The 72,089-nt window shown below is 37.4% G+C and overlaps 1 protein-coding gene across 1 annotated transcript; it reads left to right on the forward strand.

The window, feature by feature from the left end:
- The first annotated feature begins 23,822 nt into the window (after positions 1–23,822).
- LOC107782401 (phytochrome B) lies at positions 23,823–35,555 on the forward strand. Its single transcript, XM_016603285.2, has 4 exons — positions 23,823–25,989; positions 32,162–32,969; positions 33,727–34,020; positions 34,878–35,555. Exons 1-4 carry the CDS (start codon positions 23,892–23,894, stop codon positions 35,095–35,097), a joined length of 3,420 nt encoding a protein of 1,139 aa, XP_016458771.1. The 5' UTR covers positions 23,823–23,891; the 3' UTR covers positions 35,098–35,555.
- The last annotated feature ends 36,534 nt before the right edge of the window (positions 35,556–72,089 follow it).

Genomic DNA, 72,089 nt, shown 5'->3' on the forward strand with positions numbered 1-72,089 from the left:
ATAAATCAACCAGGCCCAAAGCAAATAACCCTTTATCCAACCCAAAAAACCCCACCGGGTTGACCGACCCGGTCCGCCCCATAACCCCAAACAAACACCCCTCCTTCTTCCATTTTCATTTTTCATTTTTTGAAAAACCCTAAACTAAAAAAAACCTAAAAAAACACCCGCCCCCCCCCTCTCTTTCTCCTTCTCCAAGCAACCCCTCAAGCTCTCATGGCTGCCCTCCGTCCCCCTCACCACGTCACCTCAAACAACCCCATTGCCATCTCCAAGCTTCGTCGTCGTCGAAACCAACAGCCCAGCGACGTGAGGCAGTCCGACGACCCCCCTTGGTCGACCACAATCGCGAGCTCCAGTCAACCCGCCATGGCAGCTGCCGCCCCCTCTCCCTTCATCTTCAACCAGCGAACCACCCCCCTTCTTCATCGTCCGCCAACTGACCACCAACAGCCTCCTCACGTCCACCATGTCCATGGCTGCCCTCCCCGTCGTCCCCTTCACCCCTCGTCCCAAACGATCATGGCTGCTTTCTCCTTCGTCTGCATCGACGACCAACACCCCGGCCAGCCCCATCACTTCTGAGGAACTACCAAGCCGGCGACAAAACAAGCCAAATGTTGCTGCTTCTTCTTTTTCGTCATGGCCGCTGCCTCGTCGACCTCCAGCGAACCAAACGCCCAAGCTCCCTTCGTCTTCAACCAGTCAGCTCGCCTCCAGCTCCATCACGTAACGACCATAACCATCTCCACGTCCACCAGCTGCTCCACCAAGCAACCAAACAGTACAACGAGGTTCCGTTCGAACCCGAATTTTAAACCAGTAGGTTTTCGTTCTCTTTTCTTTTAGTTTTCGTTCATTGTGTTTGTGTTCCGATGGGTTAGTTTGAATTCGAACCCAGGTCTTTGTTTGTATTAGAGATAATTCATGTTCATTTTTGTTTATAGTTCGTTAGTTTTTCATCAAGTGATTTAATGTCGAGTGTTTATGTGCTGGTCTTTAGTTTTTGATTTAGGTTGAATCATTCATCTTTGTTATGATGTTGTTTGATTTAGTTTGAACTCAACTGATGATTGAGTTTAGTGTTTTGAATCTACTTGTTTGTCCTATTAAGTTTGTTGATATGAATCTGACCATGATAAACAGAATTGGGAGTTAGTTTCATGTGTTTAATTTGTCAATTGCCAGGCTTGATTTGGTTATAGCTGTTGTAGTTTGGTTAATTGATTTAAGAGGATTGGATATAGTTGATGGGGGTAAAATTGTAATTTCAGTAGTTTCAGGGGCATTTTCGGGATTTTAAGTTTTAGAAAATGATTAATTCGAGTGCTCTGTCCACTTAGTACTAATAATATTAAAATAATACATTGTTTAATACATAGTGGGGGACAAGACATGTGGTAGTGAGAATTAATACAATGTTTAATATAGTGGGGGACAAAGCATGCGGTAGTAGGGAATAAGGGAATTAAATAAAGAAAAGACATGTGGTAGTGGGAATTAATACATTGTTTAATATAGTGGGGGACAAAGCATGCGGTAGTGGGAACTAATTTATTTGTTTAATATAGTGGGAGACAAAACATGCAGTAGTGGGGAACAAGGCATGCAAGTGTAGGGAGAATATTTCGGATTAGTTTAAGTCTTTCAAGGCAAGAGTTTTGATATAAATAAAGTGATTAATAAGCAGTAAGGGAGAGACTTTTTTAGGAGAGTTTTTGAGAAAGGATAAGGGGGATTTTCTGAACATTAAGAGAGAATTGGGGATTTTTCGGAACAGAGAAAGACATTCTGGAAATCTGGAGAGGGGTTGAACATTTTTCTGAAAAATCTTAAGAGAGTGCTGGAGAGTTTAAAAAGAGAAAACAAAAACAAAGTAGTCTACGAGTTTAGTTTTGGGTTTAATACACGCGTGGTTGAGTTTGATTGTGGTGATGTTGGTTGTTGTTGTTTAGTCTTTCCCAAACTTTTGGGGCCGTTTCTATCGAGCTTGTTTGGTTTTCTTCAAATCTTTTTGAGCCTCGAATCTGGTTTGAATTGTTGCTGTTGGGTTGCTGTTGTCTTGCCGTGTTATTACTGTTGTTGACCGCTCCTTCACCTTCTTGTATTTTCGTTATCCAGGTACACTTTCGAATCAATACTGATGTGGCTGTGAGATGTGAAAGTGAAATGAAATGCTAGGGTGTTTGATGAATTAGTGTTGTATCTATAGTTTAATAAGATATGTGACAAGTATTTATATAGTTTAGTTTTATAACTCAACTGGAATGCATGACGTAGTCTTGTATTTAACCGGAACTGTTTGGTTTTCAAACTATAGTTTGTAGTTGTCAATTACAGACTCCATGTAGTTAAATATGTAATTTGTAGAATGAACAAATAAGTTAAGGGATTAGTTGCCATATTTCATCTCTAGCTTTTTTTTTTGTTTTTGAGGCAGATTTTAAATAGGCAGTGTTCGATTCCGTTAGGCAACATATAGGCCAATATTCGAATCCGTGTTGATAACATTTCCTAGCCGTTAATTCCAATAGTTTAAATCAATTTTAGGAATGTTAGTTTAAATGGAGAATGGTTAGTTTGTTTTGAATATCTTGACAATTTTGTATGCATTTTGTAATTTCAGCTTTAGTAGTTCACTTATAGAATAAAGGCACGAAACATTTCTCTATTTTTACGAGTTCGAGTGTAAATTACCGTTATCATCTACTGTAATCCAATAACTACTTGTCAAGCATGTAATTAATTAAGACTTTTCTCGTTTCTTTTAGAGACAAACTTAATAGAAATGTAGTCACTTTAGGATTGCCCTTTAAAAATAAATGAGACGAGCCTCGCCAAATAAAACGCAAGCTGCGGGGCCCTCAATAAATGGTTAATAATTAATTAGACTTCGGATGGGCCGTTTTAGCAAGATTTCACGGCCTTCTCAAAAATAATAATGCGCTAGTCGCTTTAGGCGCGTCTTTAATAATTTACTTTCTTAAATGCGTGTGTACATTGATGTGACCCAAATCCAAATCTCAACGGAGTCGAAATGTGTCACTAATCACGGGTACATTGATTGTGACGTGGTTCGAGATGTATGTCCATGGTGTTGCAAATTCCTTTAAAAAAATAATGAATGAGACGAGCCTCGACAAACAAGAATACACAAATTGTGGGGCCCTCAACGGACAGTTATTTCGAATGCTTAGATTTCGAGACAAGCCGCATAGCGAACTTTACGGCTTTTTTCAAAATAACAACGCGTTAGTCTTTAGGCGCGTATTTAATAATGTTATTTTCCTAAACTCGGGTGCACATTTATGTGACCCAAATCCAAATCTCAACGAAGTTGGAACGTATCAAAAATTGCGGGTACATTTATGTGGCGCAATTCGAGATGCATTCTCACGACGTTGTAATTCTTTGAATAAATAATAACAAAGCGGTAAACAGTTAAAATTTGCACGTAGGTTCATAATTGTATAAAAGCAGATAATCAAGCCGAATATGACAGTTGAGCGACCGTGCTAGAACCACGGAACTCGGGAATGCCTAACACCTTCTCCCGGGTTAACAGAATTCCTTATCCGGATTTCTGGTTCGCAGACTATAATACAGAGTCATTCTTTTCCTCGATTCGGGATTCAACCGGTGACTTGGGACACCATAAATCTCCCAAGTGGCGACTCTGAAATAAATAAATAAATTCCGTTTCGATTGTCCCTTAATTGGAAAAACTCCCCTTCTGCGCCCCTTTGCGGTGGCGCGGGTGAAAAAAGAGGTGTGACATAACCCCTTTGAGCCTATAATCCTGTTTCTTTAGCAACCATATTACAAGCCTTACCCATTTGTTTGAATTGACCATCTATTTGAACCTTTTAACCTTCATAAGCACTTAAATTGTATGAACTTTATAAAAGTTAAAGTGTGGGGTGGGTGGTTTGCCTTTTGAGTTGAACTAATGAAATCAGAAGAAAGGTGCATTGTATTGGAAAAGTAAGAGCCACTTGAGTTGCATCTATTATCACTTGTTCATGTAATTGAAAGGTGCATAACTTGTGATATTTTTGCATTATATTTTGTTGGTTGAAGTCATTAATTCTTCTTAGTAATCGGAAGAGGCTAGTTGAATTGTTGATTAAACCTAGTTAGGAGGATAATCGAGAGAGGCTCTCTCAAAGACCAATCCACTACGAATTCGTGCATATCTTCACGTGCTTAAAATTGGTTCATTTTGTGAGGTTGAAACTTAATCGAGAGAGGAGTTTCTACTAATCAATTGAACTAATAACCAAGTGAATTCGAGAGACTCACTTGAACATTAGAAGTGAATTATCTAGATTTAGATCCCAATGATTTGTCTTGCACCTATCCTATCAACCCTATCTCCTCCCAATTGATAACCTTCTTTACTTATTACTTGCGTTGATTGTCATTAGTCAATAGTTTAGACTCTTATTTAAATTTAATTTTAATCACATAAATCTCAACTGTTGATCATCTTGGATAGAAATCAACTATAAACTACGAAAATGTTGTTTAACTCCAGTCCATGTAGATACGATATTATATTTTACTACATTCGACTAGCGAACATATGTAAGTGTGTGTTTTGCGCTCATCAGCTATACAAAAATCTAAGAATCGGGCGGAATTCCAGTTTTATGTCCCTAAAAATCACAAAAATGAGGAGTGATCATGGAGAAGCGGTGACTATTGTTCCTTAGGTCTTTTTTTATGGGACGACAAATTTTGGACGATTCGGGTGCGGCCGCTGGATGCATTCGGATGGCGTGATATATAGCATAAGAAAATCTGGGAATCGGGCAAAATTTCAGTTTTATGCCCCTAAAACGCAAAAAAAATGACAAACGGTCATGGCGAAGCGGTAACTATTATTCCATAGGTAATTGTTTATGAACCGAAAAACTTTATGCGATTTGGGTCCACTCGCGCGGATGCATAGAGATGACGTAGGTTATATCATACGAAGTTTTGGGAATAGGGCGGACTTTTATTTTATGGCCCTAAAATGTCAAAAAATAAGGAACGATCATGGAGAATTAGTGACTATAGTTCCTTAGGTCATTATTTATGGGCCTGCTAAATTTTACGCGATTCGGGTCCGGTCGCCCGAATGCATGCAGATGGCGAGCACACAAATATTTTGGAATCAGGTGAATTCTAATTTTATAGCCCTAAAATGCCAAAAAAATAAGGAACAACCATGGCGAAGAAGTAACTATTGTTCCTTAGGTCGTTATTGATGGGCCGTCAAAATTTTACGTGATTTATGTCCGGTCGCACGGATGCATGCAAATGGTGTGGGCTAAAGCACACGACAATCCAGAAATCGAGACGGAATTCCAATTTTATGGCCCTAAAACGCTTAAAAAATAAGGAATGGTCATGGCAAAACGGTGATAATTGTTTCATAGGTCATTTTTGATGGGATAGCAAAATTTTAGGCGGTTTGGGTCCGATCGCCCGAATGCATGCAGATGGCGTAGGCTATAGCACACAAAAATTTAAAAATCGGGCGGAATTCCAGTTTTATAGCTCCAAAACGCCAAAAATGAGGAATATTCATGGTGAAGCGGTGACTATTGTTCCTTGGGTCATTTTTGATATTCGATAAAATTTTAGGCGATTCGGGTCTCATCGCCCGAATCTGGTGGAATTCTAGTTTTATGATCCTAACACACCAAAAAATGAAGAATTAGGTCATTTTTTATGTGGCGGCAAAATTTTAGGCGATTCGTGTATGGTCGCCTGGATGCTTACAGATCGGTGGGCTATAGTACAAGAAAATCTAGGAATCGGACGGAATTTAAGTTTTATGGCCCTAAAATGCAAAAAATGAGGAACGGTCATGACGAACTAGTAACTATTATTCCATAGGTAATTTTTTATGAATAAGATATCTTTAAGAGATTTGGGTCCGCTCGCACGAATATATGTAAATGGCGTGGGCTATAGCACACGAAAATTTGGGAATCAGGCGGATTCCAGTTTTATGGCCCTAAAATGCCAAAAATGAGGAACAGTCGTAAGGAAGAGGTGGCTATTGTTCGTTAGGTCATTTTTGACGGGCCGGTAAAATTTAGGTGACTCGAGCCCTCTCGCTTAGATGCATGTAGATGGCGTGGGCTATAGCACACGAAAATTTGGAAATCGTGCGAAATTCTAGTTTTATGGCCCTAAAACGCCAAAAATGAGGAACGGTCGTAGCGAAGTGGTGACTATTGTTCCCTATGTCATTTTTTATGATACGGAAAAAGTTTAGGAGATTCGGGTTCAGTCGCACGAATTCATGCAGATGGCGTGTGCTATAATGAAAATCTGGAAATCGGGAGAAATTCCAGTTTTATAGTCCTAAAATACCAAAAAATGAGGAACGGTCGTAGCGAAGCAGTGACTATTGTTCCTTAGGTCGTTTTTGATGGGCTGTCAAAATTTTAGGTGATTCGGATCCGGTCGTCGGGATGCCTGCAGATAGCATGGGATATAGAACAAGAAAATCTAGGAATCAGACGGAATTCTAGTTTATGGCCCTAAAACACAAAAAATGAGGAATGATCATAGCAAAGCGGTAACTATTGTTCCATAGGTCATTTTAGATGGACCGGAAAACTTTAGGCGATTCGGGTCTGCTCACTCGGATGCATGTAGATGGCTTGGGCTATAGCACACAAAAATTTGGGAATCGGGCGAAATTCTAGTTGTATGGCCCTAAAACTCCAAAAAATGATGAACGGTCGTGGCGATGAGGAGACTATTATTCCTTAGCTCATTTTTTATGGGCAGACAAAATTTTAGACGATTCGGGTCTGGTCGCCCGGATGCATGTAAATGGCGTGGGCATAGCACACGAAAATTTAGGAATCTGATGAAATTTTAATTTTATGGCCATAACATACCAAATAATGAGGAACGGTCATGGTGAAGCGGTCATTATTGTTCGTTAGGTCTCTTTCGATGGGCTAGTAAAATTTTAGGCGATTCAGGCCCGATCGTCCGAATGCATGTAGATGGTGTGGGCTAACACACGAAAAACTGAAAATCGGGCAGAATTTTAGTTATATGGCCCTATAACACCCAAAAATGAGGAATTGTTATGGAGAAGATGTGACTATTTTTCCTAGTATGGGAATCGTCCTAAATTCATGTTTTATGGCCTTAAAATGCCAAATAACTAGGAACGGTCATGGAAAAATGATGACTATTATTCATTAGGTCATTTTTATGGGCCCGTAAAATTTTAAGTGATTCGGGGTCGATTTCTCGAATTCAACATATGGCGTGGATTATAAGACACGAAAATTTAAGAATTTTCATGAATTCCTATTTTATGGTACTAAAACGTCAAAAATGAGGAACGGTTATGGCAAAACGATACTTGTTGTTCATTATGTTAATTTTTATGGGCCCTCAAAAATTAAGGAGATTTGGGTTCGGTCGCCCGAATGCATGAGATGACATGAGCTATAACACGCAAAAATCTAGGAATCGGGAGAAATTTCAGTTTTATCGCCCTAAAATGCCAAAAAATGAGGAACGATCATGGCGAAGTGGTGACGATTATTCCTTAGGTCGTTTTTGATGGGCCGGTAAAATTTTAGGCGATTCGGGTCTGGTTGCCCGGATGCATGCAGATGACGTAGGCTATAACACACAAAAATTTGGAAATTGGAAGAAATTCAAATTTTATGGCCCTAAAATGCCAAAATATGAGGAACGGTCATGGCGAAGCGGTGAATATTGTTCCTAATCTGGGAATCATCGTGAATTCTTGTTTTATGACCTTAAAACGCCAAAAAATTGCAATGGGCATGGCGAAACGATGACTATTATTCATTAAGTCAATTTTGATGGGCCCTAAAATTTTAGGTGATTCGGGGCCGGTCACCTGAATTCATGCAGATGGCATGGACTATATCACATGAAAATCTGAGAATCGTCCTAAATTCCTATTTTATGGCCCTAAAATGTCAAAAAACAAGGAATTATCATGGCGAAGCATGACTATTGTTTATTAGGTCATTTTTTATGGGTCTGAAGGAGATTCGGAGCTGGTCGTCTGAAATCCTGTAGATGACGTAGACTATAGCACCTAAAAATCTGAGAATCATTCTGAATTTCTTTTTTATGATCCTAAAACGCCAAAAAATGATGCAGTTGTGGTCGAAAACTATATCCTCTCAAAGGCAAACAACCTAATTCTCAACGTCGATGGTGCCATTGGTTCAGTGGAATGTTCACCAAGCCCGAACTCGATGAAATCGTGGAAATTGGCTACCTCAATGAGCTGTTTGTGTTGGCCTGGTCAATTGATCTTATCGAGTAAGTTGAATTATGTTTCAAATGTCGTTTGATGATGCAATTTCCGGTTACTATTCAACTTAGTTTTAGTGGGCGTTTGGACATAAAGAATTGCAAAATTCCAAAAAAAGTGCAAAAATAATTTCAAGTGAAAATGGTATTTGAAATTTGAGTTGTGTTTGGACATGAACATAATTTTAGGTTGTTTTTGAAGTTTTGTGAGTGATTTGAGTGGAAATTTTGAAAAACAGTTTTTTGAAGTTTTTCAAATTTGTGGAAATTTTCAAAATGCATCTTCAAGTGAAAATTGAAAATTTTCTGAACAAATACTGATTTCGGAAAAAGGTAAAAAAAAATTGGAAAAGGGGAAAAACTTCTTATGTCCAAACAGGCTCTTATTCTCTAATCGATTGTCTTAACTAGGGGTGTTCATAAAAATCCGAAAACCCGAACCAAACCGACAAAAAAAACCGATGTTTTTTGGTTTGGTTTGGTTTTGGTTTTGAAATTTAAAAACCGATCAAATTTGGCTTGGATTTGGTTTTAATTAAAAAAAACGAACCAAACCGAATATAGGAATATCTATTTTAAATTTATTATTACACCTATATATATGTATACTTTTATACCTAGTTTTAAATTTTTTATAGTAAATATTAATCGTTTGCACATTTAGTACAGTTCTTTACCTTTACATTCTAGTTTAATTGGTAGTTTTCTTTTGTTAAGTGTAAGAATCTATTTCATGTTAAAAATAATACTTCCTTCGTTTTACTTTATGTGAACCTATTTCATTTTTAGTCCGTGCCAAAAAGAATGACCCCTTTTCTTATTTAGAAACAATTTACCTTTACACAATGATTTATTATCACACAAAATATATGTGCCTCATTTTACACCACAAGATCAAAAGTCTTCTTTCTTTTCTTAAGCTCTGTGCCCAGTCAAATGGGTTCACATAAATTAAAACGGAGGGAGTATATTTTTAATTGAGTCTTTAAATTATTCATCACTATTTGATTCAATTATCATCAATATATCTTGGTAAATAATAGATTTCTCAAAGGGCAATTGATTTGATAGTGTTACATTAAAAATGTGATCGCCGAAATGTGTGTTTGGTAGTGTATGTCTTATATTTAAGAAAAAACCAACAAATAACCGAAAAAATCGAAAAATCGACATAAATCGAATCGAGAAAAAACCGGCTTAATTGGTTTGGTTTGGTTCTAATATTTAAAAAACCGACTTACTTGGTTTGGTTTCTTTTTAGAGAAAAACCGATCCAAACCGAACCATGAATACCCCTAGTCTTAACACATTTTTTGTACCTCATGCACACGTTCGACCAGAAGAGATTGAAACAGCCAATATACCGTCACCATGGGAAGATGTTCTATACATTAAGGGGTCGTTTGGTTGGAAAAAAGTTATCCCGGGATTAATTATTTCGGGGTTGGTTATCTTGGGATTAGTTATTTCACCTTTTTATGAGGATAAAAAATACTACAATCCGGGATAACTAATTCCGGGATTAATTTACCTCAACTTTTTACCAACCAAACATGGGATAAACTTTTCTTAAATTTAGTCTTGGGATTAATTATTCTTTATCCTTCATACCAAACGAGCCCTAAGGAGTGTTTGGTATGCGGGATAAGATGGGATAAAGTGTGGTACTAAATTTATACCATGTTTGGTTGATAGTATAAATTTATCCCGGAATAAAATTATACCGTCAACCAAACACGGTATAAACCTAGTCTTATACTTAATCCTGGATATCCCATCTTATCCCACTTTATACCATCAAACTTGGTATTATTTTATCACACCTCCCAAGTGGGATAAATTAGTCTAGAGATTATGATCCCAGGACTATAATACCGGGATAATTTAGTTCGCATACCAAACGATCCTTAGTGAATATTCTCCAGCTAGCAACACGCGGAAAGTTCTCTTCTCCTGTTCTAGCATTTCCATTCAAAATAGTAATCATCGTTCATGTGTTCTACAAAGTATGTTGTGCGTACTCTCCAAAATAATGTTATACCCGTGTCGGATCCTCCAATAACACTCTAGTTCTGAAGGATCTGACACGAACCCGACGATATTTACGGAGAATCCGGACAATATAGTCTACATATATTTCATTCCTAGGGACTTGGCCGAGCATTTCATTTTGCAAGTTCGCGTGGGAGTCAACAAAGAGTCAACTCCCAATTTTCATTCATGATCAATTCTTAGTTTCACACAAATTAAAGGAGAGTTTCTGTATATCCAACTTATGAAGAATATAACACATCCATTGTTGTTGTATGATATCTGGTCCCTTGTCCCTTTTGTACTGATTCATGTATTATTCAAAGATGAAATAAAATGTGTTTTGAAACAATTATGTTGGGTTTCACTGCTCTGATTGGTTAAGATGTGAACCAATTGTTGGACACACAGTACAATAATTAACTGCATCATGCCAGAAAGTAGGAGATACTGAGAAGTTTTATTGTGTTAGTTGTGTTTGACTGATTTTTGTCTCACAAATTTGTGGACCCTAGTCTACACTTCTGGGTCTACAAAAAATGTGGGTTCACAAAACTGTGAGACAAAAAAGATGTCTCATACAACTGATAATATAACTAGTATCAGTTGTATGAGACACAAAATAAAATTTTTCGCAGATACTACTAATTTTGTACCTTTGGTCAGAGTAGTGTTCAAAATGTAAACTAAAATGGTTTAAGGTTCTTATAATTAGGTGTTCTTGGGTTACGAGCGATAATAATTTCGGAATAAAATTTAAGAATATTTTATCTTGCGTTTGCGGCACTACTAAAATAGGGCATTTTTTGTCCGAGCGCGGTCAATTTTAAAAGATTATCGACCAGAAATCTACTGAATATAGTGAGTCGAAAAATCCTAGTCGGTATAAAAAATCGATCGATTTAAAAACCGACCGAGACAGACGGTTAATTGGTGCAAAAAATTAATTTTTTTAAAAAAGATCGACTAACTCTCTCGGCACAAAAAAATTAACTTATTCGGTCGGAGGTCTATATGGTGGCAAGTTACTATTCTACCACTAATTATTGATATTTGTTAAGATTTTTTTTTAATTTATACTCTTCAATCATATTATTGTGCAAAAATATCGACCGACTCGATAATTTTTTTTTTCTAAAATCAAATTAACGACTGCATTGATCGAAAATACAATTTTTCGCATTTTAGCGCTAAAACATCGACTGATTTGATCGGGTTCGTCAAAAAAAGTATGGTCACTGCATCATTTTGTCAATTATTTAATCTCAAATTATAATGTCAATATAACTTGCTTACAAACTGAATAACTTCTAATTTTATTTAAACTAAATTTAAAGTTTTTATAATATTTTTATCAGAATATTATGTGATTATGCTACTAAGAATAATGGGTTCAATTTGTTATAAATATATTATATTATGGATGTTCATTTAGTACTCCGTTGTAAATAAGCTTCCTGAAGAAGCTTATCCATATGGGACTCCACCGTAAATATGTTTATCTATTTAAGTACTCTATTGGAAATAAGCTTCTTGAAGAAGCTTATCACTTCGATACCCGGTTATGATAAATATTACCCCGGTAGAAGATTATCCATACCGGATATAATAAGCTTATCCTTTCAGTACCCAGTTATGGATAAACATTACCTCCGGTAGAAGATTATCCATATTTGATATAGTAACAGCTTACACAACAGCTTCCTTTCTTCTATAAATAGAAGAGATTTCAGTTCATTATGTACATCAGTTTGAATTCGAATAATATATTAGTTTTTCTCTGTATTTGTCTTTATTTTATACTTGAGATTATTCCCAACACTCAACACTTGTCAAGCTCTGACTTTGTAAGCTAAAGGACAAATAACTCAAATAAAATTCATTGTGTTTTGGGGTGTCAATTATTGTACGAACTTCACGTGAAGGAAATGTGATCCGAAAGGGATTAGACATTACTTGCCCCCCACCAATTTGCATGTCATTTTCATCCTTTTTTTCTTTCTTTGTTTCTCCTCATAAGCAACATCTTATTTTTTTGTCCGTATTTACGGGTTCCAACCGTAGAAACACTCACTGATATTTGTTTTAGGACATGTCGTGTATACCTTACCCTTGAGATGCGGATTATTCTTAAACTTTACATGAATGTGAAATATTTTGTACACCAAACTATTCTTTTTGATCCATTTTTAACTTAACCTGATCAAGGGATTTCTTAAATTCCACAACAACTTAGAGCCCGTTTGGCCATGAAATTATTTTTACTTTTTTTCGAAAAAATTTCAGTTTCTTTCGAAATCAATGTTTGACCATAAAATTTTCAATTTTCGCTTGAAGATGGATTTTGAAATTTTTCGATAAATTGAAAAACTCCAAAAAGTTATTTTTCAAGATTTTTTCTCAGATCACTAATAAGAATTCAAAAACAACCTAAAATTATATTCATGGCCAAATACAACTCTAATTTTCAAATACCATTTTCACTTGCAAAAATTCGAAATTTTACAATTCTCTATGTCCAAACGCCCACTTAATATGATGCGGCGAGGATTTGTGCTTTGTGTATATATATTTTATTCTAATAAATTATTCGTTGTTTTAAAAAGAAGGAAAAAGAAAGAAAGGCGAAATCATTTTATATTTTGAGTTTTATTTTCTATTTTTTCCTCTTTTTGGATGATCAATATTTCTCAAAACATAAAAGTTTGAATCAAACTCATATTTGAATTGAAATTGAGATATTAATGCAAGTTCTTCCTTTCTGAATCAGATAGATTCGTACTTGTCACACCTCCTTTTGCGCGCCCCGCCCCGAAGGGTTAAATGCGCGGGTGGAGTTTTTCCAATTTAAGTGACAATATTCGAAATGAGATTATTTAATTCAGAGTCGCCACTTGGGAAAGGTTTGGCTTTTGGTGTCCCAAGTCACCGGTTTATCTTGAATCCCAAATCGAGGAAATTTTCGACTTTTCCAAATGAAGTCTGCGAACCAGAAATTCTAAGTAAGGAATTCTATTGACCCGAGGGAAGGTGTTAGGCACCCTCGAATCCCGTGGTTCTAGCACGGTCGCTTAAATTGTTATAATGGCTAAATATCTGATTTAAATACATGTTGTGACTTATGTGCTTTTATTAAGTTTAAACCGCTTTTATTATTATCATTTATTTTTATAGAATTGCAACGTCGTGAAAATGCACGTCGAACCACGTCACAATCAATGCACCCGTGATCGTCGACACATTCGGACTTCGTTGAGATTCGGATTTGGGTCACATCAATGTGCACCCGAATTTAAGAATATGATTTAATTAATCCGCGCCTAAAGAGTCTAACGCGTTATTATTTTGTAGAAGGCCATGGAATTTATTAAATGGCCTATCTTGAATTCTAAATAATTATCATGGTTATTTATTGAGGGCCACGCGATTTTGCATTTTTGTTTGGCGAGGCTCGCCTCTATTTTAGAAAAGGATATCCTAAAGTGGATACATTTCTAACTATGTTCAATCTAAAATAGAAGAAAGAAGATACATGTCAATTCAAGTATATGTTTTGGGCCTAAATCTTATCAATTTCTGATTAGTTATTTGTAAAGTAAAAGACGTCCTACTTTTATGAGAAATGTTCTACTTTGATAAAGAAATTACGTGACGAATGCTATGCTCGTATCCAAAACATCTCTTGAATTGAATTCAAACTAGACTCATTTAGGCTAGGTTAAGGGAATTAACCCACTAAGCATTATTATCACTGGGGGTTCGAACGCGCTCCTATATACTGCCTAGCGGGTTTTGACAAAAGAAACTAAAATAAAACAGAACATCATTGTGTAAGGTGGAAGTATCCTATCCTATGCATATCATTATAGCTAAAACAAGAATCTGATCAGTCACTGTGTCAAATATTTGTACATCCTACGTACCACACCATTACTTAACCCATAGCAACAAACAGCTATAAACTAAGATACAAGAGGCTAAAACTCAGCTTGAGCATTAACTAACTGGCATTTTTTTTACTATTGAATTATACACTGATCAATTCATACGAAAGGAGTAATAGACCACGAGCATTACAGACAGACACTTAAACTTCTTGGAATTCCTTTCATTCCATGCTTTCGAATGGTTACAGTTTACACCCACATAGGATTTGAAATATGTACCTGGAATGCTGAAATGCAAAGAGGAAGAAGAGAATGACAGGGAAAGGTCAGCAGCAGCAGGAAACCAAATATCAGCAGCAGCAGCAGGTAACCAAATAGAAACAAAATCCCAGTGCAAGATGCGGTTGGAACCAATGAAAAAATGACAGAGTGTGGCAAGTCCCCAGTGATATGAATCAAAATTTAGGCAAAACAGATCTGGGGATGCACTGATGCTACACACAACTAAAAATCTCAAGCAGAACTTAGAAGAAATGATATGGAACAGGTAAATCCGGCCAGGTGAGAATCAAGACAAAGAGGAAAAAATGCAGTTCCTCTTTCCTGTGTTATCCTCCCTCTATCTATTTCTGTCTGTGTGTATATACCTGTATGTATTTCCACTCTCTCTTTCAAAACTCCTCACAGTGTGTTTTCCCCCTCCCTCTGTATTTTCAGATCTCTCCCTCTTATCTCTGTATGTCCTCCCTTTTATAAGCCTTCATCTTACCCCTTTTACAGCCTGATAGATTATCATCAATACCCCTCCCATGTGCCTCCCATTTTCCATCCCAACTTTAGCTAATTAAGTATTAGACCCCATTCACATTCCCTGGCAGATTCAACTTTTCCATTTTATTAACTAAAAGCAAGTATGGGCAGTAGAATATATCTGACAGCATATGCTGTCAAACCATTTTAAAATTGAAAGCCCTTTATGCAGGAAAAATAGGCTGTGCACATGCTGTGCACAAGTGCACATGCTATCAACTCAGATTTCAATTACAGATCAAGCCTTAGGTTTCTGAAATCATATTAACAACTATAAGTAACTGAACTTGGTTCTTAATTGATTCAGGCAAATGTTCGACAGAAGCAAATCGATTTATTTTGTTCAGGCAGTTGAAACTAATTGACGACTCATGTCGACTCGACTATATTAGCATTAACATACACAATCGTAGCCAAAAATCAGACATTCAAAGTATAGGGCACATGACTTGAATTGTACTGGCTAAACAAAGTGGTGCTCGAGGAGTCAATTGATCAGTTCAAATTTTGAGAATCAGCTAATTGCACACTACTTACATCAGGGCAAATAGAAAGACTCATTCAAACAAGCAGAGGTTTAGGCAAAGTGGACGGGGCACAGTTGACAAAATTCAAAGACACAAAATCAAAGTATGAACAGACTTTTACCACAATCAGATGGGCCAAAACAAATAAAGAAAAGAAAGGACTCACCTTAAACCTTGAAAAATCAAAACTTGACTCGGACTTGGACAAACCTTTCTTAAGGCTGAACGGACTTTAATCGAAGTGTTTCTCAAATGAGAAACACTTTGATTAAAGTCCATTAGACCTTAACCGCTTCGGTTTGAACGGATATGGACCAGTGACGAAGAACCACCAAGTTCCAAAACTCAGATCTGAGATTCATGCTTCCCTGATCAGATTCGGACCAAACCAAGTATGGTTTGGTCACGAGGGGGGTCTGGGGGGTGTCTGGTGTGAAACTAGGGTTAAACTGAGTAGATCGAGTTTTGACTCGAATCTTCAAATGAAGATTCGAGAAGGTGGGGAGGGATTCGAACTACATGGTTGATAGATTTGGGTTCAGGATGGCAAGGGCGTTCTAGGGTGTTAAGGGGAAGGTCACCGGCGTTCATGCCGCCGGTTTCCATGGTGAAGGATATAGGGGCGGCTAGGGTTTAGGGCTGTTTGTTTGGGGAGACGAAGGCTGGGGTTCGGATAGGGGGGGCAGGGTAGTGTTAGGAGTTTATATAGTTAGTGAGCAAATGGATCCTGGCCGTTAGATGAGATGAGATGAAGGGCCAGGATCCTTTGGCTAAACAGGGACGACGTCGTTTCAAGGATAAAGGTTTGGGGTCGGTCCGGGTGAGACGGGTCGGGTTTGTTGGTGGGTTACGGGAGATTGATCTTGGTCGTTGATCAATCTGAGATCAACGGCCCAGATCACACTGGGCTAAAACGTCGTCGTTTGGATGTTCTGGGTATCAGGTGGTGTTGGACCGGGCAGGCCTGGGTTTTGGGCTGTTTGTTTGGGCCAAATTTTTACAAATTGGCCCAAGTCCGGAAGGGAAGGGGTCCTTTCTTTATATTTTTATTTTATTTTATTATTTATTTTCCTTTTTATTTTAAAACAAAACTAAACCAAAAATCAAATTAAAATTAAATACACACTCAATACAATTATTTGCACACTAAAATATTTCAAAACAGGTAAAGTTGAACAAAAAATAAAATCACAGACGAAGATGCATATTCATGATTTTCTATTCAACGACCGAATTACGGTTCGAATTATGCAGGACACATATATATATTTTTTTTGAATTTTGTTTTAATAAAGTAAATAAATAAAAATGGGCCGAAGTCACAAATAAATTAACAAGGTGCCGCACAGAAATCCAAAATTTGTACAGCAGGGCCAATTATTATTTTTTACTTCCTTTTGGAGCGATTGTCGTGCGAAACAAAAATCACGTGCTCACAGTACTTGAAAGAGGATAGATAATAAGTTCTTACAAATTTGATTATCTACCCGTCTATTAGACGTGTTACAAAAATACTTGCGATCGAGTAAATAGCAAGCTACGCCTGGCCTCCTTTTCAGTGAATGAGATTAAGATAAAATGACTTTCTTTCATTAGCATTCATGAATGTGCATAGCTTCTTTGAACGTCCCACTGATTGATTATTATATTTAAAAATAGAATTGACCCCGAAAGAGAAATTTTTTATGGTTATGAAATCGCTTAAATTGAAAAACAACAGGTTTTTCTGTTGATTGTCTGTGAGCATGTACAACTGACTATTGTGCAACTTAAGTGCATGGTACTTCCCCATTATTCGCTAAGGGTCTTTTGGAAATAACTATTTTACCTATATAAAATAAGAGTAATGTCTGCGTATATATTATCTTGTTCAGACTTTACATATAGAATTACATCGAGTATATTGTTGTTGTTGAACTTCCTCATTATTTGCTTGTTTATACCTCACCTACATAAGGGAAAAAAGGATAAGGATATGAAAGTCTTTTCCATTTATTATATCCTTGTTTGATTATTCTACCTTTTCTTTTTCTCTTTTATTTTAAGAGTTTGTGTGATATATAAAAACTCTTTCCTTCACTCATAAGTTACTTCCTTGATATTTCCTTTCTCAACTTGTAATTGCATAATTAACTTACTTCCCTCTGAAAAATACTAATCTTTTCACATTATTGTAGTTGAACAAAATGTGTGAAATTGAACATTAAATTCTTACCCAAATGTGACATTTGCATATAATAATCAGAATAGGGTTTTTCGCAGTGATTTGGATACTTGAAAACAGTAAGATCATTATTAATTAATACATTAATGGATCGTTTGGTTTGAATACCGCTTACGCAGGGATAAGTTATACTGGTATAAGTGGCACGACCCAATTTTCTAACCCGGTCGTGATGATGCCTCTCGTGAAGACAAGGCCAGCCAACTAACCCAAATCGTATCTTTAACAATTATTAAACATAAATAAATAAATAAATAAATACAGCTTAACGACAATAATAACCAGTGTTTAAAGCCCAACATAACCCGACCGGGGTGTCACAAGTCACGAACATCTAAAGAAATCCTGAACACAACTACAGGGCCAATAATATACAAAATTAAATTCTGAAATTCTAAAGACAATGTCCGGTGCCGCGAACGCTGGCGGTAACCTTGCTCAGCTACAATAGTAATACCTTCAATGAGCTAATATCCCGCTACCGGGTGATCAATACCTGCAGTTGCACGCGAGGTGCAGGAGTAAAGTGAGTACTCCGATCCAGTGAGTAATAAAAGTAACTACAGTCCGAAGATAAGAAAATCCAGTAAATACACAAAGTAAGCTAAAATCCAAATATACAGCAACATATGGAACTGAGCAGCTAAACAACAGTATAAATACAAATACATGAATGCAATGCAATGCATATGATGGTACATTCCAGTACCCACTGCGGCGTGCAGCCCGAACCATTCATATTTATTTATCGTCGACGGCGCTCACTAGGGGTGTGTACAGACTCCGGAGGGGCTCCTACAGCCCAAGCGCAATATCATGGTCAGTCATTGTTACCTGACCAGTCAGCCCATTGTTACATGACCAATTTACATCATACAGTGACATTGTTACCACTGTTTCAAGTATATCATACAGTGCTATTGTTACCACTATTTCAAGTATATCATACAGTGTCATCGTTACCATTATTTCAAGTATATCATACAGTGTCATTGGACTCCGGAGGGGCTCCTACAGCCCAAGCGCAATATCTTGGTCAGTCATTGTTACCTGACCGGTCAACCCATTGTTACCTGACCAATTTACATAATACAGTGCCATTGTTACCACTGTTTCAAGTATATCATACAGTGTCATTGTTACCACTGTTTCAAGTATATCATACAGTGTCATTGTTACCACTGTTTCGAGTATATCATACAGTGTCATTGTTACCACTGTTTCAAGTCACTTTATAATCAGTCCAGAAAATAATATAATAAGCCCCTTGGGCATTTACAAAATAGAAGTTTCCAGCCCGAAATACATTTAAAATGTCATTTGAGTTTTCAACACTTAAAATTACGGCTAAGTTTGCAAAACAGTAATTAAAATCTTGGACTAAAATTAAATGATATTAATCCCCGAAGGATTCTACAAGTCAGCATAAGGCCCCCAAACGTGCCATTAAGCCTAAATATCATCAATACATGTGCGTATCAGTCGCCAACATATTATAAGTATCAATACAATGTGCGAATCAGTCGCCAATATACTATAATTATCACTCGGGATGGACCAAGTCACAATCCCCAATCATATACGACCCCGCACCTACCATGGGATGCGTGTCACGCCTCAATATAGCGTTACGATGTGAAAGTCCGGGGTTTCAAACCCTCAGAACAACAGTTGCATCAATTACTCACCTCGAACCGGCTACTTCTTTAGCTCGCGACGCCTTTGCCCCTCGAATTGGCCTCCACGTGCGTTGAATCTGCCCAAAATCGCAACGAATATGTCGCATTATGCTAAAGGGCCAATACCCAATCGAAAGAAATCGAAAAATATCGAAATTCACGAAATTTGCAAAACCCGAGCCCCGGGCACACTTCTCAAAATCCAGAAATTTTTACATTAAAATGTTCCTTATAGCGCCACGAGTCTATACATACCAAATTCACAAGAATCGGAGTCCATTTGACCCCTCAAATCCCAAATTTAGAATTTCAATTTCAAGCCCTATTTTCTTACAATTTGGCTATATTTTCATAAATTTCAAGGATGATTGCACAATATAATCATGTATTTAGTTCATAGGAATTACCTCTAATCACTTCCCATCAAAACTCCTTCAATTCCCGTCCAAAAGCTCTCAAGGTTGCTAAAAAATGGTGGAAAAATGGGTTGGGTTCGCGGATGAAATGTTAATATTTCGGAAATACTGTTTACGGGTCACTATTTACGACATTGTTCACCCGTCACTGTTCACGGGTCACTATTCACCCGCGCGGTTAATGTTCACTGCTGCAGAAAATACAACAGCTTTTTATGAAATTTGCAGCACAACCATTTTTTACTAAAATGGCTCTAACTCCATCATACAAACTCGTAATTAGACGATTTTTGTTCTTATGAGTCACAAATAATAATACGAATACAACCCTTCAATCGAAACTCAATTCGGATCTCGTTTGGCCAGTTCAATACCCATTTCGCTCGTTAAACAATTAACTCACATTTCACGTCAAAAATCCAACCTCGACTTGATGAAATTAAACCAAAATTTCCAGATCAGTCCTATAATTCATGATTTAAATTTTGGAAGTCTCGAAATCAAATTTGGATCTATAGAACTACAAATGAACCTTTAGATCATTACATTTATGCTCAAAACGGCAAAAATCTACCAAAAATGACCCGTTGGGCATCCGAAACACACCTGAGGCCAGTGGGACCTCAACCAATCATGCCCACACAATTCATAACATCATTAAAATCTGCTCCAATCATCAAAACACCTCAAACAATATCAAATTATCCAAAACTCATCGAATTCAAGCCTAAGTTTCCAAAAACTTCCGAAAATACACTTTCGATCAAAAACTCGACCAAACGATGTCCGAATAACCTGAATTTTTTCACACACATCACAAATAACATAAAAAAGCTACAGCAACTCTCGGAATTCCATTCCGACTCCCGGATCAAAATCTCACCTATCAACCGGAATTCGCCAAAATACTAACTTTGCCAATTCAAGCTTAATTCTATCCCGGTCATCACAAAAAATATTCCGGATACACTCCTAAGTCCCAAATCACCTAACGAAGCAATCCGAACCATAAAATTTGCATTTCGAGCCCTCTAACACATAAGTCAATATCTGGTTGCCTTTTCCAACTTAAGCTTCCTAAAAAGAGACTAAGTATCTCAAACCTTACCAAAACTAGTCCGAATGACTTCAAATTTTGCACACAAGTCACATTCAATATTACGGACTTTCACCAACTTTCAGAATCGCATTCCGACCCCGATATCAAAATTTTCACTTCCGGTCGAATTTTCTCAAGAACCTTCAAATTCCTATATTTAGCCAAATGACTTCAAAATGACCTCCGGACATTCGAATTCACTTCCGATCGCGCTCCCAACTCCAGAATCACCATACAGAGCTATTCCCAGACTTGGAATCCCAAACGGACATCTATAACTCTGAAATGCCTTCCAACCCAAGTTTATGAAATTCTTCTAAAATACTAACTTCCACAATACACGCCGAAATGCTCACGGGTTATCCAAAACCAAATCCGGACATACGCCCAAGTCCGAAATCATCATTCGAACATGCTGGAACTTTCAGATCCCAATTCCGAAGTTGTTTACTCAAAATTCCAATCTTAGCCATTTTCTTCAACTTAAGGTTGCCGCAACGAAAAGTTTCTTTCCAATTTGACTCCGAATTTCTTGAAATTCAATTCTGACCATACGTACAAGTCAATATACCTAAAATGAAGATGTTCATGACTTCCAACTGCTGAACGATGCGCTAGAGCTTAAAACGACCGGTCGGGTCGTTATAATAAGTTATGCTGGGAATAATTATGCTGGGATTGTTTTTTATCCATTGTTTAGTATGTTGTATTAAATATGACAATTGCATAATTTATAAAAAGAATGTATAAGTTATATCGGTGCTAATTACCCCGCCCTCTATAAGGTATAAGTTATTCCGGTATTAATTTTAATCCCGGGATAACTTATACCTAGTTTGCTAACCAAACGAAGTATTAAGATGATATTAAATTTTTATACCAGCACTATACCTTCTTATACCTCATACCAACCCACCCCTAAAATGATTAGGGGTGGATCCATAATATAATATATAAGTTCAAATGAATTCAATAGTTTTTGTCAAATCTTAAATATGTATTAAAAGATTCATATAATATCTACAACAACAATAACAACAAAGACAACACGAACCTGTGAAATCTCGCTAGCGGGATTCGGGAAAGGTAGTGTGTATGCAGACTTTACCCCTACCCCCAGAGATTAGTGAGACTGTTTCCGATAGACCCTCTGCTCAAGAAGACGAAAATAGACAATATATTAGTACCATAATTAAAAGCCATAGGGAAAAAAATAACAGCATCACAAGAACCAGAAAATAAATGAAAGAATATAATATCTATTCATATTAAATTATGAACTCAATTAACGAAAGGGCAGCCCCATGTCCAAGGAAAGGATCGCATTCTTAGGGGGTGATACGTAGATAGTCTACCCTAATACATGCATTAATGATTATTTTCACAGCTTGAACCTGTGATCAATAGATCACACGGCTTGAACCCATATTATCGTTGCTCCAAAGCTCCCTTTGTATGAGCTCAATTATTATTACTATTATTATTATAATTATAAACTTCAATTCTTGTTGGGACGACACCGTTTTACTATAAGATGGGGGAAGAGTGTGGACTTCATATTTCCCACATGGTCTCAGCAAATGCAGCCAATGAAAAGATCTGCTTTTATTGTCAAATAGAAATTCATGTCACCACATCCACAAATATATCCAGCTAAGAAAACAGAGAATAGACAAAATCCAGATAATTATTAAATATCCAATTTATGCATAAAAAAGGAGGAAAAAGAAAAGATTCATGAATGAGTCCAAAGTAGTGGAGAGAATTGTACTTCTAGATCATGACGTCTCAGGTTTCTTTGCCACGTTTTCATGCTCAATTTTTTTTTATCCGCATTGGAACCCGACTATATTCGAATTCATGTTGGATAAGGCCCTATTTGGGAGGATTTTTTCATACCCATGACTCAAACCCGAAATCTCTGATTAAACAAGAGATAAGTAGCCTTATTCACTACACCACATCCTTTGGTGGTTGTTCAACTTTTATTTACTTTATCTAATTGAATATTATTTTTCAAATTATTTGTTTGTGTTAGTGAATTTATTTTACACCAATTGATACATTGTATATTTGTAAATAATTATACTTTGTGATAGAAGAAAAAGAAAAATCTCACGATATTAAAAAATATAATCAAGAGTTATACTTATCTCAATCCGATGTTTGCATTAAATTAAATAATGTAATCCTAGCATTTTGCCATTCTTAAATTAGAGTCACTTTACATAGTGAAAGTGTCAAAGTTTTTTTTTTTTTACTATTATAATTCACAATTCTTTTACTTATGATAACATATTATTAACTTTATTTTCTATGTAATCATATTAAGCTTATTACAAATAGTTAGGGGTAGACTTAGAGTTTAACATACCATTTTATTTAAACCCAATAATTTTGGTGTGATATATATTTAGATGATATATTTTGTTTATCAAGAGTCAATTTGACTAAACTTTAAAGCTAACTTAGACTAATTTAACTCAATATTTTAAAATTAAAATTAAAATTTTTTAAAACTTTACGAAAAAATTATAATTTTTCTCATGTCAATATGATACAAAAAAATACATTTTAAAATATTGACCAAAATTTACAATGTTTGACTTTCGATAAGCACACTATATCATTTAAATTGAAACAAAAAAATTAATACTTAAATATCATTGTTCTAGCATCACAAACTCATAAAATTTAAATTCTCAATCCGTTTTTTTAAATTGTTATTGTGGGTCACTTTTAACTTGTTATTAATCTTTAAAACAACATCTGTGTTAATTATTTGTACTTATTACTGTACTATTTTTATTTATATTCCTTGTCTCTCTTTTTTCCTATAATAGAAAAAAGAAGAAAAGCATCTTCAGTCGGTATTTCTTGATCACTTAGCTCAAAAATGGCTTCTGGAAGTGGAAGCAGAGGAAAGCATGCTCGTAATCACAAACCAAAACTACATCAAGCTCAATTTTCAGGTACAAGTAATAACAATAATAATAATCATAATAATACATCAATAAGTAAAGCAGTAGCACAATATACTACAGATGCTAGACTACATGCTGCATTTGAACAATCAGGAGTTTCAGGAAAATCATTTGATTATTCACAATCTGTTAGAAATACAAATGAGTCTGTTCCAGAACATCAAATTACTGCTTACTTGAATAAAATTCAAAGAGGTGGTCATATTCAACCATTTGGTTGTACAGTAGCTGCAGATGAGTCGAGTTTTTGTGTTATTGCTTATAGTGAAAACGCACGCGACATGCTCGGTATAATGCCACAGTCAGTTCCAAGTCTTGAAAAAGTTGAATTTTTGAAAATTGGAACTGATGTTAGGACCCTTTTTGCTCCTTCAAGCTCTGTTTTGCTTGAAGGTGCTTTCGGGGCGCGTGAGATTGCTTTGTTGAATCCGATTTGGATTCATTCCAGGATTTCGGGGAGGCCATTTTACGCGATTTTGCATAGGATTGATGTTGGTATTGTAATTGATTTGGAGCCTGCTAGAACAGAGGACCCTGCATTGTCTATTGCTGGAGCTGTGCAATCACAGAAACTTGCTGTAAGGGCTATTTCGCTCTTGCAATCGCTCCCCGGTGGAGATATTAAGCTTTTGTGTGATACTGTTGTCAAGAGTGTGAGGGAGCTCACGGGATATGATCGAGTTATGGTGTACAAGTTTCATGAGGATGAGCATGGGGAGGTCGTGGCAGAGAGTAAGAGAGATGATTTGGAGCCTTATATTGGTTTGCATTATCCGGCTACTGATATTCCACAAGCATCGAGATTCTTGTTTAAGCAGAATAGGGTTAGAATGATTGTGGACTGTACTGCCAACCCTGTGCGGGTTATTCAGGATGAATCGCTCGAGCAGCCTCTGTGTTTAGTTGGTTCAACACTTAGGGCCCCTCATGGTTGCCACCCCCAGTACATGGTCAATATGGGCAATGTTGCGTCACTAACACTGGCTGTTATTATAAATGGTAATGATGATGAAATTGTTGGAGGAGGCCGAAATACAATGAGATTATGGGGCTTGGTCGTTGGACACCACACTTCTGCTCGGTGCATTCCTTTCCCCCTTCGTTATGCCTGTGAATTCCTTATGCAGGCGTTTGGGCTCCAACTAAACATGGAATTACAATTGGCATCACAGTTGGCTGAAAAACATGTCTTAAGGACACAAACATTGTTATGTGACATGCTTCTTCGAGACTCACCTACGGGGATTGTTACTCAGAGTCCCAGTATTGTCGACCTTGTGAAATGCGATGGGGCCGCTTTGTACTACCAGGGGAAGTACTATCCTATGGGTATTACACCTAATGAATCCCAGATAAAGGGAATCGTGGAGTGGCTATTGACCTATCATGCTGACTCAACAGGTTTGAGTACTGATAGTTTGGCCGATGCAGGGTATCCTGGGGCAACTTCACTTGGTGATGCGGTTTGTGGGATGGCTGTTGCTTATGTAACTTCACAAGATTTCCTGTTTTGGTTCCGCTCACACACTGCGAGTGAGTTAAAATGGGGTGGCGCAAAGCATCATCCAGAAGACAAAGATGATTGGCAGAGAATGCATCCACGCTCTTCCTTCAAGGCATTTCTGGAAGTTGTTAAGAGCCGCAGTTTACCATGGGAGAATCCAGAAATGGATGCAATTCACTCTTTGCAGCTTATTCTACGTGATTCATTCAAGGATGCTGAGGCAAGTAATTCTATGGCTGTCGAGCATGCTCAGCTCGGGGAAGCGGAGTTGCAAAGGATGGATGAGCTGAGATCTGTTGCCAGAGAAATGGTTAGATTGATAGAGACTGCTACAGCACCCATATTTGCCGTTGATGTTGAAGGTCGCATAAATGGATGGAATGCCAAAGTGGCAGAGTTGACAGGGTTATCAATTGAAGAAGCAATGGGGAAGTCCTTGGTTCATGATCTTGTCCACGAAGAATCACAGAGAACTGCTGAGAACCTTCTCTTCAATGCTTTAAAAGGTTATACCAATCCATTCTACATTTCTTTCATTTCAACTGGTGCATTTCATTGCATGTGGAGTTCCCTTAAGCTATATTGAGTGATTATACTCTCACTTGCTTTTCTTTGTTTTCTGAAATTTCAATGGAAAAGGCATCACAGTCTTTAGTGATATTTACTTAAGTTCCCTCCTGTAATCATGCAACAAAATGCTGGTTTCTTATATTCTTTCTTCCATTAAAGTCAACGAAATCGTGAGTCTTATGTTGCGGAAGCCAAATGTATATAGTGTGAATAAGTCACAACTACTATACCAAAAATTATGACAGTCACCAAATAATAAATAAGACAATAAAGCAACAATAAAAGGAACACCAGAATTTATGAGGTTCGGCTAATTTTGCCTACTCCTCGGACACAACCAATATTTTATTCCACTCCAAAAATACAAGTGAAATAATACTAAAGAGAGAAGATACAAATGCCTTAAGAAGATAAGAAGGCAAATGAGAGGTGTGTTTAAATCCTAAACATTAGGCCTCCTTTTATAGGAAATAATTCCCACCAAGTTTACTTCCCAACCGATGTGGGATATTGTCATATTCAACAAATCTCCACCTTGGCAAAATTCCACATCTTCAATTCTCTCTCAATAACAAATTTTGGTTGTGTCTTCATCTTCAATCTTCAGTGTTCAACAATGTTGATCAAATCCAAAAAATGTTGAAACTTGACCGCAGTCACCACTTTTGTCAGCATATCAGCAGGATTCTCCGTAGTATGAATTTTCTTCACTGTGACTCCACCTTCTTCTATGATTTCTCGTACGAAATGATACCGAACATCAATGTGCTTCGTCCTTGCATGATAAACTTGGTTCTTCGCTAATTGAATAGCACTTTGACTATCACAAAAAATTGTGATACCTTTTTGTTCAACACCAAGCTCCTTTAGCAATCCTTGAAGCCAAATTGCCTCCTTTACAGCCTCTGTAATAGCCATGTACTCTGCCTCTGTTGTAGACAAAGCAATTGTTAACTGCAAAGTAGACTTCCAACTAACTGGAGCCTTTGCAAAAGTAAACACATAACGAGTAGTTGATCTTCGTTTGTCCAGATCACCCGCAAAATCTGAGTCACAATATCCAATTACAGACTGATTGCATTCCTGCTCAAAAACTAACCCAACATCTACAGTATTATGAATATACCGTAGAATCCACTTCACAGCTTGTCAATGCTCTTTTCCTCGATTATGCATATATCTGCTAATAACTCTAACAGCTTGTGAAATGTCAGGTCTCGTACGGACCATTGCATACATCAAGCTACCAACAACATTTGCATATGGTACCCTTGACATATACTCCTCTTCAGCTTCATCATTTGGCGACATAGTAGTACTTAGCTTAAAATGGGGAGCAAGTGGAGTACTAACTGGCTTAGTCTTTTTATCTATGCCAAAACGTTGTAGTACTCTTTTCAAATATGCTTTCTGAGATAAACAAAGTTTCTTTGAACGTCTATCTCTTATTATCTCCATGCCAAGAATTTTCTTTGCCTCGCCCAGATCCTTCATCTCAAACTCCTTCTTCAGTTGAATCTTCAACTTATCAATTTCTTCCGAATTCTTGGAAGCTATCAACATATCATCAACATATAAGAGAAGATATACAAAGGAACCATCTTTAAGCTTGCGCAAATACACACAATGATCGTATTTGTTCCTCTTGTACCCTTGCCGCAACATAAACTCGTCAAATCGCTTGTACCATTGTCTAGAAGATTGTTTCAATCCGTACAACGATTTTTCAAGTTTGCACACCATATTTTCTTTTCCAGCAACTTTGAATCCTTCTGGCTGAGTCATGTAGATTTCCTCCTCCAAGTTTCCATGTAAAAACGCAGTTTTTACATCCATCTGAACTAGTTCCAAATTCAATTGTGCTACCAAAGCCAACATAATTCTAATGGAGGAATGTTTTACAACTGGAGAAAACACTTCATTATAATCAATTCCCTCCTTTTGAGCATATCCTTTGGCCACCAATCTTGCTTTGTAGCGAACATCTACTTGGTTAGGAAATTCTTCCTTCTTTGCAAATACCCATTTGCACCCAATTGCTTTCTTTCCCTTCGGGAGATTGGCCAATCTCCATGTATGATTCTGATGAAGGGACTGTATTTCATCATTCATGGCAATCCTCCACTTATCTTCTTCTGAACTTTGGACTGCGTCTTTATAAGTGGTAGGAACATCATCAGCTACAATTGAGGTTGCACAAGCAACCGTCTCTATGAGACGAACAGGTTTTGTTATTGTTCTTTTTGGCCTGCTGGTTGCTATTGATTCAAGTTGTTGTTGAGGTTCCTGAGTTGGAATCTCCTCTACTGGCTCTCCTTCCAGAGGGTAATCTTCATTTGTTTCCTCCTCTGCTTCTTGTGTAGGAAAAATAAATTTTCCCTCAAACTCCACCTGCCTAGAAGCACCTTCATTTTGTTTGGTATCTTCTGTTACCTTATTTACCATAGCAGATTCATCAAAGGTAACATCCCTGCTGAATATTACTTTCTTTGTCATAGGACACCATAAGCGATATCTTTTGACTCCAGAAGTAATTCCCATAAAAATAGCCTTCTTTGCCCTTGGATCCAATTTTGACTCTGTCACATGATAATATGCAGTTGAGCCAAACACGTGCAAAGAGTCATAATCTACAGCAGGCTTTCCATACCATTTTTCAAATGGTGTCTTGCCATCAATAGCAGCAGATGGTAAGCGATTAATGAGGTGGCATGCATATGTAACTGCCTCAGCCCAAAATTCTTTGCCCAAGCCAGCATTGGACAACATACACCGTACCTTCTCCAGCAAGGTCCGGTTCATACGTTCTGCCACTCCATTCTGTTGTGGTGTATGTCTGACAGTGAAGTGTCGGACGATGCCATCATTTTCACAGACCTTATTGAAATGATCATTTTTGTATTCACCTTCATTGTCCGTGCGAATACACTTGATCCTCCTGCCTGTTTGATTCTCCACCATCGTCTTCCATTTGAGAAAAATTCCCAATACTTCATCTTTGCTCTTCATTGTATACACCCACACTCTTCGGGAAAAATCATCAACAAAGGTTACAAAATAGTGCTTCCCACCCAATGAAGGTGTTTTGGAAGGACCCCAAACATCAGAGTGTACATAATCCAAAATACCTTTAGTATTATGGATCTCTGTACCAAATTTAACCCTTGACTGTTTCCCTTTGACACAATGCTCGCAAAACTCCAAGTTGCAAGCCTTTACTCCTTTTAACAATCCTTGATCTGACAGAGTTTTCAAGGATTTTCCTCCAGCATGTCCCAAGCGCATGTGTCATAGCTTGGTTGCTTCTGCCTCTTTGTCGTCACTGGATGTCATTGTCACTGTCCCAATAACTGTACTGCCACGATAGCGGTACATATTATTATTCTTCTGATTAGCCTTCATTACCACTAGTGCACCGGAGCATACTCTCATCACTCCATTTTCTGCAATGATTTTGAACCCTTTTGATTCTAGGGCTCCCACAGAGATGAGATTCTTCTTCAAGTCCGGTACATATCGAACATCTGTTAATGTTCTGATCATTCCATTATGGTTCCTTAATCGTATTGAACCAATTCCATATGAGGTAAGAGGGCTGTTGTCCGCTGTGTGGATGACTCCATATTTTCCTTCTTGAAAATCCATAAACCAGTCCCAACTCCATGAACCAGTCCCTGTTGGGACACATATGATAGCTACAAGCCGAGTCCATCAACCATATGTCTGATGATGTTGATGACTCTGTTGTAACTAATGAGAAGTCTGAATCATCACAATCAGCTACATTTGAATCCATAATGGCCTTTCCATTGTTATGTTTGGCCTTATTCTTCAACTTCGGACAATCTTTCTTCCAGTGTCCTTTTTCTCGACAAAAGGCACATTCATCTTTGCTAGGTCTGGATCTTGACTTGGATCTTCCCTTCTTTGTCCTCGTTTGATTTTGAGGACGACCCCTCACAAATAGTGCTTCTCCTTCTCCGCCCTTCTGTTTTTCTCGCTTTCTTTGTTCATAGCTGTACAAAGCCGAACAAACTTCTCTGAGAGAAACTTCGTCATTTCCATGGAGTAGAGTAGTTTCAAGGTGCTCGTACTCATCAGGAAGTGACGCCAACAACATCAAGGCCAAGTCACCATCATCATAAGTTGTATCCATATTTTGCAAATCTGTGACCAACTTATTGAAACTGGTGATATGTTCATTCATCGTGGTACCAGGAACATAGGTGAAGTGAAACAGTCTCTTCTTCATGTACAATTTATTTTGACTGTTTTTCTTCAAAAATTTATCCTCCAGTGCTTTCCATAATTTACTTGCAGAAGTTTCCTTTGTGTATGGATATTTCTGCTCTCTAGCAAGGTAGGATCGAATGGTACTGCAAGCAACATGGTTGAGAATCTTCCAATCTTCTTCTCCAATAACATCTGGTTTCTTTTCTTCAATGGCCAGATCTAGCCCTTGTTGAAAAAGGACATCTAGAACCTCGCCTTGCCACATCCCAAAATGTCCGGACCCATCAAATATTTCTACCGCAAATTTCGCATTTGACACAATTCTTGTCATAAGCGAAGATGCCAATGATGACGTATTGTTGACACTTCATGTAGATTCTTCTTGTTTATTGTCTCCCATCTTTGACACAAATATTATTTAATAGCTGACGACACAAATCAAGATTATTTCCTTTCTGGTGTGGAAGGTCAGACTAAGCTGCAACCACAGAGCATACTTAGACAGAACCTTGACTCAGTTACCAAGATAAATCTTTTCTGATGTGGAAGATCAGACTATGCCGCAACCACAGAGCATACTTAGACAGTACCTTGGCTCTGATACCAATTGTTGCGGAAGCCAAATGTATATAGTGTGAATAAGTCACAACTACTATACCAAAAATTATGACAGCCACCAAATAATAAATAAGACAATAAAGCAACAATAAAAGGAACACCAGAATTTACGAGGTTCGACTAATTTTGCCTACTCCTCGGACACAACCAATATTTTATTCCACTCCAAAAATACAAGTGAAATAATACTAAAGAGAGAAGATACAAATGCCTTAAGAAGATAAGAAAGCAAATGAGAGGTGTGTTTAAATCCTAAACATTAGGCCTTCTTTTATAGGGGAAAATCCCCCCCAACTCTACTTCCCAACCGATGTGGGACAATTTGACATCTTCAACACCTTAGTCTTTCTTTTTCAGGATAGAGGGTGGGTGGGATTGCAAGTTTCATTTATTTGGCAATTTTCTTTCCATTGGATAGATGTTTTTAGGGATAAGAAGCTCAATTTAGCAAGAAGTATTCTTTTCATCCTCATGTTTGTGTTGAAAATTAGCTAGTTTTTTGGCACTTCCAATGCATTAAATGTCTATTGTCCTTATCCTTTCATAAACTACAGGTTGTAGGTGTTCTGATAGATTTATATGCTGCTGTTCATAAGGATTGACTAATCTATAATATCCATAAGCATGTATTTACCCTGGTCTGTCTGACAGAAATTTCTAATCTTTTACAACCTGTTATTTTTTTTTCTTTTGTTTCAAAATAATCCAATAGATTGCCTCCCATATTTAAATACATTTCACTAATTAGTTCTGTTAATTTAGTACTGTTGCTTTGACACCACGCACTTAGAGGTTCAGCACATATGAAGTGTTGATTAGATTGTGATAAGCTATCCCAGAAACCATATCGTGTCATAAGCCACGTAATGGAAGCATGAGAAGTAATCAAGATTTTTTTGTTGATCATAAAGCATGTAACAAGTTGCGTCAGAGCTTTCTAATGTAATCATGACACAGTTTTATGCCTTTTGGAGGTCAGTTTCAATCTTGAGTTTTCGATGTGGATTAACTCTAGGTGATTTCAGAGAACATGGGCGTGATTGTTGTGGATATATATCTTATCTGGATTACAAAATGAAATTATATTTAAGATCAGATTCAGGCTAATCCGGACAGTGGGGTGGCAATATTCTCTTTGTACTCTGTATGCAGCTTGACTTTGTTGCATTTTATAATTGAAACTGATTGGTATCCACCCTCTCAATGTCCAGCCATTCTATGCAAAATAAAATAATATTGTTGCTAAACTAATCACAGGTGAAGAAGATAAGAACATAGAAATAAAGTTTAGGACATTTGGAGCTGAGCAACTGAAGAGGGCTCTTTTTGTGGTGGTTAATGCTTGCTCTAGCAAAGACTACATGAATAACATTGTTGGTGTCTGCTTCGTTAGCCAGGATGTTACTGCCCAAAAAGTTGTAATGAACAAATTTATTCGCATACAAGGTGATTACAAGGCTGTCATGCACAGCCCTAATCCTCTGATCCCGCCCATATTTGTATCAGATGAAAGCACTTATTGCGTCGAGTGGAACACTGCGATGGAAAAACTTACTGGTTGGAACAGAGGAGAAATCATTGGAAAAATGTTAGTTGGTGAGATTTTTGGCAATTTTTGTCGGTTCAAAGGCCCAGACACCATGACTAAATTCATGATTGTGTTGCATAATGCAATTGGAGGCCAGGACACGGAAAAGTTTTCATTTTCTTTTTCCGACCGAAACGGAAAATTTGTTCATGCTCTTTTTACTGCTAACAAGAGAGTCAATATGGATGGCCAGATTATTGGGGCCTTCTGTTTCTTGCAGATTGCAAGTCCTGAATTGCAGCAAACTCTAAGCATGCAGAGACAACAGGAGAGGACAAGTATTTCTCAGATGAAAGGGTTGGCTTACATTTTTCGGGAATTAAAGAATCCGCTGAATGGTATACGCTTTGCAAATTCATTATTAGAGGCCACAGATTTGACAGAAGACCAGAAGCAGTTTCTGGAAACAAACGTTGCTTGTGAGAGGCAGATGTCTAATATCATAAGGGATGTTGATCTTGACAATATTGAAAACGGGTGAGTTTGTATTCAATTGTGCTTGCTATCATCCAAGTTAAAAGAATCTGTTTACCATGATATAGTATACTCCAGTACAACTTTCATAGTCCTTGTAAAAATGTGGTAATGTTTTATGAGCTACGGTTGAAAAGCATGAAGACTTTCCTGTATCATAAACATTGCAATGAACAACTACTGTTCTTTAGTTGTTTTAACATTCAAGACGAAAGTACACAAGGTACATGTTTGGTCCTAGTTGTCATTTGGCCTTAGGATCCTATAGACAATCTATGAAATATGCTTCTCAAGTTTGTATCATATCTGAATTATAGCTTGTTAAGCTAGTTGTGGTTAGTGCACAAGAACTCACTTCGCAGCAGTATGTGACTGAAAAATTAACTATTCAAGAAATCTGGATAGTTAAATGAGGGTATTGGTCCCGCGTGACAGTATATTTCCATGTCAATATCAAATGTAGGAACATAAACCTTATATTTTCGACTTGCAAGGTAGTTCCCATGAGACACAAACAGAGTTTGGTCTTTGTAGAGGCATTTACCATGTGTTGCCTTGTCATGTAATGTTTGAACAATTTTTTATTTTTCCTTCCTCTTCATCATCCTCCCTATTCTTTTTCTATTTTCCTTTTTTCTTTTGTGGATGCGGAGGTGGGTGGAGAAATGCATGTTACCTCTATGTAAGAAGGTAGCTGACTTCAATTTGTAATGTTCCTTGCCCCTCTTCAGAAGATGATTAACCTTCAAAATTTTAACAGTTCACTGGAGCTTGAGAAAGCAGAATTTTTTCTTGCGAGTGTGATAGATGCTGTTGTTAGCCAAGTGATGTTATTGTTGAGGGAAAGAGGTGTGCAACTGATCCGGGATATTCCAGAGGAAATCAAGACATTAAGGGTCTACGGCGATCAAGTCAGAATTCAGCAGATCTTTGCTGATTTCTTGCAGATTATGGCAAGCTATGCGCCATCCCCAGAAGGGTGGGTAGAAGTCCATCTTCGACCAAGTATGAAGCAAATTTCTAATGGTGTAACTATCGTACGTATTGAGTTCAGGTATGTTCTACAATTTTCTTTACTTTACTTTTGTGGTGGATGAGCTATACCAACATGCTTCTACTGTCATCTGAATCTTGAAGCGTTGTTTCCTTAAAAGATCCTTGAATGGAAGATCTTATGCATTCCTTCATGTGCACTTCATCAGCTCTAGCTGTTACTGTGTTGCTGTTCAAATATTTTTCTTGAGTATTCGTGTAGAACTGAATAGTCCCTAACATCTCGACAAGTTTGCGTGGAATTGGTGGATTATATGTTATGATCACAGATTGATCATAATGTTTGATTTGGACTTTGTTAGCAACTACTCACTAGTTTACTGCTACCACTTCTCTCGGGGTGGAGCATTTAGCCCACCTTCCTTCTCTTTGCTTTTTATCATTTGATCAATATATTGGGGTCCTAACATTTTTCCAAATCACTTTTATGGTGATTGGATGCACTGCACTACTTTATTTAAAATAACTGCCAACTATTCTTTTCGGAGGTGTAACATATGCATGTATATTATGGTATATTGCTAGCATTCTATGACATACTTGATTTGCTTTTTAATTTGAAGGCGAGCCTTGTCGTAACTGGTAAAGTTGTTGTCATGTGACAAAGAGGTCACGGGTTCGAGCCGTGGAAACAGCATCTTGCAGAGATGCAGGGTAAGGCTGCGTACAATAGACCCTTATGGTCCGGCCCTTCCGCGGACCCCGCGCATAGCGGGAGCTTAGTACAGGGCTACCTTTTTAGACTCTTGATGAAGGTGACAATATATAACCAGATACTAATATTTTTCAGCATTTCAATGTTGTTTGGTCATACTATCTCAGTTAATTTGATTTTATCTCTTTTTTTTCCTGGAAAAGGATTGTTTGCCCTGGTGAAGGTCTTCCTCCTGAATTAATCCAAGATATGTTCCATAACAGTAAGTGGGTAACTCAGGAAGGCCTAGGGCTGAGCATGTGCCGAAAAACCTTAAATCTTATGAATGGAGAAGTCCAGTATATCAGACAATCAGAAAGATGTTTCTTCCTGATTATACTTGAACTACCTATGCCTCAAAGAGGTTCAAAGAGCGTTGGCTAGGTTACTAGCTATTAGATTCAATCTTGAAGTCGCGCAGTGTGCAAATCGTGCAATCTGGTAGAATGCTGGGATGTCTCAGATGCTTAGCGCGGAACTTGGAGGAGTGTCAAGTTTCCAATACCAGGATTAGTTTTTACCGGGGTACATTTTTAACATCCTAATTGGGTCACTTCCAAATTAACTGCAAATCTGCAATACAGGTAACGTCAATATGCTTCTTGGCTTAACGGTTTCAAGCAGTTGTGATTACTATCATTCTATTTTAAGTCACTTCGATGTACTAAAGTTTGATAAATATATACTCCTATAATGCTGAGTGATGGTCCGGTAGAATAAATATCTTTATTTGTAATGATATAAATTTCGATGTTTCATGTAACATGGATATGCCGACTATCTTTTATGTATAAGCTCCTCTTGCTAGGGAAGGCTTCATCAAGAGGGAGTTAATTTATCTATTATTTTGGCTATTGTTTTACTCTTGAAATCCGCACACTTATAGCATGTTTGGTCAAGCTTCTCCAATTCTAGAAGCACTTTATGTTTTGTTTTTTTTAAGTCGAAGTGATTGGCCAAGCTTTTGGAAGATAAAAAAAATGCTTTTGAGGAAAAGGAGAAGGAGTTTTGGAGAAGCAGAAAAAAGTAATTTCTCTCAAAATACAAACTGTTTCTCGCCAAAAATACTTTTGAAAAAACATTTTTCTCAAAATAAGCTAATTTTTGCAACTTGGCCAAACAGACTATTTGTGTAGTAAATTGTTTATCATCTTATATTTTTTATGTGTGTTACAGCTGAACTTTGTAATTTTAACAAATACATTTTCTTTTCCTGTCAAGGTTCTCTAAATGAGCTCTCTTATTTTTAACATCCTTATTAGATATGTTTGTTTAGAAAGTCATTTGTCCTAATTATGTAACTAAATTCTCAAGTTAAACTTATTTTCACTTTGCCACCGTCTCCGCCATTGACCTCTTTTAGAAGACCGCTTGGGTAGTTCCGATATGTGGGAGATGCAGTATGTTAGCTATGGGAGATGTCCTATAAAAATAGGACATTTTCCATTTTTATAGGAACTTCTGTACCAAAAACAGTTGTATCTCCGATTATAAAATATATCTCTTCTCACCATCCCGTAGTGTACGAGACAAATGCATGCATTTCGATTAGGGTCCGAGTGTGACTGCATTCATTGCCCTCAATATATTTGTACTAAGTTTGTGTTCATTCACAAAGTAACATAGAAGGTATGATGGTACTTGGCATCCACCAACTTAAAATCTTAAATCACCCTCTAGGTAGATAATATGGGAGCTATAGTTTCTCTGTGAGAAACATTCCTTTTCACGTGAAAGTTTTTCTCACAACTTATACTAATTGTGTGAAGCTTTCTTTTGTATAACAACAAAGTGAACCTAATTCTTACATATTTGGGTCCATTTTGCCGTGAGACAAAACAAAACATCAACAAATGCGTGAGGCTTTCTTTTCATGTGTTTAAAAGAAAATGTGTGCCACCCAAAAGGGGAAAAAACAACAGTAGTCATGATTTTTGAACGTGGTCAACGAGGTCAAACCGTTCAAAAAAGAAGTCATGATTTTTGAAGACATTTTGAAGAGTTGGGACAATGATGACAAAGAATTACAAATTGAAGAATTTACAAGTTTGGGCAAGAAGGGACAACAATTTAATTCCTTCTTCATTTTATTCTACCATTATGTTAGTATACTCATTTGTAATATCATCACAGAGTATGTTATAAACTCTGTGATGATCATTGAATATTTGGTACTCTCCAGTTCTTATTTTTTACATGCATGCTAGTAGGTGAGGCTTTTTTACGCCTCAATAGGATTAGTAAGATAAGGTCTAGCCCGGTTTGTGTTATCTTGGTCCTATGCCTTTGGAAATTATCCACACGGCTATGAGATTATATGCCCTCGTGAGACTTTGCAGGCAGCTGCACCATGAATCCTCTACATGAGGCTGCCATAGGCTTTGTGAGGCGCAGAGGAGTGATTATATAGCCAAGGCATATGGGTAACAATAACGGTGCTATTGTCCCCCTTATTTGTACTATTCCTAATTGTTGTATTTTCTTTTCTTTTTATTAATAAAAAAACTAGCCCTAAGCGCTTGCCTAGCGGATTGCGGAAAAAAAAAAACAATAGTTGGTCCTTTAGCATATTGACAAACTAGTGAGAGTATGCCCGGGCTAAGCCCGGGCCCAATGGCTAGAGTGAAGCTTGACGTTAACAGATCCATTGGAATTATCAAAACGAATAACGGAAGTAGTAACTACATGTAACATTCTGCTGGTGTTGTTACTGAAGATAACATAGATTCGAGATACATCAACACCTAACAAGGAATTAGTGGAGGGTTTATGAAACTTTAAGAATAAACAAACAAACAAATAAATAAATAATCATCTAACCATATAGTTAAAGAACAGTTTGGTAACCCGAGATAATGAATATTGATGCCAAATAAAAACTCAAGAGTTAGGTACATGTTGGAAGAATTTGTGTCAAGGGTATACGATTCTACCTTTCTGTTAACAGTTCTGTCAAGTACAGATTACAAGAAACTAAAACACCCAAAAAATAATATAATTTGCTAAAGAATCAATCTTGCATAAAGTTTTTAACCTTAAGTTTCAAAAAGAAAAAAAATGTCAGCTCTTGGTTGGTCCTAATATGAGGAGAAACAACTCTAGCAAGTGAGAAATTCAAGTTATTTACCAGAAAATATAATTGCTCCAACAGTAACAGTTCTTTCTCAATTAGATGTGGTTGTATAGCAAAAGCAACATCACATATAATAAATAGGTTACGAAAAGAAATCAACAAGAAGGGAGTGTGATCGTTCTAAAAAGAAATCATGAATTTTGAATACTTTTTGAAGAATTGGGAGTGTGATGAAAAAGAATTACAAATTGAAGAAATTACAAGTTTGGACAAGAAGGGACAACATTTTAATTCCTTCGTCATTTTATTCTACCATTATGTTAGTATTCTGATTTGTAATATCATCACAGAGTATGTTATAAACTCTGTGGTGATCCCTGAATATTGATTGTAGCTAGTTCTTTCTTTTTATATGCTTTCTAGTGAGGCTATTTTATGCCTCAATTGGATTAGTAAGGTAAGGTTTAGCCCGGTTTGTGTTATATGGGTAACAATACCGGTGTTACGTGCTCTAAACTACCAATATCATCAAATCATTTTATATCAAGGTCACACCACAAGCTCATAATGTAAGAGTAAACTAATGTTTCTACAAATAAACCAATTCAAAACAAATAGAGATCTCTGTAGGCTTTATACCATTGAGGGACAATAATTGATTCCTGATATAAGTTATTGGAAGAAAAACCTTGGATGAAGAGAAATAATCACGATAGGACAAAGTGAAAGAATTAGCTAGTAAAATTTTAATATCAGCAAGATCATTCTTGAGATTCTTTTTCTTATACCGCAGATAAATTTTATGTGACTAAACAGTAAACACTAAGTTACCTACATGTATATATCAATTTATGCTAATGGGGCATATCAGTTAACAGATAACGTTATATACAGAGTTTAACTTTTGAGTATCATCTGCACCCAGCTGTCTTACAATCATGTCATAGACAAACAGCAAGTAAATCAATCAATAACTCTTTAGCTTTGAAGTAAGTAGTGAATGCATCATTTAGACGTGTACAGATCTTCAGAATTGTCAGTTAGGTGCTCCAGGAAAAAAATGAGAAACACAATTATATGCAGAACTTTCAGATAAGCAGATATGGTACATTAACATTGGGGACTATTTGCTCTGCATATACTTGCAATCTTGTGGAGAATCAATACAGAAAAAGATCAAATTTCATGTCTCAAATGACATGGACTGTAAGAGCAATGCAAGTTTATAGTTTAACATGCTTGAAATCCTGGGATTCTGAAAATTCAAGGAAATCCCGGGATTCTGAAAATTCAAGGAAATATAATATCAGTACAATAAACCTTGTGTTGTTATTATTTTTTTACATTGAAAACAAGGAATCTGCATCAGGTTCTATTTAACATTTTGTGGATACTACAAACAAAGAGCAAGTAATGTGGATCAACTTCTTCCCGTAATTAAAAAAGGGATTAAATGGCAGTAAACACCCCATTTCTAATCATTAAAAGTGTACTACGTTCTTGGTTAATACAGTAGTCTCCTGATATACCAAACAAAGAGCTATTTAAATTATGATTACAATCAGCCATAGAATGGAAAATATCATCAACACTAAGAAGTCATAACATAACTAAAAATACATGTACAACATCATTCCACATAGAAGTTTTGTTATTCCAAGTGATAGTACCCACTGTATGGAACTCTAAATAAGTACAACTACAGATCTCTTGTATAACATAAATATTTCATGAGCATTCATGCAACAAATCAAGAAGGAAAGTAACTTTATCCTTTTTCTGATCAAGTATTACAATAGCCAACCTCCCTTATGTGCCTCATCCTTTCCCTTCAGAAGCTGCCATAGCTTAAAAGCAGTAACGAAATAAGGTAGTAGATTTTCTCTACCATTGTTGTCTTAGGCAAAAAGAGTAAGAGAGATGACGCATAGAAGGTTTGAAAATAAAATTTTAGTATTTCAAACAGATGCCCCACACCCTGGATTTCTTTCGACATTCTAATGATGCCAAGTGAATGTAGAAATTTGGAAGTTGTAAAAGATGGATCTCTTCTCTTTGTTCCAAGTTGGCTGATTCCTTGGTGTTCTAGATATGGTTTATTTAAGACCTGTAGTGTAATTTGGAAAATATTTGAAGTTGGAAAAGTGAGAGTCAGTAGTACTGCATGTTATTGCATCAAATGTACTCTAGCTAGTTTGTTGTATGTATCAGCACAATATCTATTGTTTGTAAATAAAAAGTTTACCTTTGTAATCAAAGGAGACATAAGGAGAAAATATGGATAAAGAATATAAAATCAGGGTTGATTAGCACACTTATCCTGAAACAAAAAGAAAACTTGCTAAAAAGATTGATTTTATCTGCTCAAGCTCAGCTAAAACTATACTTCCCCCTAAATTAGGATTAGGATTGTTCTGAAAATCCACATCACGAGATTTATAAAAGAACAATCCAAATAATTCATTGGTTGTTTTCCCAAAGAAAGGTTTAAACATTCAAAATCTCTACAAGAAGACAAAATGGAAGGAAAGCTGAAGTATTTTTCTTTGTTAAGCATTTAAATGTTAAAAAAAACACATTTGAGACTTCAGTTTACTATTTCAGTATTGCAGAAGTAGCCTTGTAAAACATGAATTCTGATAGTCTAATATACAACCATTTTATGTTAGTACAACTGTTGAGGAATATCGTGGGTTAACTAGCACACAATCACACACAAAGCAAATAGAGAAGAAAAATCAACACAAGAATTTAACGAGGTTCGGCCAAGCCTAATCATCGGGGCAAAAACAGAGAGAGTTTTCCACTATGAATGAGAAAAGAAGCACAATACCATCTATAGAATTCCCAACTACAACACTTATATATAGATCCCAAAAGGTCCCAAACATATATGAAAAAGGTTTCCCAATTTGACAAGGACTATAGGTTTTTCTTTCCCAATTCTATTAGGACAATGGGTTTTCCTAAACCTATATTACAAGGAAATAATTCAAGCCACATATAACAAATCTTCCCCTTGGCTTGAATTCTCTTCATCAACAGGAACAACGTCTCTCTACCTTGCCTTCAGCCCTTGCAAGGGCTCTATCCATTTTCGCACGCATCAACCAAGTCTAGGAAACACCTAAACTTGTTAAGAGACTCAATCTCTTTACTCATAGCACTAATCCGTCGATTTGGTTCTATACTCGGAATAGCTTCTAGATAGCTATAACACTCAAACGCATCGACGGTCTCTGCAACTGCCAAAGCAAATCCCACTGGATTCGTATATCCAAGAAGATTCCCATCAACTACGTTTGCAAACCTTTGCGGTCGGTTGATCACTCTCTTCTCCCTGCCTGTTGCAATGCTATATGGTTGTTGTTGCGCAGGTGCATCAACATTATCGTCTTGATCAATATTTTGTACCTCTTCCACTTCCTCTACTTTAGAACTACTGGGCTGAGCTAGTGGAGATTCAATTTCTAGCTCTATGCGGTCACTGACACCATGATCTGTTTCTGCTATTGCCTTCTCCCTCTGACAGTCCAGTGAGGCAGATTCATTAAATGTTACATCCATACTGATAATTAGCCCTGGAGTCTTTTGATCTGTGCAGCACAACTTTTAACCTTTCACTCCAGTTGCATACCCTAGAAATATGCACTTCTTTGCCCTCGGCTCAAGTTTTCCATCCCTCACATGAGCATAAGCAGGACAACCAAATATCTTTAAATTTGAATAATCAGCAGGCGAACTGGACCATACCTCAAAAGGCGTTTTGAACTCAATAGCTGTGGATGGAGATCTATTGACCAAATAACAAGTTGTATTGATTGCTTCAGCCCAAAAATCTTTGCTAACACATGAGTGTGAAAGCATGTTTCGTGCCCTATCACAAAGCGTTATATTCATACGTTCTGCAATACCATTTTGTTGTAGTGTTCCGACACAAGTGCGGTGTCTCACTATGCCCTCCCTGCTGCAGAAATTGTCGAACTCAGAATTGCAAAATTCCAACCCATTGTCAGTTCGAAGACGCTTAACTTTTCTTTCCGTCTGCCTCTCAACCATCGTCTTCCATTTAACAAATGTCGAAAATGCCTCATCTTTTGTTTTCAGAAAATACACCCACACCATCATTAAGTAATCATCAATCAAAGTCATAAAATACCTGGCACCACTCTTGGAGGGAACTCTGTTTGGACCCCACAAGTTAGAGTGTATATAATCTAACTTGTCTCTGGTCTTGTTCTCGACCTTCTTGATGAACTTTATCCTTGTCTGTTTACCAAACACACAATGCTCACAAAAACTCAAAGCTTGATTTTTGTACCCATTCAGCAAATTCTGCTTACTTAACAAAGACAATCCATTATCACTCATATGGCCAAGTCGCAAGTGCCACAACTGAGACTGATTCAGATCACTTTTCCCAGAAGCTACAGCAGCTTCCCCTTCAACTACACTGGCCTGAAGATGATACAATTTAGAATATAGTTTACCCTTCATGAGTACCATGGAGCCTTTACACACTTTAAGTATTCCATTCTCGGAGTGAAATTTATACCCTTGATCATCCAAAGTCGAAAGAGAAATCAAATTTCTCTTTATCCGAGGAACATGCCAACACTCAATGTTTCTGATGATTTCGTCGAACATTCTCAATTTGATGTTACCAATCCCCTCTACTGGTAATGGATTATCATCTCCCATATAGACAATCCCACTCATTTGTTTGTAAGTTGAAAACCAATTCTTGTGTGGACTCATGTGGAAAGTAGTACCAGAATCAAGAACCCAAGAATTTTGCCCATGACTAGAACTCACAGCACAAACTTCCCCTACATAATCACTATCATCAGAATTATTGCCAGTGTCAACAATATTTGCCGAATTATCTATTTTCTGCTTCCCTCTTTTCTCCTTCAGCTTAGGACAATCTCTCTTGTAGTGACCTTGCTCCCCGCACTCATAACAGTTTTGCTTCCTTACTCTAGACTTTGATCTTGCGGTTGACTTTTTCCTGTTAAAGTCCTTTTGTTGTGTTCTTCCTCTAATCACAAAACCCTCGCCCTCAATTCTGTTGTCTGGAAAGCTCTTTTTCAACTTTTTAGATTTTAGTACATTACTAACATCTTCTAGTGAAATGCTATCGTTTCCATATAGCAATGTATCAACAAAAGTATCATAAGACTGTGGTAAAGAACATAACACAATCAAGGCCTGATCCTCACTCTCAATTCTGATATCCACATTCTTCAGGTCCATTATAATTGAATTAAACTCATCAAGGTGAGTTTTAACAGGTGTACCTTCGTTCATACGGAGAGTATAACCTCTTTTTCAGGTAGAGGCGGTTTGTCAGCGATTTCTTAGAATACAGATCTTCCAGCTGCTTCCATGTCGTTGCTGCAGAAGTTTCTTCAAAAATTTCCCGAAGAACGCTATCTGTAACACTCATGAAGATTGCACTCAAAGCCCTCTCCTTCAGGTATTCCTTCTTTGTCTCTTTCATATCTTCAGAAAAATCCTCATCAATTGCATTCCATAATCCTTGTAACACCAAGGACGATTTCATCCTAATCTTCCATAGACTGAAACTAGAACCTCCATCAAATTTCTCTACTTCGTACTTTGTTGAAGATGATGAAGACATCTTAACCCTAAATTATGTGTAGAAACCCGAACTTTGCTCTGATACCAATTGTTGCGGAATATTGTGGGTTAACTAGCACACAATCACACACAAAGCAAATAGAGAAGAAAAATCAACACAAGGATTTAACGAGGTTCGGCCAAGCCTAATCCTCGTGGCAAAAGCAGAGAGAGTTTTCCACTATGAATGAGAAAAGAAGCACAATACCATCTATAGAATCCCCAACTACAACCCTTATATATAGATCCCAAAAGGTCCCAAACATATATAAGAAAGGTTTCCCAATTTGACAAGGACTATAGGTTTTCCTTTCCCAATTCTATTAGGACAATGGGTTTTCCTAAACCTATAGGGAATATGGGTTTCCTAAAAATACAAGGAAATAATTCAAGCCACAAATAACAACAACAATCCTATAAAGCATGCATCAACAAACCATCAAAAGTCAGATAAATACTACTTCTCCTGGAGCTAGTTCTTAATTTCTCATAGACTAAAGCATGTAAGAATACAGAATAATAGTGCAAACTTGCAAGGCTAAGGTAAATTTTTATATGCACTAATTACTACAGAACACCTGCCAAACTACTGGTTATGTAGGTTCATTTCATTAATCATGTCATCTTTGAAGGTCATTACTGTATGTCTCTATCTTTTTTCTTTTCTGATGTAGTTCATCAACAAAGTCATTTTTTGTTGTTAAAATAACACGAGAAGATATTGAACATGAATCAGAAAAGAATGTACTTACATTTGGATATGTGATGTTAAATAATTCATCTAAAGATTCTTCTTCAGATGTAAAAAGAATAAATATAGAATCTGGAATTTCAATTTTGTTATCGCAATTGACTTTTTCTGTTCCATTTCCAATTCTCATAAGATATTTACAAAAGCAGGATCAGTTTTGGCACGCATATTTTCAGATAACTGTAATTTTTCAAGTCGATTCCAAATATTACAATATAACAAGCTTTCACGGATAAAGTCTTCTTTTTTTCCATTTCGAACTACAGGAAGTGTTTGTCTAAAATCACCTCCAGAAACAACAACTTTTCCACCAAATAGTTCATGTGTACCCATAATATCATTCAAAAGCAAATCGAAGACTTCAAACATTTTACTCTTCACCATTGATACTTCATCCCATACACTCAGCTTTGCATCTTGAATTAAATATGCTAGCGAACTTTGTTTACTAATGTTACAACTGTAGTTTTGATCAATATCAATAGGGATTTTAAAACGTGAATGAGCAGTTCGTCCTCCAGGAAGGATAGAAGCTGCAACACCTGAGCTTGTTGTTGCTAGCACAATGAATCCTTTAGATCGCAAGGTAGCTAACAAAGCACGATATAAACAAGATTTTCCTATTCCTCCAGGACCGTCAATAAAGAAGGCTCCCCTTTATTTGAAAATATTCTGGCAATAATTACATTGTATGCTCTTCGTTGTTCAACGTTTAGCTTTTTTTCTAACAATATGTCTGCCTCAGAAACCGAATTGTTTTTTCAAAGTGAACTTCTTTTGCTTCTTTAGAAGTCCGCATAATTTCAGAAATAAGTTTGTACTCATTAATATTATGTCCCATAGAATGTAAAATCTCGTTAATATGGATCAAAACTTTATGTTAAATATCTTTCACTTGAAGATCTGGCAAAATCTTAAAGTCTTCTGACATCGAATCTTCAAACTTTTCCCATAAGTCTCTTGGATTAGTAGGACAACAATGTACCAACAATGTGGCAAATAGGCGTCTTAGACTGTAAGGCATCTGATAGCTCACCGCCTCTAACATACAATCAATCAAATTATTATCATAATGTAATAATCCTATCTTCTCTGCGGCCTCTCTAAATGTATCACAACATACTCCGTTCATTGTTCGTATATCTTCATATGATTTTGGACCTCTTATATTCATTAATAATAATCTAAGATAATATCTTTCTCCTTCAGTAGGGTGACATGTTACCATACGTCTAATAGTACATTGTATCTTGTGGCGACTCCACATTTTGTCACTTACTGACCACACAAAGTGTTTTGGGAATTCTTTGTATAGCAAGTTAAGCTCAATAGCATCATCATTTGTTTCATTCATTTAGAAAAATTCAGTTAGCATCGTTTTTCTAATCATTGGGTTGTTTACCACTGTGTCTATATTTGCAGTGCTTTTAAAAGAAACAAATTGTTGTCCATCAAGATGTAACTGAAGATGGTAAACACTTGGATTCATTTCACTTATAGAAAAATCAAATAAACGCCACATAGCTTCAGGAGGTGACACCCATCTAGTTGATTGATATTCTTTTATTTCATCTATTTCTATAGTTGTGTTATTGTGTACAAAAAATGCAATTTTGTCATGCCCTTTACAAATATATTTGTAGAGATACTTGACGACTTTGATATCTGAACATATTTCAACAATTCTTGTGATAATTGAACTTACCAAGTTGTCACACCTCCTTTTTGCGCGCCTACCCCGAAGGATAAATGCGTGAGGGAGTTTTTCCATTTTAAGTGACAATATTCGAAATGTGATTATTTATTTATTTCAGAGTCGCCACTTGGGAAAGGTTTGGATTTTGGTGTCCCAAGTCACCGGTTTATCTTGAATCCCAATTCGAGGAAAATATTTGACTTCCCAAATGAAGTCTGCGAACCAGAAATTCTAAGTAAGGAATTCTGTTGACCCGAGGGAAGGTGTTAGGCACCCCCGAATCCCGTGGTTCTAGCACGGTCGCTTAAATTGTTATAATGGCTAAATATCTGATTTTTATTCATGTTATAACTTGTGTGCTTTTATTAATTTAAACTGCTTTTATTATCATTATTTTTTTAATAGAATTGCAACGTCGTGAAAATGCATCTCGACCCACGTCACAATCAATGCACCCGTGGTTGTTAATACGTTCCGACTCCGTTGAGATTTGGATTTGGGTCACATAAATGCGCACCCGAATTTAAGAAAGTAATATTATTAAAAACGTGCCTAAAGAGACTATCACGTTATTATTTTTGGGGAGGGCCGTGAAATTCGCTAAACAGCTCATCCCAAATTCTAAGTATTTAATATATACATTTATGAGGGCCTCGCGGTTTGTGCGTTTTATTCGGCGAGGATGGTCTCATTTATTTTAAAAAGATAATCTTAAAATGACTACATTTTCTATTTTTGTTCGTCTCAAAAATGAAAGAAGAAAATATATGCTAATTAAATTACATGCTTGGCAAGTTCGGGCCTCTTATCAATTATTAGACTACAAAAGATGCTAACGCAAAATTGCGATCGAATTTGCTCAAAAGAATTGTTTCGTGTCTTATTCTATAATTAAATATTACCAAAAAAATGAAATTATAAATAAAATATGGAATTGACGAACAATATTATCGAAACAAACAAATTATTCTTTAACTAATTTAGACTTCACATTATTAGATGAATTGAACCATTGAAACTAATTTTTTTTATAAAACTATTTGAAACTGAACCAACCTTGACTACCAATGCATATGAAAGTTGTTAAAACTTAATCGACACTTTGAAAATCTATTACATTTAAGGAACTCTAACAAGCCTTGTTCGAAATCAACTCATGTCTAATCAAGTTAATGACCTTAGCCTTACTACATCGAATCAAACTTCAAATACGGCAGACCTACTGATTCTGCAAAATTACTGGCTTAATATCAACAACAACAACAACAACAACAACAACAACCCAGTATAATCCCACTTAGTGGGGTCTGGGGAGGGTAGTGTGTACGCAGACCTTACCCCTACCCTAGGGTAGAGAGACTGTTTCCAAATAGACCCCCGGCATCCTTCCCTCCAAGAACTTCCCACCTTGCTCTTGGGGAGACTCGAACTCACAACCTCTCGGTTGGAAGTGGGGGTTGCTTACCATCAGAGCAACCCCTCTTGTATCAAATTTGAGTCAACATTTAACATGCTTATTTTCAGATTACCACTATGGGATATGACATTTATAAGCTATCTACATAATTTAACATTCTCTCACAAAAATCTACACACCTAAAACAGTTCCAATTATACAGTCACGTTTCTATTATTCATACAGAATATAAAAACAGAGCTAATATTGGATAAATCTACTTCAATTAACATCTATAGCATTAAAGACGACAAATAGCATCCAAATGTGCAGGTTTGCTGCATAATTCCGTTTCAACTTCAGCTCAGGTTACATCAAGGTGATTCGAAATATGTACCTGGAATTCAATGTTCAAAGGAAGAAGAAGAAAAAGTCAAGCAGGAGCAGTAGCAACAACACAGCGACAGCAGGTTCAGCAACAGCAAAACCAATAACGACCAGTGGAATAAACCAGTAACAGATTGAAAACCAGCAGTACCAAAATGCAATCGCAGTCAAAGCAGCAGAGAGACGGATACAAGACGCAGTAGTTAACTGATTTTGAATGACACTCAAGGAAAAACAAACGAAAATTATTCAAGTAAAAGTTCAACTTGTTTTTCTCTTTTGCTCTCAAATTCTGATTTCTCAAAATTCAGTCAACTCTCTCAACTTCCTTTTTCTATCAATCTCTTCTTCAAAAGTCCCTTCTTTTTTTATATCCTCTAAGTCCTCCCTTTTGTGTCAAAGAATGACTCTATTTATAACAAGACTCTTGTCTTGAACCAAATTATATGTCGCTTTCCGCATATCAAAATTCAATATTTGAAATGTATTTTTTACTATTTTAAACTTTGTATATAATTTTTTGAATATTTATATTTAAAGTTTCATATTAAGTTGATCTAATCCAATTTTGCTTGGACAATAAGCCAATTGACTCTTAAAAAGGAAAGTGATGAGTATTTTCAAGACAACATTAGTCTTCTTTTCCCCTTTCTCTTGCTTCGGGGCTGCTTTAGGCTTTCTCTCTACATCGACAATGGTGATTATAGCTTTTAGGCCAGGATCAAACTCCTTGTCCTCACAGATCATCCCAATGAGTCAATTGGCTTATTGACAATGAGTATCACTTTCCTAATAACAAGACTCTTGTCTTGAACCACTCCCCGAAATATTCTCATCATTGCATGCTTTGTTCCTCACTACCTTAAACAAATGAATTATTCCCCCCTATTTTGTGTCTTGTCCCCCACAATATTAAACTAAAGAATTATATTTAAAGTTTCATATTAAGTTGATCTAATCCAACTTAAGAGTATTTTGACTCTTAAGTTGATCTAATCCAATCGACAATGAGTATCACTTTCCTAATAACAAGACTCTTGTCTTGAACCACTCCCCGAAATATTCTCATCATTGCATGCTTTGTTCCCCACTACCTTAAACAAATGAATTATTCCCCCCTATTTTGTGTCTTGTCCCCCACAATATTAAACTAAAGAATTATTCTCCACTATCTTGTGTCATGTCCCCCACTATATTAAATAAATGCATTATTCCTAACCCATTATGTCTTGTCCCCCCACCATGTACTATTGTAATATTATTAATGCCTAGTGGACGGAGCACTTAGATTAAATAACTGTTCAAATTTTTAATTCCAAAAATACCCCTTCGAACTTACTGAAATTACTATTTTACCCCTGAAAATACTGCAATTTAACATTCTACCCCATCAGCTATATCCAATCCGCCTAATCAATTCTAACCAAAATACAACAGCTATAACCAATTCCTAAACAATTTCAAATAACAAATTCAAACTAAATGATGAACAACAAAGAAACAAACTGGAATTATTTTGACTGAACAATATTTTTATTTTATTTTTTTCTATTAACAACAAACCTACTTTCAGATTCAACAACAACAACAACAAACAAATAGATTTAAATCACTAAGCTTCAATAATCAATTTGAACTTCAAATTAAATCTAACAACATTATAACAACACACTTCCATATTAAAACTAAACAAGAACAAATGAATAAAAACAAACTGAAGAAATAATTAATTGAACTTTGTCACACCTCCTTTTTCCGTATCCGAGAGGGTACAAGGGAGTTTTTTCCAATTAAAGGACAATCGAAACGGGATTGGTTTGTTTATTTCAGAGTCTCCACTTGGGAGTTTTAGGGTGTCCCAAGTCACCAACTTTAATCCCGAATCGAGGAAAAGAATGACTCCATATTACAGTCTGCGTACCAGAAATCCGGATAAGGAATTCTGTTAACCCGGGAGAAGGTGTTAGGCATTCCCGAATTCCGTGGTTCTAGCACGGTCGCTCAACTGTTATATTCGGCTTGATTATCTGATTTTATACAAATATGAACTTATGTGCAAATTTTAACTTTTTACCGCTTTCATAATTGTTATTATTATTTTCTACAAGGAATTGCAACGTTGTGAAAATATATCCCGAACCACGTTACAATCAATGTACCCGTGGTCGTCGACACATTTTGACTCTATTGAGATTTGGATTTGGGTCACATCAATGTGCACCCGTGTTTAAGAAGGTTAAATTATTAAAGGTGCGCCTAAAGCAACTAGCGTATTGTTATTTTGGGAAGGCCGTAAAATTCGCTAAACGGCCTGTCCCGAATTCTAAGTATTTTAATATATACATTTAGAGGGCCCCACAGCTTGTGCATTTTTGTTTGTCGAGGCTCGTCTCATTTTTATTTAAAAGGATAAACCTACAGTGACTATATTTTCCTATTAAGTTCGTCTCTAAAATAAAAGAAAATCTCTTAATTAATTACATGCTAAAAACGTAACTTATTAATTATTAGTTTACGGCTAATGCGAATGGAAAATTGCGATCGAGTTTGTACAAAGAAAAACTGCTTTCATTCTATATTCTATTATTCAATAATACTAAAACGTGAGATTGACATACCATAATATCAAAACAGATTAACTATTCTTTGATTAATTTAAACTAACATTATTAGATGAAGAAGTTATACATATGTGACATCGTTACTAATTTAATCAATCAACTACATTTTTATACAAAGAAAAGAAAATTATATTCAACCACAAATCTAAACAGGAGGAATTCAACAGGAACAAAGCCTGATTAATATTTCATTTTTGCTTCAAGCCGAGATTGTACAAATGTGTACCTGGAAACAGCAGTACAAGAACAAAAGAATGAGAAGTCAGCAGCAGTAATAACACAGCAACAGCAGATTCAGCAACACCGCAAACCAGTACAGTAGGAATAGTAGAAAACCCAGGAGACTATAAACGACTCCAAGTATAGAGAAGAAGTAAAAGGCAGGAAGGTTCTGACTATTTCAGATCTTAAGCGAGGCAATGAAGCAGTAACTATTCTTTTTCAACTTCAAAACTCTCCAAAATGAATTCTGCCCCTGTATATTCAGTGTGTCCAGAATGTATATCGGGTGTATACTTCTCACTCCGCCCCCTCTTTTTTTCTTCTCTCTATCTAGTTTTTCCTCTTTTTTTCCACCTTCTTCCTAAATTTTCTCTTCTATTTATAGAAAAAATTTCGAAATTTTCAGATTTGTTTTTTATTATTTTATTATTTTTTTAATTAAAAGAAATCCCACTTACAAATTGCTTTTATTTTTTTAGAAAAAGAAATCCCACCTTTATTTACTTTTATTTTTAAAATTCCAACTTTAATTACTTTATCTTATTTAAAATCCCACTTTTTATTTTTTTAAAAGAGAATCTCACTTTATTTAACTTTTCTTTAAAAAAAAAACCACTATCTTTTCTTTTTCTTTTAAAAATGCTACTTTCAATTACTTTAAATTTTTTAAATTTTCAGATACCTTTATATTTATTTTTTAATTCCAACCTTCTTTTACTTTTAAATTTTTTAAAAATTTTTATTTTTATTTTAAAATTTTCTACATTCTTTTACTTTTTTTTTTTAAAAAAAAAAGAAGAGAATTTCACCTATTTTTACTTTTATATTTTTTTTTATTCAATACTTCCCTTTTTCTTATTTTTTTTAAATCATTCCCGAAATTATTATATATATTTTAAAAAAAAAATATTTTCGGATTTTTTATATATAAAAAACAAAAAATAAAACTATTAATAGTGATAATTCACCTTTTATTTTTTATTTTTTTGGTTTTGTTTTGTGTTGGACAAAAATGAAGAAGGGGTGTTGGGTTAATGGAGCGGACCGGGTCGACCCGGTTTGAAGTGAACCGGGTCATGGGGAAAGTTGGGCTATTATTTGGGCCTGTGGTTTGAAATTGAAAAAGTGGCCCAATCCGATTTTTCTTTGTATTTTTGTTCTCTTTTCTTCTTTTATTTTTCTAAAACTAAATTATAAAAGTACTTAAATTATTATTAAGAACTAAATTAAGTTATAAAAGCGCAAATTAACTTCCAATAACAATTAACGCACAATTAAGTAATAATTAAGCATAAAATTGTTCATTTGGACATTAAATGCTAAAAATGCAAAAGATGCCTATTTTTGTAAGTTTAATTTTTGTAAACAAATTTAATTACTAACAATTATAGAATTAAATCCTACATGCAAAAATGCGACACATTTTGTATTTTTTATTAATCAAATAAACATGCATAGACAAACATACAAATAGTTACACAAAATATCACAAAAATTGCACACCAAGAAAAATTATTTTATTTTTGAATTTTTTGGGAGTAATTCTCATATAGGGCAAAAATCACGTGCTTACAGCTGCCCTTCTTTGCCCGGAGACATGAAGGGTTTTCGTGCAAAGATAAAGCGAGCGATTTTTGCCCATCCGAGTACTCCGTGTGAAGCATTTTTTTTTGAAAACGATTTGACCGAACCTTTGCTTCAAAGGTTTCCTACATATCCTGGGCTAAACAGGAATCAGGTCAATGTAGTTCGGGAAGTTTTTGGTAGTTGGGACTACCGTGGGACTGCGATGTTACTGCTGTTGCATGCTGTTATCACTGCTTACCGATCTCCTTGTTACACCGTGTTTAAAAGAAAACAAGAAGCTAGGCTAGACTAAAATTTGTTCTTGTTGCCTTGCTTTCTTGTCAGCTTGTGTTTCCTCCGGTGCTTTTCTTCAGATGTTTTTCTTCCTTTTGACACATGCACTTGAGTTTGTGCTGGGACCTCTTGTTGCATCCTTTTGCTTCCCGGTGCTGGGGATTTTTATTGTTTCCTGCTGGGGATTTCTGTTGTAACCCTCTATTTTATTGTCCTCTGACTTGATCTTGAAATGTGTGCCTCTGTTGTATGGGCAGGCTCCCAACTTCAATACTTGAAAATTAATGCTGAAATGTGTGCCTCTGTTATCTGGGCGGGCTCCCAACTTCAACGCTTGAAATGTAAAGACTGAATGTATTCCTCTCGTTATACAGGTGGGCGCCTGGCATGAAATGTGAAGACTGAAAAGTATTCCTCTCGTTATACAGGTGGGCGCCTGGCTTCATCATCTTGAATTTAACAACCTCTATTTTCCAGGCGGGATCCTACCACCAAAACAAACAAAACAAACGAAAATTTCCTAACCTCAGTTTGCACTGGGAAGATTTGTGAGTCGTTAGCAAAATTGTAACCTATTTATACTACTGATGCAATGATGAGAGTAAACTAAAGACTAGACTAGGATGTGCATCTCCTACGAGTAAAACCAAAAACTCTTGCTAGCAAATGTGTCTGCTAAAATAAAAACCTCGATGACTCAAACTAGAAAGTGCTTCTTATATGGTTGAATCGAGGATATCCTATCCGAGGGCGGATGAACCCAGGATATCCTATCCGAGGGCGGATGAACCCAGGATATCCTATTCGAGGGCGGATGGACCCAGGATATCCTATTCGAGGGCGGATGAACCCAGGATATCCTATTCGAGGGCGGATGAACCCAGGATATCCTATTCGAGGGCGGATGAACCCAGAATATCCTATTCGAGGGCGGATGAACCCAGAATATCCTATTCGAGGGCGGATGAACCCAGAATATCCTATTCGAGGGCGGATGAACCCAGAATATCCTATTCGAGGGCGGATGAACCCAGAATATCCTATTCGAGGGCGGATGAACCCAGAATATCCTATTCGAGGGCGGATGAACCCAGAATATCCTATTCGAGGGCGGATGAACCCAGAATATCCTATTCGAGGGCGGATGAACCCAGAATATCCTATTCGAGGGCGGATGAACCCAGAATATCCTATTCGAGGGCGGATGAACCCAGAATATCCTATTCGAGGGCGGATGAACCCAGAATATCCTATTCGAGGGCGGATGAACCCAGAATATCCTATTCGAGGGCGGATGAACCCAGAATATCCTATTCGAGGGCGGATGAACCCAGAATATCCTATTCGAGGGCAGATGAACCCAGAATATCCTATTCGAGGGCGGATGAACCCATCTTCAAAAACTTGGAATTGTCTTACCTCCGACTGTCTTTCTTAGAATCGTGTTGTCTTGCTATCTCTTAAAACTTGAATTGATTTCTTTGTTCCTTCGAGAAAATTTTCGACAAATTGTAGAAAATTTTCTGCCCCAGTGTTGGTGCTTTTCCTTGTGGCATGTTTTTTCGCCATTAACAAGATTTCTTTTTCCTGCTTCAAATCAAAGAAAATTTGTTAGTTTTAACACGTGGTGAGTGGTCGTGCCACTCCTGCTGGGGATGGTTTTTCCCTTTCCCTCTTCCCCGCTTTGTGCTTCATTACGCTATCAAAACTTGCTGGGGATGAATTTTCCTTTTCTTCCTTCCCCACTCTGTGTTTGCGACCAACTTCTTTTCACTTTATTGTCTTATTTTTGGCCTATTGTATTTGCCTTTTGCTTTGCATCATTTTGGCAACTGGTAGTAAACTCTGAAAATCCTTTTCAAAAACAAACTGTTGGGGAGGTAAAATCTTTAAACCAAGAAATGAAAAAGTGAAGAATTTCAAAAATAGAAAAAGAAGAAGTCTTTCTGAACAAAATGTTGGGGAAAAGGAAAGAAAAGAACTTATCTAAATGATATAACTGATCCCAACGATCATGTCACGCATTCCGGATTAATCAACCCAGTCTATTTGTATCAATCAACCCTTCGGACGGCCTCATGTTGCTGGGGATAAACAGGCACTCAACTCTTTGCCAAATGTGGATCCTTCCCGCCAATCGTGTCTTGTCGCCTTATAGTGCCCTTCGAGGGGTTTTCACTAATAAGACTCTCTCATTTCTCTCAACTCCCGTCGCCTTATGGTGCCTGTGAAGGTTTTCACCGATAAGACTCTCTCATTTTATTTTATTTTTCAGCTGGGGATTGGAGTGCTGCCGATATGACTCTCTCTGTTGGGGGATTCTTTCGGCTATCAATTCATTTCCAGCTTATGATCTTCTTCTTTGCTGGGGATCAGAGTGTTATTCCCGACTTCCATTTGCATTGACTTAGCACTTCTCAGTTACTGATCGGGAGGTCTTTTTGGACATCAATAGGGGTTTTTGTGTATGGCTGAAAGGAGAAAGGGTATCCAAAGTTCAAAAATAATTTTTAGGGGTAAGATAGTACAACTCTTGGAATCAAACTTTCTTGCCAAAATTACAAGCGCCAACTTCTGCCCCAGTTTTTCTTGCTTGGGGATTTTTATTTTGTCACACTATGTTATCTTATGCACACTATGTTACACTATGACCGAGCCGTGAGGCGCCTACGTATCCTCTTCGAGGAATCAGGTCAAACATAGTTCCCAATTCCTTTGTTTTGTTTTGTTTTTTTTGTGACTTTTCTTTTGTTCTTATTATCATTACTTTTTTTTTTCATTTTCATTACTGATTTCAAAAGAGGGGTATGAAAGAATAAATAAGGCTCAAAAGGGGAAGCAAAGGTTAAAGTGTTTGGATAGAAGAAAGAATTGCCTCCGTCATTTCATTCTCTGATAAATGCTAAATACAAACAAACAACAATTACAATCATACATAATATCTCTTAACTGCGTTAGAATTGATAGCCATGTCGATGCATTTCCCTTAGATATTTGTTGATCACAAAGCGTCATTGGGCTTGCTCTGTTTAGATTGCAATAATCAACACACCCCCGGATTTTCCATCTCCTTTATTTTTTTTTTATTATTTTTTTACACTGGCACCATATTAGCCAACCAATCAGGATATCGAGCGACCCGAATAACCTTAGCGTTCAGCTGTTTGGTTACTTCTTCCTTAATCTTCACACTTACGTCAGTTTTGGACTTCCTCAATTTTGCTTGACGGGGTGAAATGCTGGGTCAGTGGGCAATTTTTGAACCACTAAATTGGTGCTTCAACCCGGCATGTCGTCGTATGACCATGCAAAATGTTTTGAATTCAGTAAGTGCTTTGATTAGTTCTTCCCTGATGTTTGGTTCCATATGGACGCTTATCTTAGCTTCCCTGATGTCATCCGCATCCCCTAGATTGACAGCTTCCGTGTCAGTTGGGCTCTTTTTTCAAATTGGCTCAACTCTCTGTTAATTTCTTCGAAGGCTTCATCCTTATCGTATTCCGACTTATCATCACAATCTTGTACTATAAGTTCGAAATCAAATTGATTTTTTAGACTAGGTTGAAGATCCGTCGTGCATGCCATGTCATTAGAACCAGTATAAAGAGAACTGTTCAGAAGAGAAAAATAAGAAGAAAAATTAAAACAAAATAAGGAATGAGAAAAAAAACTTTCACTTTATTAAAATACGGGATAGCAAGGTTTCACACTTTGGCGAGCACAAGAAAAATCTGGATTACAACCCTGGAATAATCCAGACAACAAAAAAGAAAATCAGAGCCCACTACCAAGACTCCCTTCGTATAGGAAGAGGAGTAGCCGTTCAATTGTTGATTTTTGCTTTCAACCCCACAAACTGCACATCTGCCTCGTTGGACCCTTTTCCAACACCATAACTGGCTTGTCATCCACCTTTTCCAACTATACCACCGCTTTTCCACTGGTTAACATTTCTTTTGAACCGACACGGATCATCATCACTGTTTGTGAGGGTTTCTTTAGCTCCCCTCCTTCGTGCACTAGCTCAATCATGTGGGTTTCAAGGTGTGCCGGCAACGGGTTCTGATTGATGTTGGGCGCCTCTGGTGTCTGAACCTCAATCTTGTTGGTGTCAATAAGATTTTGTACTGCATGTTTCAACTTCTAACACTTCTCGGTATCATGTCCGGGAGCCCCCGAACAATACTCACAACTTACCGAGTGGTCCATATTTTTGGGAAGGGGATTTGGCAATCTGGGCTCAACAGGACTCAACAAGCCTAACTGCCTTAATTTGTGGAACACGGCAGTATAGGTTTCTCCCAACTCAGTGAATGTTCTTTGTATTCTTTCATTTCTGAAAGCCTGATTTCCCCGGAAACCTGCCCCTTGAGGGTTCCTGTAAGCTCTTGGCGGTGGATAGGTGTTTTGCGATGGTGTATGTGTGTTATGGGGAGCCGGCGCGCGCCATTGCGGGCGAACCGGAGGCTGAGTGTATGTTTGGGCTTGGTGCACGGAGAAGTGTGGTTCTTGAGGTGGATAGTAGTATTGTGGTGGGCTATATGGGTAGTTTGGCCTGTGGGGTCTGGGTTGGTTGTAGTATGGTTTACCAGACCTGGACCAACTGCTTGCCTCAATCGTGGCAATTTCTTCTTTCTTCTTTCTTCCCAGCGCACCTCCCGTGCCGCTCTGAATAGCCTGGGTTGTTGCCATGAGTGCTGAGTAATTCAGGATTTTGTCAGACCTTAGACCCTCCTCTATCATGACCCCTATCTTTACTACTTCATTGAAGGATTTCCCAACCGTCGTCACCAAGTGACCAAAGTAAGTTGGATCCAGTGTCTGCAAGAAGTAGTCCACCATTTCTCCCTCTCTCATGGGAGGATCAACTCTGGCTGCTTGCTCTCTCCAGCGGAACCCGAACTCGCAAAAACTTTCCCCGGGCTTCTTCCTGGTCCTCAACAATGTGAGACGGTCAGGGACTATCTCGAGATTGTATTGGAAATGACCTGCGAAAGCCTGCGCCAGATCATCCCAAGTGTACCATCTACTGGAATCCTGCCTGGTATACCATTCGAGTGCCGATCCGCTCAGACTTTGGCCAAAATAGGCTATCAGCAGTTCATCTTTACCGCCTGCCCCTCTCATTTTGCTACAGAAACCCCGCAAATGTGCCATGGGGTCACCGTGCCCTTCATATAAATCAAACTTAGGCATCTTGAACCCAGCCGGGAGTTGGACGTCCGGGAAAGGGCATAGATCTTTGTAGGCCACACTGACCTGGTTGCCCAATCAGTGCAGGTTCCTGAAGGACTACTCCAGGCTTTTGAACTTCCTCAATACCTCCTCTTGTTCTGGGACGTTAACCGGCTTTTCAATATCTGCCGGTACCTCCAAGTGTGGATTGTAGGCATGTGGTTCGGGGGCATGGAATGTGGGCTCAGGGGGATAGTATTGCGTATCGTGAGCCTGAAACAATGGCTCGTTGGAGGATCTTTGCAACGTGGCTGGCGGAGGTGCCCCGACGACGGGGACGATTGGCGGAGGAGGGTTTTGTTTGGGTGGTGGAGCTTGGGGATTATAGGAAGTATCCCCTTGGTAGTATTGGGCAACGGGGAAGCTCGTTGAAGGGCCGGGTAAAGGGTATTTCGGTGTGTGTCCCGGTGGGGAAGTAGGAGTGACGAGTGGTTCGGGCCCCTTTTGCGCCTTAGCCATGGCTAGCTGCATTTCATGCATTTCCAATCTCATTTTTTTTATATTGGCCATCGCCTCCTTCAGCATCTGATGTGCCGCCCCTTCCGACTCAACACTATTTTCTGAGCCAGTCATGCTTTCTGGTATAATCCCTTTTGATCTTGTTTGATAATGGTATGGTACCAGTATGCTTTAACAACTAACTGTTTGGATTTGGACAAACAACAAACTTGTTAGCGTTAAAATTTTAACAGATATTGCAATTGCATGTTGGGGAACGCAATTTTCTTAGGCAGTTAACCATTTCTAACATGTTTTTTTCTACCGCGTGCATCCTCCCGCGTGAAACCCTTCATTCCACCCTTTTTTATTTATTCTTTGTGCCTTTTTTATTTATTCACTTTCTTTTTCTTTGTTTTTTTTGTTGTGGTCGAATCTTATGGAGATTGCCTACGTATCATGCCCCCGCATGAATCAGACCTTGCGTAGTTCAGACCAATAATAGATAAACAATAATGAACATTTTTTTTCAATTTTCATATTAAAACAAACTGAGTTTCAAAGGTTTGAAGATGACCTACAAACTCGAAAATCAAACAACCCACATATTCTAATCAAAATATTTACAAACTCAAAAACAAACGGTCAGCTTCCTTTCCCCGTTTGTCAAATGCAACCAAACGGCTATTTTTGCAAATGTTGCCCCTTCCAAATCTCACATGAATTTTGAGGCTGGGGAGGATTATTTTGACACTTTATAAACTTGTCAATTCTTTTACGAAAATAACCTTTCGACAACTGAAAGATACTCTAAGGCTATTTCGGCGAGAACGGTTTAAGACGCGGCCGAAGCTGGCTCGGCTTATTATGACAAAATTCAAACGGTATTCACCTGACCGCTGACTCTTTGTTTTTTTTTCTTTTCAAAATTACAAAAAAAACTGGTGTTGCAAACACGGCCCTTCAGCGCCTCGGGGACGAAGATTTCTAAGGCTGTGTAGGTCCACTGGACAAAAAATCCTAAACATGACCCAAAAGGTGGTTGTTTATGAAAAGTCAGCCTTTCGGCGTCCCTTTAGGGAACATTCGGCTATTTATGACAAAACAGCATCACCTGACTTATTTATGACTCTTTTTATCAATTTTCAAATTAGAAAACTCAATATTGCAAGCACGGCCTTTCAACGTCTCGGGGACGAAGATTTTTAAGGCTGAGTGGGTCAACTGGATCAAAATCCTAAAATGACCCAAAGGTGGCTATTTATGCAAAGTCAGCCTTCCGGCGTCCCTTTCGGGAACATTCGGCTATTTATGACAAAACAATATCACCTTACTTATTCATGACTCTTTTTATCGTTTTCAAATTAGCAAACTCAATATTGCAAACACGGTCTTTCAACATCTCGGGGACGAAGATTTTTAAGGCTGAGTGGGTCAACTGGATCAAAATCCTAAAATGACCCAAAGGTGGCTGTTTATGCAAAGTCAGCCTTCCGGCGTCCCTTTCGGGAACATTCGGCTATTTATGACAAAACAACATCACCTGACTTCTTTATGACATATTATTTTTATTATTATTTATTTGTTTTTGGTTATTTTAGCAAAAATGGGGGTTGGACCCGATGAGGGTTGCCTACGTATCTCACATCCGGTGAGAATCAAACCCGCGTAGTTCGGGTCATAAAGAATAAGTAGATGAACTAACCCTTTTTTTGTGTGAATTTGTGAAAGAACTACTTTACACGAAGAAAGGAACTATTTTTTTGGATTTTTGATTGATTTTCTTTTTAAAAGAAATACTTCTAAGATATATTTTTTGAATTTTCATTTGCTTTTTTATTCTAAAGAAAAAGAAAAAAATATTTTTCGGATTTTACCTTTAATAAAAGAAATGCTTTAAAAAAATGTTTTTTGAATTTTGAATTTTCTTTTCAATTTTCAAAGAAGAATCAAAATATTTTCGGATTTTTTTATTATTATTATTTTTTTAAAAAACAATTAGAAAGACTTTCTAAAGAAGTCAATAATGGAAAATATTTTTGGATTTTTTTTTGTTTTGAAAATTGGGGTTCTAAAAACTTTTCTAGACTTTTGGCAAGACAAATGTTCTTGCAACAGATAAAGATATATATATCTTTTGGAAATAAAAAAAAACCATTTTTAAAAATAAGGCTCTTTTTCATTTTCATTTTCATGGCAAGACAAACTATATATTTTTATATTTTTATTTTTGAAAAACAATAACAGAACAACGACTTTTTTTTTCTTTTCTTAGCTTTTAATAAAACAAACTAATAAGACATTTTTTTTCATTTTCTTAAAATTTCGGCAGAGTTTTGACAGTATTTGGGCATTTGTTTTCTTTTCAAAAATAAACAATCAATTCCCTAACCGCTATTTCGTTTTTTTTCAATTTCAAAATATTATTCCTGATATTCACAAGTCAGTCAGCACACAAGTCCGAATCAAATAAATGCGCAAGTAGTAGCAAATAAGATGCATCAGGATGGTCATTTTCATTTTTGGTACACCTGTCCTAGACAGACCCAACCCCTGTGTTGGGCCTCCAAAGTCAAATGCACGTGATGCAAACAAACGTTCCTACTAGGGATCCGGCATGTGGCTTTGTTATACTAGGTTCAGAACCTGGGTGTTTGTTCTAGACCTGGCTTACCCGAGCGGACAGCTCGAGCCGAGGAGGAGGCGGCAGTCCGGGAATACAGAAGCTTCACCGGCTTTGCGACTTAACCAAACCTCGTTCTAAATTGGGACTTGACACTACACAGAAAAGAAGTCGTACGAAGTACACCCTTCTTCATGATTCAGGAGACTCAGAGAGAAGATGGGTTTCAGCACAATTTATATACAGTTCACATAATATCAAAGCGGTAAAAGCAACATTTAGCACATTAGGCTCAAAACACATGTAAAAATCAGATAAAGCCAAATATAACAATTTATCTAAGCTCGAATTTCTAACCCTGAACCAGTGGTTCTGGGTGTTCGTCCCCAGCAGAGTCGCCAGAGCTGTCACACCTCCTTTTTCCGTACCCGAGAGGGTACAAGGAAGTTTTTTCCAATTAAAGGACAATTGAAACGGGATTGGTTTGTTTATTTCAGAGTCGCCACTTGGGAGTTTTAGGGTGTCCCAAGTCACCAATTTTAATCCCGAATCGAGGAAAAGAATGACTCCATATTACAGTCTGCGTACCAGAAATCCGGATAAGGAATTCTGTTAACCCGGGAGAAGGTGTTAGGCATTCCCGAATTCCGTGGTTCTAGCACGGTCGCTCAACTGTTATATTCGGCTTGATTATCTGATTTTATACAAATATGAACTTATGTGCAAATTTTAACTTTTTACCGCTTTCATAATTGTTATTATTATTTTCTACAAGGAATTGCAACGTTGTGAAAATATATCCCGAACCACGTTACAATCAATGTACCCGTGGTCGTCGACACATTTTGACTCTATTGAGATTTGGATTTGGGTCACATCAATGTGCACCCGTGTTTAAGAAGGTTAAATTATTAAAGGTGCGCCTAAAGCAACTAGCGTATTGTTATTTTGGGAAGGCCGTAAAATTCGCTAAACGGCCTGTCCCGAATTCTAAGTATTTTAATATATACATTTAGAGGGCCCCGCAGCTTGTGCATTTTTGTTTGTCGAGGCTCGTCTCATTTTTATTTAAAAGGATAAACCTACAGTGACTATATTTTTCTATTAAGTTCGTCTCTAAAATAAAAGAAAATCTCTTAATTAATTACATGCTAAAAACGTAACTTATTAATTATTAGTTTACCGCTAATGCGAATGGAAAATTGCGACCGAGTTTGTACAAAGAAAAACTGCTTTCATTCTATATTCTATTATTCAATAATACTAAAACGTGAGATTGACACACCATAATATCAAAACAGATTAACTATTCTTTGATTAATTTAAACTAACATTATTAGATGAAGAAGTTATACATATGTGACATCGTTACTAATTTAATCAATCAACTACATTTTTATACAAAGAAAAGAAAATTATATTCAACCACAAATCTAAACAGGAGGAATTCAACAGGAACAAAGCCTGATTAATATTTCATTTTTGCTTCAAGCCGAGATTGTACAAATGTGTACCTGGAAACAACAGTACAAGAACAAAAGAAGGAGAAGTCAGCAGCAGTAATAACACAACAACAGCAGATTCAGCAACACCGCAAACCAGTACAGTAGGAATAGCAGAAAACCCAGGAGACTATAAATGACTCCAAGTATAGAGAAGAAGTAAAAGGCAGGAAGGTTCTGACTATTTCAGATCTTAAGCGAGACAATGAAGCAGTAACTATTCTTTTTCAACTTCAAAACTCTCCAAAATGAATTCTGCCCCTGTATATTCAGTGTATCCAGAATGTATATCGGGTGTATACTTCTCACTCCGCTCCCTCTTTTTTTCTTCTCTCTATCTAGTTTTTCCTCTTTTTTTCCACCTTCTTCCTAAATTTTCTCTTCTATTTATAGAAAAATTTTCAAAATTTTCAGATTTGTTTATTATTATTTTATTATTTTTTTAATTAAAAGAAATCTCACTTACAAATTGCTTTTATTTTTTTAGAAAAAGAAATCCCACCTTTATATATTTTTATTTTTAAAATTCCAACTTTAATTACTTTATCTTATTTAAAATCCCACTTTTTATTTTTTTAAAAGAGAATCTCACTTTATTTAACTTTTCTTTAAAAAACAAACCACTATCTTTTCTTTTTCTTTTAAAAATGCTACTTTCAATTACTTTAAATTTTTTAAATTTTCAGATACCTTTATATTTATTTTTTAATTCCAACCTTCTTTTACTTTTAAATTTTTTAAAACTTTTTATTTTTTTTAAATTTTCTACATTCTTTTACTTTTTTTTTAAATCAAAGAAGAGAATTTCACCTATTTTTACTTTTATATTTTTTTATTCAATACTTCCCTTTTTCTTATTTTTTTTTTTCAAAATCATTCCCGAAATTATTATATATTTAAAAAAAAAAAATCGGTTTTTTTATATATAAAAAAAAACAAAAAATAAAACTATTAATAGTGATAATTCACCTTTTATTTTTTATTTTTTTGGTTTTGTTTTGTGTTGGACAAAAATGAAGAAGGGGTGTTGGGTTAATGGAGCGGACCGGGTCGACCCGGTTTGAAGTGGACCGGGTCATGGGGAAAGTTGGGCAATTATTTGGGCCTGTGGTTTGAAATTGAAGAAGTGGTCCAATCCGATTTTTCTTTGTATTTTTGTTCTCTTTTCTTCTTTTATTTTTCTAAAACTAAATTATAAAAGTACTTAAATTATTATTAAGAACTAAATTAAGTTATAAAAGCGCAAATTAACTTCCAATAACAATTACGCACAATTAAGTAATAATTAAGCATAAAATTGTTCATTTGGACATTAAATGCTAAAAATGCAAAAGATGCCTTTTTTGTAAGTTTTAATTTTTGTAAACAAATTTAATTACTAACAATTATAGAATTAAATCCTACATGCAAAAATGCGACACATTTTGTATTTTTTATTAATCAAATAAACATGCATAGACAAACATACAAATAGTTACACAAAATATCACAAAAATTGCACACCAAGAAAAATTATTTTATTTTTGAATTTTTTGGGAGTAATTCTCATATAGGGCAAAAATCACGTGCTTACAAACTTCATCTTAAATCTAACAACATTATAATTAAACTAACAATTTCTACATAAAAATAAACAAGAAAAAAAATGAAACGAACTGAAGAAAAATAAATAAAAAAACGATAAACACGAAATTAATATCAAACATATATTGATTTCAGATCCGAAAATATCAAACAAATTAAGGAAAGAAACGAAACTTAAACCAACTAACTGGATCGGAACAACGACGAACTCGAACGAAAACAAATCTGCCCGAAAACAATTATCGTACCAAAATAACTTGACGCCGAAGACGACCACGAACGGATGATCGAAGAAGATGGTCGTTTGGTGTCGTTTGAAGACGAAACAGTGGCGGCGAAGAGGCGGTGAAGCAGTAGCAGCTGCTACTGCTGAGCATGCTCGACGGAGGGCGGCTTTGGTGGTTGTCCATGGCTGGACGTAGCAGAAGGCAGCAGTAGCGACGCTGCAGCTCATCCATGGCTGGACGTAGCAGGAGCAACAGTGGCGACGGACATGGGAGGTCGACGGATGTAGCAGGAGCAACCACACGCAGCCATGGATGAGCTTGGAGCAGCTGCGTGTGGTTGAAGACAATGGAGAGGCAGCCATGGTCGTTCGACATGGACCTGGTCGAGCTGCTGGACATGACAGTGGTGAAGCGGTAGCGATAGGGTGCTGGTTCAAAGGCAGTCGAGGGGAAGACAGCCATAGTTGCCGGAGGTGAAGCTCGTTTTGGACTGGTTCGCTGCGTGCCGAAGAAGATGACGAAGCAGCGGCAGGCAACCATGGTTGCCGGAGGTGATGGTGACGTTGAGGAGGCAGCCATGGCTACTAGGGTTTGGAGGGATTTGGAGAAGAAGAAGAGGGAGGGGGCGGGTAGGTTCTTAGGTTTTTTTGGGGTTTGTTTTTTTGTGAAATAAAAGATAGAGAGATAGGGGTGTTGGGTTTATTTGGGTTATGGACTGGGTCGACCCGGTTTGAAATGGACTGGGTCGTAGGGGAAGGTTGGGTATATTTGGGCTTGTGGTTCAAAATTGAAGAAGAGGCCCAATTCCAATTTCCTTTGTATTTTTTGCTCTCTTTTCTTTTGCTTCCTAATTAATGAAACTAAAAATTCTAAATTAAGTTATAAACTAAATTGACTTATCAAAAATACTAATTAATCCCTAGAAACAATTATCGCACATTTGAATAGCAATTAACGATAAAATTGCACAATTTGGACGTTAAATGCTAAAAATACAATGTGCATTATTTTATGATCTTATTCATTTTGTAAAACAAATTTAATTACTCCTAATTGTAGAATTACATATTAAATGCAAATGTGACATATTTTTATATTTTTTATTCATTTAACAAATAAACATGCACAGACAAAATATAAATAATTATCCAAAAGTGCCACGAAAATTCAAACATTGCACACAAAGGAAAATTATTTTATTTTGAATTTTTGGGAGTAATTCTCATATAGGGAAAAAATCACGTGCTCACAACTACCCCTCTTTGTCCGAAAACACAAAGAATTTTCGTGCAAAGATAAAGTGAGCGGATACGAGCGATTTTTGCCCGTTTGGGTACTCCGTGTGAAGCATTTTTGAAAGATTTGACCAAACCTTTGCTTCAAAGGTTTTCTACATATCCTGGGCTAAACAGGAATCAGGTCAATGTAGTTCGGGAAGTTTTGGCAGCTGGGACTACCATGGGACTGTAATGTTGCTGTTACTGTTGTTGCATGCTATTACTACTGCTTTACCGACCTCCTTATTACACCAAAGGAGAATTAAAACTAAGCTAGCTATGCCTATCAACTACTAGTTACAAGATTCCTATCTATAATTCTTTTGCAACTTGATCTTGAGTCTTAGCTGATTCTGCTTGTAGACTTCGATCTGAATCTTGATGCTTGCAAGTTGTAGGTGCTTGTTTATTTTTGCAGCATTGAGTGAAGCGGGATTGGCGGAGCTCGTGACTTCAATCAGATTTTGAGCGATCGGCACTTTGTTTGCTCCTGTATTTGGGCTCATCTTCTTTTGTTCTTTCATTCCTTTCTTTATTTTGGATTGAGACTCACTCCGTAGGTCATCTCGATCCCTGTGCTTCGGGGTCAAACCTGCTCAGACAACAAAACAAACAAACGAAATTTTTTTGCCCCAGTTTTACTAGGAAAATTTCGCGAGTTAATTGCCATAAAAATCTACAGAATTAATGAGGGGATTGGAAACCTCAAGTCTAAAAGGCACAACTCAGGGATTGGAGCCCTAATGTTTGCAAAAGGCAAAACGCTCAACTCAGGGATTGGAGCCTTAATGTCGGCTAAAAGAAAATCGCTCAACTCAGGGATTGGAGCCCTAATGTCGGCTAAAGGAAACTTGCTCGACTCAGGGATTGGAGCCCTAATGTCGGCTTAAGAAAATCGCTCAACTCAGGGATTGAAGCCCTAATGTCGGCTAAAAGAAAATTCGCTCAACTCAGGGATTGAAGCCCTAATGTCGGCTAAAGGTGACTAGGGAATGGAGGCCCTATGTCTAAAATCTCAACTTAGGGATTGAAGCCCTAATATTGGTAAAGGAAACTTGCTCGACCGAGGGATTGGAGCCCTAATGTCGTCTAAAGGAAAATTGCTCAACTCAGGGATTGGAGCCCTAATGTCGGCTAAAGGAAAAATCGCTCAACTCAGGGATTGGAGCCCTAATGTCGGCTAAAGGAAAATTGCTCAACTCAGGGATTGGAGCCCTAATGTCGGCTAAAGGAAAATTGCTCAACTCAGGGATTGGAGCCCTAATGTCGGCTAAAGGAAAATTGCTCAACTCAGGGATTGGAGCCATAATGTTGGCTAAAGGAAAATTGCTCAACTCAGGGATTGGAGCCCTAATGTCGGCTAAAAGAAAAATCGCTCAACTCAGGGATTGGAGCCCTAATATTGATAAAGGCGACTAGGGAATGGAGGCCCTATGTCTAAAATCTCAACTTAGGGATTGGAGCCCTAATATTGATAAAGGCGACTAGGGAATGGAGGCCCTATGTCTAAAATCTCAACTTAGGGATTGGAGCCCTAATATTGGTAAAGGAGACTAGGGAATGGAGGCCCTATGTCTAAAATCTCAACTCAGGGATTGAAGCCCTAATGTTGGCAAAAGTGACTAGGGAATGGAGGCCCTATGTCTAAAATCTCAACTCAGGGATTGGAGCCCTAATATTGGCAAAGGTGACTAGGGAATGAAGGCCCTATGTCTAAAATCTCAACTTAGGGATTGGAGTCCTAACGTTGGCAAAAAATAGGTTGATATTGGAGATTCTAAACTAACCCTTTTTTGGAATTTTCTTCTTATTTCTCTTTTTGTTTTTATTTTTTATTATTATTTTTTTAATTATTTTTTGTTCAGTAAAAATGCAGGAAAGAATTTGAAGGAAACTTCCCTTTTGGGTTGATTCCTTGCTGCAAAGCTGTTTCTTGCACTTGTGCATTTCTTTTCCCTTTTGGTTGCACCTGCTTCTTGCACGGTTGCTTTGGATTGCACCTGTTTCAATTCTCCAAACAAAGAACAATTGTCATTTTGAAAACGGTGGTTGGTTCGGTGGCCTTGATCATTCCAATTGCTTGGGCCCGACCTCATTTCTGTTGCGAAACTTCGCCATTGATTGACTTCAAAGGCGACCCCCTTTCGAACTGATAAGACTCGTATTTTAGGATTTCATGATGATTCTCCTGTGTAAGGCTTTGGTTCTTCCATCTCATTCTGCTTGGGGATTTTTACTAAGGCAGATCTCAGTGGAGATTTTTTTTAATGCCTTTACTTTGGAGGTAATCAACATCATGATCAGTCGGGATTGGACTGACGCACCACTGAGGTTGGGTATTTTCTTCACTTCTTGCTAGATGCAGCTCTGTGAAACCGGTCCTGCCACCTTTTCTTTCTAACACATTTGGAATTTAGGGTTAAACCGAAAGGGATTCAAGGAAAGGTAAACAAAGAGGGGAGAAACGAATTTAAAAGAGAAGCGTCCCTTTCGGGGAAAAGAAGGACTTATCTGAGGTGCATGCTAGCTTTAAACTGACATGACATGCCTTTTAGACTGGATACCCGAACCTCACGAACTTGCATTTCCTCATGAACCAAAAACGGATCTATGTTTCCCAACCAGGGAACCTTGCCAGAACTTTCTGTAGTGAAATCATCTTTTCGGCCGACAGCGCCCTTTGCGGGTTTTCGCTTGTCGACCTCTCTCATTTCTCTTCTCACTATCGCCTGATAGTACTCTTTGCGAGTTTTACTAAACAAGCTCTCTCATTTTCGATTTCTCTGCTCGCCATTGCCTTACGGTGCCCGTCTGGGTTTTCACCAATAAGACTCTCTTATTTTATTTCTCTCATTTTCTTGCCTCGGATCCAAGTAGCTGTATCCTCTGATCCTTGACCACTCTCACTGATTGATCATAAAGACTTGAAAGGATTTGGGTAAAAATGATTTGGATCGATTTACAACTTTGGAACCATTCAAAACGGGATTATCGCGGGACCATTATACATCTGCCCCAATTTCATTTTGAGGGAATTTGGATTTTTATTTTGGTGTGACTGAACCCCAGAGAGAGGTTGCCTACGTATCCTTTCGGAATCAAGTCAGACGTAGTTCAGGCAAATCAATTGTTTTTTTTGGATTCCAAAGAGGGTAGCCAAAGAAATGTAACCGACTCAAAGGTTTTGTAGAAAGAGTTGATAGTGTTTGGGAAGCGGGAATAAAAAGCCTTCATCATCTCAAATGTGCCTAGACGTCACCGAAGTAAACTCAAACATAGTACCTTTTGACTGCATCCGCGTTCACAGCTGTTTCAGGATCATTTCCTTCAATATCACCCAGATACAATGCTCCTCTTGGTAATATCTTCCTGATGATGTACGGACCTTTCCAATTAGGAGCAAATTTTCCTTTCGCTTCCTGGTGATGTGGAAGAATGCGTCTTAACACTAGTTGACCTACTTCAAAATTCCTGGGTCGCACCTTCTTGTTGTAAGCGCGAGCCATTCTTTGTTGGTACAACTGCCCGTGACAGACCGCAACCATTCGTTTTTCATCAATTAAGGTCAACTGCTCCAATCGAGTCTTAACCCATTCGTTATCTTCAATCTATGCTTCAATAATGGTTCAGAGCGAAGGAATTTCTACCTCTGCCGGTATCACAGCCTCGGTCCCATAAACTAACAAGTATGGGGTTGCCCCTACTGATGTGCATACTATAGTGCGATATCCCAACAAAGCAAAAGGTAACTGTTCATGCCATTGTCTGGAACTCTGGATTGTCTTCCTCAAAATCTTCTTGATGTTTTTGTTTGTTGCTTCAACAGCGCCATTGGCCTTGGGCCGATAAGGAGTGGAGTTCCTATGCGTTATTTTGAACTATTCGCGTACATCCTCCATCAAGTGACTATTCAGGTTTGCCGTGTTATCTGTGATGATAGTTGCAGGAATACCGAAACGACAGATAAAATTTGAATGTACAAAATCCACCACGGCTTTCTTAGTGACCGATTTGAGAATGACAGCTTCGACCCATTTTGTGAAGTAATCAATAGCGACCAATATGAATCTGTGTCCATTCGAGGCTTTTGGCTCGATTGGCCCAATGACGTCCATGCCCCAAGCAACAAATGGCCAAGGTGCAGACATGGGATGCAGTTCTGTGGGAGGTGCATGAATCAAAACACCGTGCACCTGACACTGATGACACTTTCGAACGAAACTAAAACAGTCATTTTCCATGGTCATCCAGTAATAACCCGCTCGAAGGATTTTCTTTGCTAAAACATACCCGTTCATGTGAGGCCCGCATACTCCTGCGTGTACCTCATGCATGATTCTTCCAGCCTCTTCTGCGTCAACACATCTCAACAAATTGAGATCCGGGGTTCTTTTATACAATACCTCGCCGCTCAAAAAGAATCCACTCGCATGCCGCCTAATAGTTCTATTTTGATCTCCAGTAGCATGTTCAGGGTATTCTTGTATTTTCAAGAACCTCTTAACATCATGGTACCATGGATGGGTACTTGGTCCCGCCTCGATTACATTACAGTAACCGTGTCTTTCCCTGATTTGGATTTCCAAGGGATCGATGTGGGCATTGCCTGGATAAGGTAACATTGAAGCTAAGGTGGCAAGTGCATCGGCTAGTTCATTGTGACACCGCAGGATATACCTGAACTTTATTGATTTGAATCGCTTGCTAAGATCCTCCACGTGCTGCCGGTTAGGAATAAGCTTGACATCTCGAGTTTCCCATTCACCCTGGGCTTGTCGGATAATCATATCAGAATCCCCCATAATCAACAAATCTTCAACATCTTGATTGATCGCCATATTCATGCCCATGATGCAGGCTTCATATTCAGCTGTATTGTTCGTGCAAAAGAAACGAAGCCTAGCTGTGGGCGGATAGTGTTGACCAGTGGGTGAGATCAAGATTGCCCCAATTCCTACACCTTTGGCGTTTACAGCCCATCAAAGAACATCTTCCAAGCATGAGCGTCTTCCGAGATTACTCCTATGGTGTTTATCTCTTCATCTGGAAAATAAGTACTCAACGGTTGGTACTCATCATCAATCGAGTTCTCGGCCAAATGATCCGCTAACGCCTGGGCTTTCATTGCCGTGCGAGTGACATAGACTATGTCGAATTCAGTAAGCAAGATTTGCCACTTTGCTAGTCTCCCAGTAGGCATTGGTTTCTGGAATATGTACTTTAAAGGATCCAACCTAGTTATGAGGTAAGTAGTATGAGCTTGGAGATAATGTCTCAATTTTTGAGCGACCCACGTCAAAGCACAACACGTTCTTTCCAACAAAGTGTATTTGGCCTCATAGCTGGTGAACTTCTTGCTTAAGTAATAGATCCCCTGCTCTTTCTTTCCAGTTATGTCATGTTGTCCGAGGACACAACCGAAAGAATTTTCCAAGACCGTTAGATACAAGAATATGGGTCTCTCTGGCTCTGGCGGGACCAAAACTGGAGGATTTGAAAGATATTCTTTGATCTTGTCAAAAGCCTCTTGACACTCAGCCGTCCATTTGATTGTTGCATCCTTCATCAATAGCTTGAATATGGGCTCACACGTGCTAGTCAGTTGGGCAATGAATCGACTGATATAGTTTAACCTGCCCAATAGACTCATCACGTCTTTCTTCGTTCTTGGAGGAGACAGATCTCGGATAGACTTTATCTTTGTTGGATCTAACTCGATACCTCTCCTGCTTACTATGAAACCCAGAAGCTTGCCCGATGGGACTCCGAAGGCGCACTTAGTCGGATTCAGCTTCAGGTCGTACTTTCTCAGCCTCTCAAAGAATTTCCTCAAGTCTCGAACATGATCGTCTTGAGTCCTGGACTTGACTATCACGTCGTCTATATACACCTCTATCTCTTGATGCATCATATCATGAAAAATGGTAGTCATGGCTCTCATGTAAGTTGCCCCGGCATTCTTTAAACCGAATGGCATAACCCGATAACAGTAAGTACCACAAGGTGTAGTGAAGGCAATTTTCTCGGCATCTTCTTCATCCATCAACACCTGATGATATCCAGCGTAACAATCTACGAAAGACTGTATCTCATGTTTGGCATAGTTATCAACAAGGATGTGGATGTTGGGCAACGAGAAATTGTCTTTGGGACTTGCCCTATTCAAATCTCGATAATCCACAGACACCCGAGTTTTCCCATCTTTCTTCGGTACCGGAACTACATTAGCCAACCACATAGTATACTGGACTACCCGAATTACTCCTGTTTTCAACTGCTTTGTGATTTCTTCTTTGATCTTATCGCTGGTATCAGTCTTGAACTTCCTCTGCTTCTGTTGAACTGGAGGACATTCAGGGTAAATTGGCAATTTATGCACCACTAGATCAACACCTAATCCTGGCATGTTATCGTATGACCAAGCAAACACATCTTTAAATTCAAAGAGGAGTTGAATTATTGCATCTCGCGTTGTCCCATCTGTGTGAATGCTTATTTTGGTTTCTCGAATTTCTTCAAGAGTTCCCAAATTAACCGGTTCGGTGTCATTCAAATCCGGCTTAGGTTTATTCTCAAAGTGTTCCAATTCCCGATTTATTTCCCTAAAAGCCTCTTCTTCATCATATTCCGGTTCTTGGTTCATTATTTCATAGTTAAACAGCTCGTTTGGATCTGGGCGTGAAGTTCGCAAGCATGTCATATTATTTAAAGCCACATTATTATAACTGAAAGGAAAAGATAAAAGAAAAATAGCAAAAATCAGAAAGAATAAAGAAAAATGATGAAATACTGATTTTATTCCTTGGAATTGGGAAGATAACAGAGTTTATATTTCAGGAAA

The sequence above is a fragment of the Nicotiana tabacum genome, chromosome 11 (genome assembly GCF_000715075.1).
Source record: "Nicotiana tabacum cultivar K326 chromosome 11, ASM71507v2, whole genome shotgun sequence".
NCBI classification, from domain to species: Eukaryota; Viridiplantae; Streptophyta; class Magnoliopsida; order Solanales; family Solanaceae; genus Nicotiana; species Nicotiana tabacum.

Bases quoted from the DNA above. Each gene is read 5' to 3' on its own strand.
- LOC107782401 (XM_016603285.2), top strand. From the start codon at position 23,892: ATGGCTTCTGGAAGTGGAAGCAGAGGAAAGCATGCTCGTAATCACAAA. The intron at 25,990-32,161 runs GTTATACCAATC...AACTAATCACAG, and splicing joins TCTCTTCAATGCTTTAAAAG to GTGAAGAAGATAAGAACATA. The intron at 34,021-34,877 runs GTATGTTCTACA...TTCCTGGAAAAG, and splicing joins ATCGTACGTATTGAGTTCAG to GATTGTTTGCCCTGGTGAAG.